This window comes from Meles meles, chromosome 7 (genome assembly GCF_922984935.1).
Source record: "Meles meles chromosome 7, mMelMel3.1 paternal haplotype, whole genome shotgun sequence".
In the NCBI taxonomy this organism is placed as follows: Eukaryota; Metazoa; Chordata; class Mammalia; order Carnivora; family Mustelidae; genus Meles; species Meles meles.
Window position 1 is genome coordinate 30680342 of NC_060072.1, and position 72089 is coordinate 30752430.

The following is a 72089-nucleotide window of genomic DNA, read 5'->3' on the forward strand; positions in this document are numbered from 1 at the left end:
GATGAGTCTCTTCTTAGATATAATCTAAGAGAGAATTTTATGGTATCATCAAATAAATATTTGGAGTTTGTTTTTGTAATAAAATTTCTATGACATCATTAAAAAACCAGAATTTTGACAATTAAGAAACAGCAAATACACTCAGGCAATGACTGTTTTCATGTACTTTTTGGCTAGCCTTTCAGTATCGATTATCTTGTTGGTCTAAGTTTATGCATCTAACTTTGTTTCACCAGCTAGATTTGAACTACTTGAAGGTAAGGAGTGTGAAGTCCTCTTTCCCGTGGCTATTAGCCTGGGACATACCAGCAAGTCGGTGTGGCCGTCACAGAGTTCAAAATGGAACTCTTAGAGGTTCATTTATTTAGTTCACCAACATGTGAATATTTTGATATTTAAAATTTTCAGTTCTCTCAGTTTGTCTTTATGTCTTCAATAAATCTCATACAGATATTTGTTGAATGATCAAAAGCCAATGCAGTGCGTGAATTTGGGGATGTCATGAAGAGAAGAGTGATTGGTTCCACTTCCTCCATAGGATTGATCCATTTGTGAGAGAATCAGCTTCTTTCTGTTCCTGGCATTCTCAACTCCTTTTCCCTTATTGTCCTCCACCACTGCATCACTAAATCTTGTCTTTTGTACTGCTTCAACTGCTTCTAGCCCTTATCCCATGACCTCCACCCTGAGTTCACTGTGAGGCCCATTATGAATTAACGGTTCTCACACTCCCTTAGATGGGGAGCACTACCATCTGCCCATCTCCATGATCGATCCCGGGGCATTGTAAGTATTTAATAAACCCCTGAATAATGCTTGTCCTTGTATAAAAAGTAAGATGTTAATTTTGTTCCAGACCAATATTTATTGAACATTCTTGCTCTGGGCAAGATACTGTAGAGAATATGAGAAGGTCTAAGACGCTGGATTCTTAAAATCTAAATGACAAAGCAAATAACAATAAAATAGAGTTACTGAGAAACCAGACATATAAAAATTCAAGCAATACCCCAAGGTGGTCTATTTCTAATTACTAGATTTGTTACATAGGACATGAGTGCTAACACTTCAGAGGAGAACTTGGTCATCGTGGCCTGCAGTGATCTGCAAAGACCACACAGAAGAAGAAATATGTGAACCTGGTATTAGAAAACCAGTTTTGTGTGAGTGGAGATCAACCGAGGCAGAAGAAAAGGAGCAGAGAATGAGCAGAGCGGGAAGGGAGCAGTCTGATCTAGAGTGGAGTTTTTCAGCAGAGTAGTGTTTCTTACCTTTTTAAGATTATGGATTGTTTTAAGAGTTTGATAAATAATTTTAATTCATTTCCAAAAAATGACCATATAAGATAGACGTAAAAGTTAATATCCTATTTTATGGGCTTATGTACATGTATAGCCTACTAGTGGACACCAGGAAGGGTTCAAGTGGGTTCATAAGTCTCTCCACCTAAGAACCACATTTCAGGAGAGATTAATGGGAAGAGAGCTTTGGACTATGTGGATTTTGAAGGGTCTTAGATAATAGACTAAATGAAAGTAGGGAAAAATAGAAGTGGAAAGACATTCAATTTTAACTCAAAAACTGCTTTCCCCTTTCTAGATTTTTGAGCTGATTCACGGTGGAAATGATACAGAGAGTGCAGTATACAGTGTGCATGTAATTATTCTACAGGGAAGATAAAAAGTCTGGAGATTTTTAATTAATAAAAAACATGGTTAAAGTGGGATTTGAGAAAAGAAACTTGTTGGCAGTATTCACGATGGAGTGAAAGGAAAAGAAACTTTTATTGCTGAGAATGGAAGAGGGGAATACATTGACGTACGGAATGAGATGAGTAGGCCGTAAACAACACTCTCAATATGGGTAAGAGCAAGGCTTTTTTTTAATAGGGAAGAAATGTCATATGAGGAGGAGTTAGCATTTAAAAATATTTCTTCCTTTAAGAGGTCACTTTCACAGGAACTTACTCCCACTTAGTAATTTAGAAATGCATGATTGCAATCATCATAAATGTTCACTTAAAATATTCAAGAAATAACTATGACTACAGTTAGTAGACTGCATGATAGATTTGCCAAGAGAACTCTTTTGGAGAGTTTCACACTAGATTACATAGAAGGGCGAGTTAGGATTATGTTCCTAAGAGCAGTGCTATATGTTTGATTTCTATGTGGGACCATTGGTTTCTTTCTCCTTCTCCCATCTTTAGCCTCTTCCTTGTGGCTCATGAAGGAAATTGGTCCCAACTGGTCTACAGATCCTAAACAATGTATAGGTCTATCTTCTCCTTGTTTCTACTATATTTAATTCAGAACTTATATCTTTATATTTGGATATTCCGTTAGCTTCTTAAAGGGACTCTCTGACTCTCGGCCTTTCTCCATTTAATGTATTCTCTGAAGGACAGCTAAAATATTCTTTCTAATATACAAGTATGATCATATCTCCTTCATGCTTTAAACCCTTCACTGACTCCTCAAGTCTTGCAGAATAAAGTTTAGAGTCTTTAGCATGACTTACAATCACCTTCATTCTACTTCCTCAGGTTATCTCCAATCATTCCCATCCACATGGCCAACCTCTAGGTACGTGACTGTTCCAGAGGCTGCCATCTTAGCCAAGAGGTCATTGATCTTTTTCTTTGCGTATGACGTTTTCACTCATTCTACTTTAGATTTAATTGTAATTTTTAACACATGAACCTAGATTAATCATGCAAGCCATGCTACAAATTTGTCCCTGCTTTGCTCCTCATGGCAAACTGTGCACTTTCCAGAGGCAATCAAATTCAGTAATTGGGATTTTTGTTGCTTGTCATTCTTTCTTTACCCATCTGTCTAGCTAGCTAGGTATCACTTTTCTGATTTTAAAAATTTATCTCAAAGTACTACTATAGAAAATTGAATTTAGCTCCCTTAACAAACCAATATTGGTTTACCTTCTATATTATGTAAAAGTCTTATTTGCCTCCTTAGTTTCCCCTGGTGATACCCAGCTCCCAGACTGTGGTGCTTCTCCCAGGAGATAACCAGTCATTTGCCCTGGAATCTTGTGCTCTTCCTCCTGGCTGCCAGCAGCACAATTAGGCCAACTAACACAAAACTCAACATTTCTGGCTCTTGTTACTACATCTAGACTCAGATGAAGCTCTAATCCTTGGAATGTGAAATTCAGCTTTCTTTGATCATTAAATTATTATTAAATTATTTCTTTGATCTTCTAAGCTGTTGGAGAAGCCAGATAACCCAACTCAGAAATAAAAGAGAGTTATATCTGTGGGTGAATTTTGACCAATGAGAGAGCAACGTGTAACATATAACCTTCACTGCTTAGCATTCTTTTTGCTTTGCTTTATTTACTCCTGTCTCTCATTGATCTGGATTTTCACCTCCTCAATAAAGTCTCAGTATTTAAATCCTTTTATTAGATCCCATCTTTTCCAGAGCACTCAGGCTAAGACGCTTTCCCTCCCTAGTATGTGTATTTCTGGGTGTTTGTGTGTGTGGATAACTTTTGGTTTATTCATTAATCAGAATTTATATTATCTCTTAAAAAAAAAAAAAAAAGAATTTATATTATCTCTTGACTCTATAAATGTTACATATCCTAGCAAACCCAGGAAGCATGATTTTACTTTTCTCCTCCTAAAGCTTTCTATTTTTTCTGGACTTTAAAGTTGCATAGATTGTTGTTATTATTTACCTAATTTCCTATGTCAATTTAGAAATCTCCCCAAAGCGTTGAAGTTCCCTTAATATGAACAAAAGTGTTAGGTAATGCAGCAGTTCTTTTGTCTTTGAGTTTCCTGCTGTATGTAGCCTTGTGTTCTCTAGTTCCAGTTTGAATTGGCTGACCCTTAGACCTGATGTTCCACACTATGAATTCTCTTCATGTATTTCTTCTTTATATTTTCTATTTCCTGGATCTAATGGAATTCAATATTTTCTTTTTTCTTTTTTTTCTTGGTTTACAACCTTGTGTTGGAAAACACATCCCCTAGTAGCTTCCTAAAAAAGGTACATGGGAGGTAATTTATTTTAAAATCTTAAAGGCCTGAGAGAGTCTTTACTTAGCTTTTGTATTTAAAGGATACGTTATTTAGATAAGAAATGTTTTACAGAAAATAAAATTTTATCGGAATTTTAAAAGCACTCCATTTTTTTCTAGTATATTGCATTACTTCTGAAAAGTTTAATTCCTAAGCCTAATTTAATTATTAATTAATTCAACTAATTAATTAATAAGCTTAATTTAATTCCTAAGCCTAATTCCCAGTTCTTTGTATATAATCAGTTATTTTCTCAAAGGAACTTTTAGTATCTTTTTCTAAATCTTTAAAATTTTGGGTTTCATAATGTTGTGTCTTAGTGTGGGTCTTATTTTGTACCATAACTTATAACTTGTCATTAAGTTATATAACTATAAGTGACCAGGAGTCATTTTATAAACTGAGGTTTCTTAAGTTTTAAGAAATTTTCTTGAATTATTTCTTTGATAGATTTATGCTTCCTATTTCTTAGTTTTTCATTTATCAGTAAATGTCTTGTGATATTTGTGAATTCTTTTAAGTTCTTGGATTATAGCAATGCATACAAAGACTAAAAATGCTATCCTCGTGAAGTATATATTCTAATGGTAAAGATAGATAAGTTAAATGAGCAAAATAAGAAGTAATGTTAGATGGTAATAAATGCTAAGGAAAAAAAAGGCCAGGAAGGAGGTTATGATATGGGGTGTGTATGTGAGATTTGAGATTTTAGACCCGAAGCTAGGAAAGTCTTCACTATGAGGTGAGGTTTAAATTCAAATGACAAGGATTAAGGAGTTAGCTAGGTAGATCTCTGGGGGAAAAATCTTTTAGGTAGAAAAAATATCAAGTTTAAAGTACAGATGTGTTTAAGGAATAGTAAGAAAACCAGGGTGACCAAAATAAAGGAAGCAAATGGGAGAGTGGGAGGGAATGAGATTAAAGGCAGTGAGCACCCAAATTATGCATGGCCTTGTAGGTAGGAAGGGGACCATGGGAGGGTAACATAGGTCTTAATGGAATCACTTTGGCTGGGATGGTGAAACAGTCTGAAAAAGGGCAAAGGTGGAAGAAAGTATACCATTCAGGAGGCTGTTAGAACAAACGAAGAGAGAAGTAACAGTGGCTTACACCAGAGCAGGGCCAGTGAGGATTTTGAGATGTGGTTGAATTCTTTATATGTTTCGAAGGTAGAAGTGTCATGATAGGCTGACAGACCATATCTGAGGTGTGAGATAAAAAGGAAGGAAGATGACTCAGGATTTTGGCATGTGCCTAAAAAAGAAGTTACCAAAAACTGAAAAGGGAAAAAGTACAGGAGGAGAAACTTGTTTTTACCTTCATTTCTGGGGAGAAGGAGGAAAGTGTAAGTTAGAACTCTGGAATTGGGTGTTGGAAGTATAAGACGCCTAGTACATATCCAAATAAAGATGTAAATTCTGAGTTTGACATTTAGGACTGCATGCTGAGGTGAGGTATGTGGGATGGAGACACAGTTGTGGGCCCCTTCAGCCTATAGGTGGTCTGTATGACCACGAGTCAGGAGGTAATAGCCCAGAGAGTGGGTGTAGATTATACAGTCCCTAGAGGAGAGGAGATCTAAGGATGGAGTCTGGAAGCAGTGCCCACATTTAGAGATCAGGCTGATGAGCAAGAAACAGCAGGAAATACTGAGAGGAAGTGGCCAAGGTGTGGGAGGAAAGCAGGTATATGTGGAGTTCCAGAAGCAAAAGAAAGTTTTCCAAGAAGGAGGGAATCATCTACTTTGTCAGGTGCTGCTGGTAAGTGAGATGAGGACCAAGAAATGTACTTCTTTTTGGTGATCTTGATGAAAATAGATGCTGGGGAAGTAGTAAGGTAAAAATTTGACTAGAGTGGATTCACAGAGAGAGGAGGGAAGGAATTACAATTAGTGGGTGTAGATAACTTCCTTTAGAAGCTTTCCGAAAAAGGCAAGAAGTGAAATAAGATGGTACCCTTTCATGAAGATGGTGCCAAAGGTGAAGAAGGAAATCGCTGCCCGTACGAAAGCTGAAGCCAAAGCAAAGTCTTTGAAGGTCAAGAAAGTGGTGCTGAAAGGTGTCCACAGTTAACAGAATAAAGATCCAGGAAGAATTCTCTCTTTCCTACCTTCCAATGGCCCAAGACAATCTATGAAGGCAGTCCAAAAATCCTTGAAAGAGCAGCTCTAGGAGAAATAAGCTTGACCACTATGCCATCATCAAGTTCCCCTAACTACTGAGTCAGCCATGAAGAAAATAGAAGACAACAACACACTTGTGTTCATTGTGGATGTCAAGGTCAACAAGCACCAGATCAAATAGGCTGGGAAGAAACTCTATTAAATTGACATGGCCAAGATCAACACTCTGATTAGGCCAGATGGAGAGAGGAAGGTGTATGTTCAAGTGGCTCCTAATTATGATGCTTTGGATGTTGCCAACATAATTGGGATCATCTAAACTGAGTCCAGCTGGCTAAATCTAAGTATACATTTTTTTCAACCCCCACCCCCCCAAAAAAAGGAAAGAAGGAAAAAAAAAAAAGAAATAAGATGGTAGCTGGAGCTCTACTCTGTATCTTAGAAGCAAAGATTATTCAGATGTTGAATATCCTGTATTGATTCTCTTATTTTCTTTCTTTCTTTTTTTTTTTTAAGAAAACTTGGCCTGGTTATTTACATAAGCACACCAAGAATAGAGGTTTGACTTATAGCCTTTTTTTTTTTTTTTTTTTTTAGATTTTATTTACCACAAGTAGGCAGAGAGGCAGGCAGAGAGAGAGAGAGAGAGAGAGGGAAGCAGGCTCCCTGCCAAGCAGAGAGCCCGATGCGGGACTCGATCCCAGGACCCTGAGATCATGACCTGAGCCGAAGGCAGCAGCTTAACCCACTGAGCCACCCAGATGCCCCTCTTATTTTCTTTCTTGTATTTTCCATTTTTCAGTTGTTTATCTTCCTGTTCTTGCTTGAGAGTCTTTGATTTTGTCTTAAAATGCTCTGTTGACTTTTTTTTCTACTATCATTTTCATTTCAAGAGCTCTTCTTTATTTTTGGATTGTTCATTTTTCACACAAATTGTGAGCTCTGTTTGTTCTTGTTCTTCATTTGTCAAAAGTTCTGTTTAAGATATGAAAATTAGAGTAATGAAGCATTTCAATTTTGGTGTAGTTAGCTTTTCTTTCTTTTTATAAAAAAATTATTGAAGGATACTTAAGACTGACAAAATGACATAAAGGATAATACAAGAAAATCCTTGGGCTTAAATATAATTTTTTCCCCCCAGTTTCCCAGTTTTGTTTTAAAGCATAGTCTCACCCCATCTTCCTAAAGTTATTTATTAAAGGCTTTTTTCCCTCTCGGCCTTTTCTTGCTCATTGTATTGATCTTTATTTTTTCTAAGTCCAATCAAATCTCCTGCTTTGTTTGTTTGTTTTTTTGTTTGCTTTGGTCTGTCTTACGTATTAGGGCTTCCTCAAATATTTGGAGATCCTTGCCTATCCATATGTAGTCAAGAGTAGGGCCCTAAAATTCTCATTAGCAGGTCTGTGTGCCAGGGCAGCCCTGGCTGGCTGCCTGCTTTCAATAGATCTGGGCCCCGTCTCTTTCCTTGTAGACTTCTAATGTTTGTATCTAGAGGTCTCCTCCCTTTGGGTCATTCTACTTTTCCAGAAAAGAATCTTGTAGATTTTTGCTCAGAGGGGCTAACAGTAGACTTGGGAAAGGGGTTCCAGAAGCCTTACTGTCCAGTACAGAGATTTTCACTTGATCTCCCATTTCCTATAGACATTTTGCTCCTGACCTAAGTTATGTTTGATATTTGAATGAATAGTCTCTCAGGTTCAGCTTATTCTGGGCATAAAGCTCTTGTCTTCTGCCCAGAGTTGCAAAGGTATAGTTCACTGGCTGTATAGACTGATAGAAGGGATGGGAGGCATTGAGAAGCTCCAGATAGGTATTTAACCAGTCCTCTTCTTGGTTCCATTCTGAATATTGGCTCCCAAAGGTACCTAGTGGTTCCAGTGCCTAAGTCTTTTTGGTGTCATCTGGACCAAATCCATTCAACTCACTCCGGGACGCCCTCTCTGTAGGCAATAGATTCCAGCCTTCTTCCCTCAGCTCAACCACTTATCAGCTCTATAGCTTCAGCCCATTTCTCACCTCCTCACCCATTTTCTTTGTTCTGTTGGTTTTAAATTTGGGGGTGATTTACATTATGTAATTTTAAAGGAGTTACTCAGAGGTAAGTATGTATATTCAATGCTTTGTATTGACCTGAGACATCACTTACTACTCATTGTATTATTCATCCTTCTGATATCACCTTCTCCAAGAAGACAGCCCTAGACTGAGAAAGCCAATTCCCCCTTGGAGCTCTGACACCACTCATGGTAAGTTTCCTACATTTCCATTGCTTTGTCTTTTCCCAGAACTATACGCTCTAGGGAAGCAAGGACAATGATGTCTTTGTCTTTGGAGCTCCAAAGCCCAGTACAGTGTTGAACAGATATCTGCAGAATTTGCCAACTTAGTCTTTTTGCAGATATCTTGTGTGGGTTACAAGGGTACAGGTACAAGGGTACAAGAGTGGATAAGTAAAATTTTTTCATAGAAAAATGTTTTTGCTATTTAATAGCTCTGTGAAACTAAATAAATGATTTACCCTCTTTGGGCCTCATTTCCTTAGAATTGTGATAGTAATAATGCCCACTACATAGGTTTTTTTGGGTGGGGAAAACTAAGTGCTTTAACATATGTAGAATACTTAGCTAAGTGTCTGTCTCATTATAAACCCGAAATTCACTATTATTACTTTAATGTAAAAGATAATTTCAGGGTATGTTTCTAGAGATGTTACAAGGTTTTTCTTGCCTTTTGTTTTGTTTTATTTTGTTGTTGTTGTTGCTGTTGTTCCATGGAATTGCCATAGTCAATGAATGTTTTTGATAAAATATTGAGTTAGGCCAGGGGAGGAAAGTGCCTATATTTGAGATCCAGGGAAGAGAAGATCTGCCTGGGGATTGGGTCTGGCCTCTAGAGTGAGCGACTATGGCTCCATTCTTCCCCAAACTCTAGGAAGGTGAATTCTCTCTTTCTTTCCATCTGAGGACACTGAGAGGCTTCACTTCTCTTCCTTCTGGGGATTAGTCTGAAGAAGGCAGATGTTTCCTAGTTTTTGTGATTCAAGCTTAGCTTGTTTGGGAAAAAAATAGAAGAAAATAAGAAAGAATAGTAATTTTAAAAAAGACATTGAGTAAGTTAAGGTGTGGAATAAAGGTCTTTCAAGCTACATCAAGCATGGGATTTTCATTTTTTTTAAACTCTTCGGAGGTTAGAGAGAAGGATGGGCAGAGCTTATGGCATTGACTAATAAGAAAATATACATAATCCCTGGATGTTGGAAATTTGTAGAACTTATAAGCATGTTAATTGGTTTAACACTTAAAGTAAACCATGGAACAGTATTGGTGGAAAAGAACAGAAACTAATTTAAGTGTTGAAATTGGGTAATTTATGTATTCATTTAATTTTTTTTGGTGGGAGACTAGAAACTGAGACTAAAATGGTGCATAAAATACACATGGTTCCTACTATCACTGAGCCTAGAGACTAATGGAGAAATAGTCTTTAAGTAAAATTCTAAATATGTAATTATAAATAGGGCATTTGAGAGATATTGTCAGAGATTAGGGGTTGGTAATGCAGATTGAAGTAGGAGAAGACTTTGAAAGACTTTGAAAGACTTTGAATCCTTTCTTATGAAAGGATATTTAAGCTGAGATATAATGGTTGAATAGAAGCTATCTGTATGAACACTGAAGGGAAGAACATTCCAGAACACAAGAGGAAGGAACTATTTGGTGAGTTTGGCCACCACAGAGTCCTGTCAGAGTGGTGTTTGTTTTCAGGACGGGGTGGTAGAGTCTGTGCCTGCAGAAGTCAGTGAGGACCAAAAATAGGCATAGCCTTGAGAAGCATATTAAGGACATTCTGTATTATTCTCAGGGCTACAAGGAGCCACTAAATCGCCTTAGCCAAGAAATAATCCTATCTAGATTTAGTAAAAGATTACATTGACTACTGTGAGAGTAAGTGTTTGGAGAAAGGCAGGAGTAGCCTTGTGAGGGCAGGTAGGGAGCTAATGTGGTATTATTACGGGTTAGGGTGTTAGCAGTGGGAGCTGAGAAATGGGTTGCATCTGACATTCATTTTTGATGGACGTCAGGTGGACTCCTTGATCAATTAGATGTGAGAAAATGAGGGAGAGGGAGATATCACAGTTGACTTCTGGATTTCTGAGAGCAACTGGGAAGAAGAGGTTTGAGAAAAGTATCAAGAGTCAGGGAAGAAACACAGTGTAGTTTAATTATTAAGAGCAGTTAATAGATACAGATGATCCCTCATTTAGGATGGTTTGACTTATGATTTTTTGACTTTATGTTGATGTGAAAACAGTATGCATTCAGTAGAAATTCTCCTTTGAATTTTGAGTTTTGATCTATTCTCAGGCCAGTGATATATGGTGGGATACTCTTGTGATGCTGGGCCATGGAAAGGAAGCCATGTGATCTCAAGGATGAACAGCACATAGACTTCCGACTGTTCTGTACCCATACACCCATTCTGTTTCTCACTTTCAGTACGGCATTCAATACATTACATGAGGTAGTCAACACTATAATAAATTAGGATTTGTGTTTTTTGTTTTGTAGGCTAACAATGTATGTGTTCTGAACATGCTTAAGGTAGACGAGGCTAAGCTATGACGTTCTTTAGGTTAGGTGTTTAGAATGCATTTTCGACTTAACGATATTTTCAACTTATGATGGGTTTATCAGGATGTAACCTCACTGTGAATCAATGAAGATTTGTAATTACCTTTTTCTTGTTAGCCAATCCTTCAAGTTCTGGATCATGTCTTGACTTCATGAAAATTTCTCTCACCACTTGAAGCACAAGTCAGTTGCATTTATCTCCTCTCCTATTCTGGAGTACTTGTTACTCATCTGAAGTAACATGCTGCCTCTTGCATGTGCTTTCCTTATCCAGCTGACCTTCATATGTGATGCTCTTCTCTTTACAGCTGGGTTTGAAACTCAGTAACAGGAGACCCATTCTTAGACTCCTTGGGATTCTCAAAATCACTCACTAGCATTTGTACATGGTAAATTCTCAATAGAGATATTTTGCTTTCTCCATAACTGGAAATGTTATCCTTTTGAGAGAAATTTTGAAAAGGACATGTTATTGTCAGTGATTTTTTCCCTCCCATATTCTGTCCAGAGAGGGGGAAAAAAATAGGACACTTGTATATCTAATTTCTGAAGTATTTTTGTGAGGATGGCTGATAAAGAATGGTAGAATTATTTATGGTGGCTATAGTTTATTATATATGTAGGTTTAATGAAGAGAGATTGAGGGAATTCAATGTGTTTGTTTTTTAAGTCTCTGACTTCATTGTTCCTGTCATGGATTAGAGGTGTTGGTTGTATTTGGTAAAAACATGGGTGATGGTGGGGATGGGGATGAGATGAGGAGGGGAGATGAGAGAAGACCCACTACAATACATACAAAATGTGTGTCTGTATAATACATGAAAAATATTGCAACCTCCGAAGCCCAAAGAGCTCTCTCAAATGATTCCCATAACAGTACAAGTCACACCCCCTAACTTCTGGGCCTTACAGTTAATGGTGAATGTGGGTCAGGGCACATTGACCTTGTGGCTCTTTGATAGACTTCTCCAACCACTCCTTCATCTCAGACTGTTTCTAAAGCAGCCACTTACAACTTCCTTAGTCCACCATCCTTTGGAGTTTTTAAGTGAGGGTCGGGATAGATCATCACTGGTGCCACTTTTTTACCAACTCCTACTGTTATTATTAATCATAGTTTTGCTCCTCGCTAGTGTGAGCATTTACATGGAAATAAAAGACATCAACCGAACATCTCATGGATGGCAGGATTTAGAGTAGGCTGCTTTGAAGACACAGATATAAAAACAAACCAAAAAATTTATGATCTCAAAGAGCATGCAGTGGCCAGGTCAAGGATATACACAGGCATACAACTTTTTTCACTATGGTAATAGAGATTTATTTTTTCTATGGGAGGCTTAGCTATTGGTATTTAAGGCTTTAGAAATCAGGATTAGCAGCTTTGCTCCTCCATAATTGTTAACTATGTGACCTTGAGCAAGATACTTAATTTCTCTAAGCCTTCTTTGCAATCCCAGAATGAAGATAATGATAACCTTCATCTAGGATTGTTGTAAGAATTAAATGAGATAATATCGTCAAAGCTTCTAGCACACATATTGTAGATGGTGAGTGCTTAATAAATCATATACATGCATATAAACATGAAGATCTATTCTACGTCTAACTGCTTGCAAATTCATTTGTAGCTCCAGTCTTTCCTTTGCAAAGACAAAGTTGATGATAATGATCTATTTCCTAGGGCTGAGTCAGACCAGCTGGACCAACAACCCACTGTTTCTTCATAAACCATGCAGCACCCTTCCATGGTTTAGCCTTCCAGCCACTCCACCCTTCCCTCTCCCTCCTAATTGCTTCCCACCCGCCCTCACAGGACTTTCCCTTTCTCCCACTCCAAATAATTATGCAAGAGTCAGGTTGCTCTTGAGAATCTATGCTTATAAGAGCAAAATTCAGATTAAATACTTGGTTATTTCAAAGCATGATATGAGGCAACTTGTCTTTCACTTTATCCATGAGTCAAGAAATTATAGGCATGAGTATCAATATCATCTTCACTGATTTGAAATAAACTTGGTAAGTTGTTCGCTGTCTCTTGGCTTCAGCTTTCTTGTTTGTAGAACAGCTGATTGTGAAATGAGAAGGTAGGGTTGCCTCTGATGACTGGAGCCATGTTATGGTGAACATCCCTGGGAAAGTGTCTGGTGAAAAGATTACTGTCAGAGAAATCAAGAGATCCAGACTCTTGATTTTAGATTGGTCATTAAAGTACAGGAAGAAAATGAAAGAAATGCCTTTTCCAAAATATTCTGCCACTAATCCATCTTATACTGGAAATGTTTTCTAAATATTTGGTCTAAAGATGGAGAAGAGTAAAAGAAAGACCTGAGAAAGGAATGGGACGAAGGAATATCAGAAATCTGTGGTGTTTGTGTTGGGGATGGGTGGGTCAGAGTAACTGTCAACCCTACGACTTTGCTCATATAGGCACCGAAGTTCATTGTAGTCCTTGTTTGTCCCCAAGAAAGACAATTTCCTAAAGGTAAAGCACATGCTATATTTAATGATTCACTGTATCTATTGTACAAGAGTTTACCTAACACTACTTGGAATAGATTTATATTTTCAGCCAACATTATATTTTTGGGTGGTGATTTTTCATAAAGTAGTAATTTTATAATTTGTATAAGGCATAGAGAAAAATTATGATCTCTGAGATGAGGCTAGAATACCACTCCCAAGACTCTCTCCTCTTCAATCTATCCTCCCCACACAAATTTAATGTAAATTACTCAATTTCAAATCTTAGATTTAAAAATAAGAATATAGACTTCTTTGGCACTTGTCTGCCTGAAATATTACTGCTTGGACTTGCTCAGAAGGCAAGAGATCACGTTATATATAATCATGAGTTTCTTTAAGCTAGCCCCTTCTCTCATATATAACAAACCACAGTGCCACTTACACTGTCTGTCCGCTCATTGAAACATAAATACCAACTTTTCATTACTATCACTGTGACAAGTTTAACGTATTTTCTTACCTACAGAAACTAGAGAAAGCATTTTGGACCATTAAAAATAAAGCCATCCAAAAAATAAATAAATAAATAAAGCCATCCATCCTGAGTTTAGCTTTTTCTCTAAAATGCTGCTTATTAGGATTGCCTAATTTGTGGGGAGGGAAATAAAGGATTATGTGACAGAGAGTGACCACTTGGAAAAGGGAGGCAGGAGAAACTCTACATTCAGTGTTCAGGGAAGCCTGTCTGTGCTGGGAAGTAATATATGAGCTGAGAACAGAAGGGTAACAATGACGAGCCCAACAATAATGATCTGTAATTATTGAATACCTAATTATATTCTACTCATTTACATACATTAATTCACTGTGTTCTGGGATTCATGCTCCCAGCTCTCTGCGTTAAAAAATTCTCTGCTCTGGTGGTTAAGTTCTGTAAGAACTGGAGAAAACCATTTCAGAAAAAGGAGGGGCAGGTGGAAAATTTCTAAGTCAGTATGAAGCCAGATATGTTGAAGAATGGGAAAAAGTCTAGGGTGGCTTATGTAGAATGAGCTAGGGAAAAAAAATGTTATATATATGGGGAAGTGTGTTGGAAATCACAATAAGGAATTTTGATTTTATACTTTGTTTTTGGACTTGTTATCTCCTTCACTATTTTAGAAATTTGAAGGTAAATTTGCTTTTAATTTGTACTCTATGCAATAATCCTGAGCATATTAGAACAGGCACAAGATAGTTTTAAAAAAATCACAGTATTTTATCCTTAATATTAAGTAGATAATTATTGAGTGTGACAGAATTTAGCTAACAAATATTTTTACTCCTTAAAACACCAGATTGAATAATATCATCCACCATAGTCCAAACCTGTCCTATCGACCACTCTAGCAAATTGTTTCTATTAGGTGCATTTCCCTCTTAAGACATCCAAGAAAGTTATAAATATTTAACAACTTGGAGCAATTTGAGCAATCGTTGTTTGCGCTGATATTAAAAATGCAATAGCAATGAAAGAAAAGTCTTTCTAAACACAATACAGCCCCAAATCTAGATAAATGTAGCATTCTTGTCTACATACTTCTTTCCCAGAAACCATGCCTATCTTCAACTGCATTGTTTCAGTTTAGATTTGTTCTTTTAAAACACTTGAGTCATTGTTGGGTGATCAGAGCTGTCTTCCCTAGCGTTTCATCTCTCTAGGAAATTGGCTCCTGGGTTTGATCACACTAACAAGTAATGTCCACCATGTAAGAAAGGTCAAAGCTCTTTGTTGTTACTGAGGGAGTTAACACTTTCAAATACCACGATGGGTGGAAATAGAAATGACTTTTATTCTCCTATGTAGAATTAAAGAGCTAAGTTCTTTTAGGATGATGGCGTGGATATTTTGGACGTTCCAAATCTTACAAGAATCCTCTTTGACAAAAGCAGAAATTAAAAACAGGGAGTAGCCTAATACTTAGGATATTCAGAACATGTGGGAAAAAAAAGACTGACCCAGGAGGCTGGTGAGGATTGTGTTAGGTCAGTTACTAGGGAAAGCTTGATTCAGATGTAACTATTAAGTGTTTATTATTTGACTCCAGAAATGGATGGGAGTGGGTAAAAGGGGATGTTCCCTCAGTAGGTTGATGTTTTTGGCAACAGTACAACTGATGTTGCAAGAAGGGAAACAGTCTAAGATGAAAATCTCTTACAGGTTGGCATTTGCCCAAAACTGTAATGTTGACAGGGAAGTGTGGGCACACCCAAAAACATCCTGATTAAATTGCAGGTGTTGTGCAAAACCAAGTGGGAAGAGCAAATATTTTATAACTAGTAAGCAGATTCTGGCAGTTGCCTTGTATATAGTGTAGGAGATTAAAAAATCTTTAGGCACAAGGTAATTGCTTTATATTTCTGTTGTAAAACAGAGTTTTGCTCAGAGACTCATTTACTATTTGATTTGGAAAAGACTTTTCAGATCATCCCTGCTGGTGGATTTTTTTATTTTTTATTTTTTAGCAGAAATAATTCCTTTCAAATAAAATCTTAAATTGAACTCCACTATATAAAAAACAGATGATATTTTATTAGTAAAAAGGACTTTAGAAGTTAAAACTGAACATATTTACTCTTTATATGTGACTAAATGAAACTAAAGGAATTGTTTTGATTCATACAAAAACTTGGAATCAGACCTCCTATGGGGGTACTTGTGATTTTGTGAAATCCTTAGCATCTCATTTATTTTAGAATTTTTGTGTGTTTGCATATGATTAAAGTACTTTGATTTACACAGAAAACTAGTTGCAAAGGGGAGGTTTTGCAGATCACTTTGTAATTTCAGGATTTCCTTGTAGGCGAACCCTTTCTTCTGATGTCCATTCAAAAATGAGTCGAACTGGAAACACAAGTTAATACTTGGTGGTTTCCACTTGCTGATGTCTGGCTTATAACCCCTTGAAGTGTTCTAAATATTATGATCTTTAAAATGTTCCTGAACTCCTTAAAATGCAAATTGAGTCCAATATCTGTTGAGTCCTTTCCACAGAAGATCTTCCACAGAAAGACCCAGGGCTCAAAAATTGTTAGTGGTGGTGTGGTAATTACTTCAGGCTTTTCCTGAACTGAAGCGTGTGCAATCCAGAAAAATAAATAAGCTTAACAGTGTTAAATAAAATAATTTATATTCTAGCTAGGAAATGTCACAGTCAAAAGTAGACTTGGGGCCTCTTGACTCCTCTCCTGCCTGATTTTCATGGAGTGTGAATGAAACACAGTATAGCAATGGTTCACTTATTGTCAGTTTTATTTGTTTAACACTTCATTAGGGCTGCCTTATGGGCTCCCACTCCGTCTTTTTAATAGATGTTTCACCAGCTAGATTGAAAGTCTCTTGCCCAAAGGAACTAAATCATGTATTTCTCTGTAGCCACTAGTATAGACTGTGTGTAGTGGGATATTAGTGAGATATTGATTATGCCTAAAAGAAATGTACAAACTTATTCTCCTATAAACATCTACTGTTGATAATTTACTTGATTTTGGAGAGTTTTGTTGATGTTTCAAGCTGTGCCATTTTCAGTTCGTAGATGGATCTATCTACATTTTCGTTTAAAATTTCATGAAACATCATCCAGGGAGATGATGGTAAATCTTTCGTGCAATTATTTCACATACTATAAATACAAGCAGTTGTTCAGAAGAAACCATTGTACCAAATGAGTAGCCATCATTGTTAATTTGACATTAAATTGGGCTTTTAATTAGAATGATTAGTATTTTCTCCTTCTCTTACTTGGAATGGTAGCGTTCAAAAGCTAAACTATCATTAGGTCTGGTTTTATGCTGAGGGAAGATTAAAATTCCTTCTTCAGAAATATCCTGGCTTTGCTTCACAATATTTCACGGCCTACTCCTAATGGAGGGTTGTTACTCACTCAAGTAAAAGACTTATTTAGCTTTTTAATTTTCATAACAAGATTTCAATCTTATTTTTCTTCTGAAGTGTTAGATTGAACTGTATAAATTGGACGCTTTGTAAATAAAAAAATAATAAAAAATTAGCAGTTTCATATGGTTCTGCCTCTTGTTTGAATTCAATCGAAATCAACAAGTTGTTTTGCGATCCCAACTCCCATTAAAAGCTCTGTGGATAAAAGTGATAATAACAGGGGTTTTGTTTAAAGCCCAGGCCGACAAACTTTTTCTGAAAGGGCCACATAGTAAATATTTTAGGCTCTGTAGACTGACCATACAGTATATAGCAACTTTTCAACTCTGTTGTTGTAGCAGGAAGGCAGCCGCAGACACTAAACAAATGAATGGCTGTGGCTGTGTTCAAATAAAATTTATTTATAAGAATAAGCAATGGGTCGAATTTGGTCGGCAATCTGTAGTTTAGTCACCTCTGGCTTAAAGGACAGAGAAATATATCCTTGGATCATGTTGTCTTGGTACGAATGAATTGTGAATGAATTGCCTTTGCAGAGTTATCTTGTGGTGGTTAGCTCTCATGGGGGAAGACGTTGAGAAACAACCTGATGAAATTCTTTATTACATTTGCTCTGGGATGTTACACATACATATTATTCATATGGTTAACCCATAATCTACCTAAAGTATTTCTCCCATAGCTAAGATCTAGGTAATGATTTGTTTGTTTCCTTGCATTTAGGCAACAATTCCTTTCTTTCCCTGGTTTGTAAGATAGTAAAAACTCTAACTGACTGTGTCCCATTTTTGCTTTTGCTACTGGGAATATCAGCACCAAATCCGAGTTTCATCTACAGCCTCTCTGTGGCCATTTGTTTCTGGAGAGGTGAGACTCCTTTCTTATCACTGGCCTTGCTTTGACTGTGTATTCAAACTGAATTTTCCCTGACTTTAGAAATTTTGAGTTGTAAGCCACTATTCTCTTGTGTGCTTCTTTGTTGTAAACAGACTCAAACACTTGCGGATCCTGTTTCAGAGTAAATATACAGAGTGGGTACATGATATATTTTCATATCTGAAGATCAATTTCCTGCAAACTTTTAGTATCTCAGGTGCTCAAATATGGACTGTTGAATTCTTTTAACCCAACAAATAACTTATGAGTATACCCCTACCCTCGAAGAGTTTATAGTTGGGGGGGAGACATATATAAATAAGGAATGCCAAAACTACAAGGTAATTGTCATAATGGAGGTTCATGTACCCTGCAGCTTAGAGCTTGAGTTTTTAAGAAATGATGCCGTTGCATCATCTTCCTCCTTGGCATGGTGAGCCAACAAAATGAAAACAAACCTTTTGTGAGCAGTCTTTACTACTTATGGAAAAGGTTAACGGCATATAAGCAAGATAATGTTTGATGTCTAACTTTCCTGTGTTAACAAGCTCAAAACACTCTTCGACAATTAACTCAGAATTTAAGATCTACATTTTAGAAGAACATGAATTTCAACCAAGATTTATTTTGTACTTGTTAAAGCCATCAGTTTCTTATATCTAAATTAGTCCCTGAGCGTTTCAAGGATTTGAGTTTATATTATCGTCCACCAGCTTTTTTCACCAGGAAAGCCAAGATAGCCCTTCATGTTATTTCATATTCACGAGCCAGTTTAGGCTGAGTAATTAAAAATTCATAAACACATTTTAACGACATTAAAGTGACTCATAATACAAGAAAAACATGTTATTTATAATTATTCTGCTTCAGTAAATGAAGCTATTGTAATTGTTTCTTTAATTCATAAGCAAAATATTTTAACAGTTAGATTCAGTTTATGTTGTTTGTATTTAAGCAATTAAAGATAAGATTTTTTCTGCCAAGGCATACATTTTTATATTTATAATTTTAATATCTAAAATTTATTCATTCAGCAAATAATTGTTGAGCGCTTACTATATGCCACGATCTGTCTGATAGGCAGGAGATACTTTAGTGAACAAGATATATAAAGTTCTTGACTTCAAAAAGGTTACATCCTCCTGGGAGAAGACAGATGGTAAACACAGAGACAAAGTCTTTCTTTCCTTACTTGTTTACTTATTTGACAGATAGAGAGAGCCCAAGCAAGGGGAGTGGTAGAGGGAGAAGCAGGCACCCTGCGGAGCAGGGAGTCTGATGCAGGACTCCATCCCAGGACCCCGGGATCATAACCCGAGTGGAAGGTAGATGCTTAACTGACTGAGCTACCCAGGAACCCCTTGAGACAAATTCTTAAAAAGATATATTTAAATGGTGATTACAGCTATTATAAAATTATAACACAGAAATGAGACAATGAGAAACTATTTGAGGGTGGTGGTGGGTGGTAATCTCTGTAGGTTTCTGTGAAGAATGGTGAGAAGAAGCCAGGCAAGTGGAAACCTAGCAGGGGACAGCAATTATTTAGAATTCATTTGAAATTCCCTATGGTTAGGATATAAAATTATTCACAAAATTTTAATAACAACATTGCAAAAAAATCCAATTATGTGTATTTTTACCCTCCTTGTCCTTACCTATAATGGGAAAGATATCTTTTAACAAATCATCATCAAACCATGTGGGATGATCGATTATATAATCAGTTTGGTGTTTTTATAGGTGCTTTACTGTGAAGTCCTAATCATGTTCCTTTGGAGACCACCACGAGTTTCACTCATTTTCTTTCAGGATGGATCCTGAGGCAAAGGGCTTCATGGCCCTGACCTCCTGGAACGCCACCAGAATGGAGTAAGGACTATGGATGTGTCTGAAGGGTCTCGAGGGTGATTTAAAGATCAAATAAGAAAGAGGGAGAGAGATTGTGGGAAAGTGAGGCTCCCACTCACTCATGTGAGATGAACTATTGACTGTAAGATGATACAATATTAAAAACTTGACATTAGAATTTGCCCTATTTTCTATAAGTTTGTTTATGATCAGCTAACAAAATGAGAATGTTCTTTATCTGGTAATGGACTATATTTGCATGGCTGTCCAGACACAGTGGTGTGCCACTGAGAATTCGAACATACGTATATTTCGACATACTAAAATGCCTTTAAATTTTCTTTCTTTGAATGATCAGAATTGAGATTTATAGGTCAATGGTTATTGATCATGTTTGGTTCTTAGTATATGACTACACTGTTTCCAAATAGGCTAGCCTGTACCAATACACTTAGCCCTCCATGAGCATCATCTAAGGCTTACATTGCCAGACTGATATTTAAAATACAATTCAAATTCTTGTCTGGAAGCACTGAATTGGAGACTGATTATTTAATTGGCCATCTGATAAATCTGGATAAAAATACATACTAAATACCTTCATGGATGATTTAGTCTACCAGCTACAATAGAGTATGTAGCTTCCTTCCTGGAGGCAGCCCTCCCTACATCTGTGGCTATCAGACCAGCCTAGGGATCCTGTATCTTCTCTGGCTTTTAGGAATCACTGGCAGCCACTCTCTGAAAAGCTCCTTTCTACTGTCACTCCCACTCATTGGTTAAGTCCTTGATTATTTCCTTGGTGACTGCAGAAGGAAATCTTCACTTAAGAGAGTATCAATTATCTATTGCTATGAATCACCTAGAAACTCAATGGCTTGAAACAAACAACAAACATTTATTTAATTCATGAGTTCATGGGCCAGTGGTTTAATATGGTTGGTTATTCTAGTCTCTATTAAACTTGCTCACATGTGGCAGCTGGTTGGCTGTTAGCTGGGGGTCGTTGAGCAACTGGGCTACGTTTGTTCTCTAGCAGACTTTCACAGGTCTGTTTTCCTTGCAAGGAAAATGGAGAAGATGTAAGTGGAACCTAATTTTGGTGGCTGGGATAGTAGTAACCTGGCACTGAGGCCTCTGGTTGATAAACCACTGGTATCTGTTTTTTAAGGGGATCCTTTAGCACAGTCCATTAAAAGCCTGTAGAACCTGGAGTCAGCTCTGCTAGTTGCTAACTGTGCGTCCTGGGCCGCATTATTTCGCCCCTCTGTGCTTTAGTTTTCTTATTTGTTATTTGGGGTTAGTACTCCGTTCTACCATATTGGGCTGTTGTGAAGACTGAATTAACAAATATATGTAATATGTTCCCATAAAAATGTTAAGAAACTATTATCTCTGAAGTATTTTTCCTGTAGGTCACTTATTGGTTTCCTCAGAGATCTGACTGCTGGGAAACTCAACTCCATTTCTGTTGATTTAGGCAAGATCCTTCAGCTTGCTGCTTTTGACGACCCTTCAGGGTCTCAGCATCTTGCAGGGGACCACTCTGTTCAGACATTCTTTTGTGTGGAGTCCCGTTCAAGATGCCCATGGCCGGTTCCCCCTCACAGGGGCCATATTGTGCCCTGGCAAAGTACTCTGGGAAACTCCTACTTGGCACGGCTCTCGGTGAAAATAAAGCATCTCTCTTAGTTCTGTCACTGAGCAGACCATTCCAGCTGGCCTATTTTTCTTTCCCTTTTTGAGGAGAGCCACCTAAGACTGTGACTTTTTCCTCTTAAATCTTTGTGCTCAGCCTGATCCTAGAGCAAGTCCTAGATACCAGGCAAAGAAGTTGGAGGAGGTGGAATGAGGGAGAGAGAAGAACCTGGCCAGGCCCCCATACAGGCTTTACGGCCCGATTCAGGCCTAAGCTGGGAAGAAGAAACAAAAACTTTATATGGGATCAAACTTTGGATCTTTGACGTCACACAGATTTGGACTTAAATTTATATTTCAGAGGTGCCTGGGTGGCTTAGTTGGTTCAGCTTCTGGCCTTCAGCTCAGGTCATGATCCCAGGGTCCTAGGATCGAGCCCTATGTCAGTGGGGAGCCTACTTCTCCCTCTTCTTCTAAGCCTCCCCTCTGCTCATGCTCTCGGTCTCTGTCTGTCAAATGAATAAATAAAAAAATCTTTAAAGAAAAACAACATGTATTTTAGTTCCTACTATAAGTAGGCTTCATATGCAAAAATACACTTATTTAACAAAATATGCTTATAATCTAATGGGGAAAAGACACACTCATGCTCACCAGGCCTAATGCCATGGCACAAGACCGATTTATTGCTCTTCCTCGAATTCTCCCTCTCTAGTCTCTTCAACTGATTCCCTAAGAGTCACCTCTCACGTTGTAATGATGGGGGACCCGGTTTCAATCCACAACTTTTGGGAATCCTTTAGCATACATAGCCATGGTAGCCACTGGAATTGTGGGTGAATTGTGTTGTTGTACTGTTAGTTGAAACTGGGATTGCATGGAAAGTTGCCTTTTAAAATCCTGTTTCATGTATAGCCTGGCGTTTTAGTTTCATTTTCCATGTTGACTTTTGCGTCAGTATTGCACGATTGCATTATTTTAAATGTTGCAACGACAGTTTTTCTAAAATTTCTAACGATTCTGTGTATTCCTCCATGTGTAAAGTATGTATGTTTTATCCATTGTCAAAGTACTGTAGGCACATGTTAAAAATTTAAATAAAAACTTACAAATTAAAGAATTCAATAAACACATTACTCATTTGATTATCTAAAACTTGTGGCATTTTCTCTTCTGACTCCGAATGGCTGGTGGGAGAAAAGATGTCTTCTAATGAAAAGCAGCAATCCCCTGGGGTGCCTGGGTGGTTCAGTTGGTTAAGCATCTGGCTCTTCATTTCTGCTTAGGTCATGAACTCAGGGTCCTGGGATCCAGCGTGGCCTTGGACTCTGCTCAGTAGGGAGTCTGCTTGAAGATTCTCTCCCTTTGCCCCTCCCCCCACTCATTCCTTCTCTCTTTCAAATAAATAAATAAATCTTTAAAAAGAGAAATAAAAAAATAAAAGCAACAATCTTCTGTCACACCCCACCACACAAACACAGTCTCAGTCCTTGAGGGAGTTATTGTGAACTCTGAAACTAGTCTGTTTTTGATTTTACTTAAGGGTTAGTAGCATATCAGTGATTAAAATGTTTATAAGACTAGCCTTTGGTTTATCAATTTTAGACATCTATTCACAATCTGCTATGGCAGTTAAGTCAATCTCTCACTTTCCTTTTCCCATCCCAATATAGTTATATTATTTTTTAATCCTCTATTTGTGACTTTATATCTTTGAATATTGTATCTTAACATTTAGACCTTATTCTATAAATTCCCGAGTTTTGGATTTGAAGGTATTATCATTTCTTTTTCTTTTTTTTTTAAAGTTTTTATTTATTTATTCAACACACAGAGAGAGATCACAAGTAGGCAGAGAGGCAGCAGGGTGGGAATGGGGGGCACCTGGGAAGCAGGATCCCTGTCAAGCAGAGAGCCCAATGTGGGGCTCAATCCCAGGATCCTGAGATCATGACATGAGCTAAAGACAGAGGCTTAACCCACTGAGCCACTCAGGCACCCAGTATTATCCTTTCTATTCTTGCTTTCCTCTCACCCTTAACCCCCTAGCTACAGTATGGGTAGTTTTCACCCTGTCAAGAAATATTGATAATATTTCTTTATTATTTTGTGACCATAACTGAACTGTTAGTAGACTGTAGATGGGAGGGGTTGAAACTTAAAACACTATGGAGACCAGACAGGCATGAGTGAAAGAGATTGGTAAACTTTGGTAAATTGGTGAGTGTATGTCAAATGTTGTCTGGATGAACATGGACCCCATGATACAAAATATCCTAGTGTCTTAAGAGAAACCTGATAATTCAGATATTTATATGAAATCTTCTGATTTAAATATGGTGGAACTTCATTCAACTAAAATACACACGCACAATCACACATACACACACACACAGAATAAGTCAAATAAAACATTTCTTTTGGATGTAGCCCATTGGGCTACTGATTTGTGACTACCAGTGTATAAGCTGTGTTTAAATTTTGTAAATAAATAAATGCTATTTGCATTTTTATAGTTTAAAAAAATATATAGCATATCAAATGCTAATTTCCATTCTTACATAGATTTTTTTTCCCTTGCTTTTCTTAGTTTCTAATTTACACTGTCTCCCTTTATTACATAGTTAAGGTCTTTCAATTTTCCTAGGCAAGTGCCAACTTTAAGTCCTTTTTTTCTCTGGGTGTCTCTGCTCCATCTAGACTGATGGAACTTTGGAGAGTTTTGCAGTTTTCAGTTTTCATCCAGGTACTGATAATTCTTGGTTTGGTTATGTTTCTTTTCTTTTCGTTTCGTTTCTTTTTTTTTTTTTTTTTTTTTTGGTATAGTTCATTTCTTGGCTTGAAGTTTTCCTTTCTAGTTACCTCCCTTGTTTTCCTGGAAAACATCCTTAAGTAACTTCCTAAGACAGATGTGTAGGAAGTAAACATTCTGAGTCTTTGTATGTCTGAAATACTTTTATTCTACATTATATTTCATTGCTAATTTAGTTAGATATAGAACTGTACTTTTAAAATTATTTTCCCTATCACTAAAACCATTTATTTGCATTGTGATTGTTGTTTTTTGAAGTGTTTTATTAACTGTTGGCTTTTAAACATGTTTACATGTATAACTTTGCAATGTTTTCATTAATTAAAGAGAAGAATAAAATATAATTATAACGTTAGGAGAAAAAAAGAACAAGGCAATCTTAGGAGAGCAGAATAAAGAAAATAAAGTTAGGGTTGCTCTTGTGAAATCTGATAACAATCTTAATCCCATTTGTGTTTTTCTCTATGTAGATACTTCTAGGATTTTCCTTTATCCTTCATGTTCTAAAAAAATGTTTAAATGATGCATCTAAGTTGAAGTATTTTTCCTTCACTGTCCAGGGCACTTAGTAGAAGTTTTTATTGAAATATTCATGCCCTTAGTCCTGGAAAATTCCTTTTATGAGTCTTTTTTTCTTTCTTAATAATTTTAGTCCTCTTTTTTTTCTGATTTCATTTTATAGTATTAAGGGAAGCTTCAATTTGAATGTCATCTGGAGTAGTCAACCGCTATAAAATTGAATCCAGGAAAGCACTTGGTTTTTCCTTTCTCCTTCTATTTTACCTGTTTTTTTTTTTCATTGCTTTCTTCTCTTGGCTTTATTTTCTTCATTCTGGACATGCTATACACGTAAATAGATTTAAAAAGTCAGTAAGACTTCCAAAAACATCAGTCACCTTCCCAACTCCTCTGTACCCTCACTTTTCATTTCCATTTTAAGTTCTTCTACTTAAAGAACTCCCACATTTCCAGTAACATGCTTACAGTGACTTTTTAAAAAAATTGATGCTATTAGTTTTTTACTCCAAAGCCAAGGATTTACTTTTGTAATACATGCCTCTTCTCCCTCTCCACTGAAACACTTTTCTTCCCCCTTTTTTCAAATACAATCTTATCATTCTTTTAAATTAAATCCATATTCAATGTTTACATTTTTATAACTCACAGATGTCATTCACAGATGAACTATGTGGTGTATTCTCCCCTTATTTCCTTTTGCATATAAAGTTTCTTTTTTCCTAGAGTCATCACCGTCTAGTTTTTTCCTTTTGTTCAACTTTCGAAGTGCCTATCTCAATTCAACACCACACTTTTTTGCCGGAATTATAAATCCCTCTCAAGGCATTCAAACCTATCCAAAAAATCTCTTAAATTCTTTTAAAAGCATTGAAGTTATCCTTCTTGGATGGGTAGATTTGATGTTCCCAGGTCTAGCTGCAATGGTGTGTCTTTGGGATCCCCCTTCATCATCATCATCATGGAAATTCCCTTCAACTGTGTCCTGTGTTGGACACTGTTTCCTGGTTCCCATCTCCTGGTTCCTCTTTCTTGGTTTATCCTCTCCACCAGTTCCAGAGAAAAAGAGCATGGGAAGTACATTTTTGAGAGCTTTCAAGCCTATTCCCCCTCTTGAATAATTTATCTGGATATAGACTTCAATATTGTATGTCATTTTCTCTTAGAATTTTCAAAGCATTACTTTCTCACTAGGATTGCCTTTGGAAAATCGGGTCATTTTGATTCTTGGCTTTTGATCTGCTTCCTTCTGGGAAGATCTGAGATCTTTCACTCTTGGTATTTTGGGAAATTCATGATTTTATACATTGATGTGGATTTTTCTTTATTTATTGTACTGAGAATCTGATGGGCACTTTCAAACTCAGTTCTTAGAAACTTTTCTTGGATTATTTCTTTAACAAAATCTTGTCCTTTCTTTTCTCTGTTCTTGTTATTTAGAAATTCTCTTGGTTAAAGGTTGGGCATTCTGGCCTGTTTTCTTGTCTTCTCTTTGTCCTTTGTTGTACTTTCGAGATGGCTGTCTCCACTTTACCCTCCAATCTTACTCCTGCATTTTAAACTTCTAAATCAGATTTTTAATTTCAAGAGCTTTTGTTTATATTCTTAATGTTCTTTTAAAAATAGTATCTTTCTCTGTGTTCCATGGCTGCAATATCTTTTCTTATCTCTCTGGGGTTATTTGTTTGGAGAAGAATTTTTCTGTCTCTACCCTCCCAGTCTCTTTCATTGTTTATTTTGGTTGCTGTTCTTCATGCTCAAAGTTTTCTTCAAATGCCTTGTATCCTCTGGGTGTCCATTCATACTTAAGTCTGATGCACCAAAAAGCTGTCTGGAAGATCTAATGGGCTTTATTCCACTATGATTTGATTGGGATATCTTATTGGGGAACCACAACCACGAATATTCAGTAGATTTTTTTGGTCACAGGCTGGTCATTCTAAGATTTCCTGCCCAGGGATCTAACCTGGATGTTGGTACATTCTGGGTTGAGTGAGGATGGGGTAAGGGACCTTATTCTTTGATATGTCATTTAAATGCTTTATTTTCAGTATGTTACCTCTGACTTCAGCTGTTCCTAATCTAAGATTGCTCTGCTTCAGTCCTTCTAAAGGAATAGATTTTTGTTGGGTGGGGAAGGGAAATTTCTCTGGCTGAGCAGTTTGGGAAAGGTTAATCTGGGCAGGGAATATGTCTAATTGTTTTTGGCTCTGATCCAAAAGTTGCTTTCAAATATGTATCTGTTTCAGTCCCTATCTTTACCTCTCTTTTAGATTTAAAAGCTGTCTTTGATTTTGAAATGTTCCAGGGTTCAAGCTTATTCCTGATTTTATTCCATTGCTGGTGTATGTTTAATTTCTCCATTTTTAATGTTAGTCACCCTCATTTGTTGGCTTCATAGATTTAAATTTTGATGCTGCCATTTCTTCTCTGTTCTCATTTTCCTTGTATATTTATTCCTATTTTATTGAAAGAAGTGAAGGTCAAAAATGTATTTTCAAATTGTCATGTTTAAACAGAAGTCTCTGTTTTATTTCTAATTCAACATTGATCTGATGGGATATCAAAATTTGGGAGGATTTTAAAATAACAAAATCACACAAATCTCATTACTTTAGTGCAACTATTTTGAAAATGATTATTTAAATGCTTACATATTTTATAATCATTTTACTCATACATATATTTGTGATTTCATTTACTATATCATCATAAATGTTTTATGCTTTCCCATAGAATATTCTTAGTTGTAGCCTTATAATGTTTCATGGTATTGATGTCACATTATTTATTCAACCAGTCTCTAATATTGGGTTCTAATTTTTTCTTAGCATTCATAATATCAAAGTGAGTATCTCTTTACTTTTTTGCCTTCTTGAATTTTTCCTTAAAGATATATTCCTTACCCTATGGTGACTGGATCCACATTTTCATATTGGTTATCCAAAAATTTTACACCTAATTTTAATACCCCCTCAATGACTGAGGATATAATATTAATTTTACCAAACTATTTTTGTTAAAAACTTGGCTCTTCCAAGTGTTTTCTTACCATGCAGATCTTGTCCAAGAGAAGTGCTCTTTTAAACGATCTTTGCTATATACATGTTTCTGAGAATCTGATTAAGATTATGGACATTCCTCTTCCCTCCCTAGCTGAATTCGCTCAGTTATATGGAGTGACATGCACATGTGCACACATATGCCTCTCTATACATGTTTCAAGCACTTGAACACATTTGAAGTCCATTTTATGGACTTAGTGTAAGACTCCGATGTCTAGAGAAAGCAATTCTCAGAGCTATGAGCATCAAATTTCTTTGTTGTCAAGATATTTAACTGACACAAAATGGCATCACTGAATCACTGAGGACCCCATTATCTGGGATTCATGTGGTTCCTTCTCTTACCACCATGATTATGGCTAAATCTAGGGCCATGGAGAGTGATAAGGAGCTGATTCTTGTAATCTCAGTCCAATTTCTGTCCCTGAACTCCTCCATTGCTTTGAATGTATTGGCCAGAAACATGATCACTGTATAGGTTGGCTGCACAAACTTCTGTCAAAAAGTGAGCAAAACAGGAAGCTTAAATGGGGATTGGGTGTGAGAAATTTGGATAAAAATAATAGAAAGAGCATGTGGAACTAAGAGTGGCCTGTTCTTAAGCATTGTACAATCTTACATGATAAAACGCATACTGAGGAACTGAAATTAGAACTCTCGGTAACCATGGGAACAGCTCTGTTATGGCTCAATTGTTAGAAAAACAGTCCTGGGATTTCTGTGAAATGGAAATGATTGTTTAGATAATGATACATCTCCAGTGTGAGGACTGATAGTGAATTTCCAGCATAATTAGAAGTGGTGGGCCAAAATGTGAGGAACTTCTCAAACCCAGCTTTCCACAGTATTTCTCCTTGAAATAAACACAATTAAGTTTATAGGAAATTCCAGAATTTGGCATTTTGGGATGTAATTTTGAAATTTTATAGCCTTCATTTTCCTATATGTCCATGATTTTCCATATCCCTCTTCTTTGCATATTCTATATTTAGCAGTTTTTCAGTAGCTTGCTCCTGGAAAAATGTCATGTGAGAGTTCTATTATTCTAGTCTCCAGATCCCAGAGTTAATTTTAGAAAGAGAATTTAGAAGTTAGATGCAGAGTAATCTTAAAAGAGGAAATTTATCTACATATAAGGAAGTACTTAGGTCTGTGGTATCTTTGCTAAGGAGAAACTCTATAATGATAGAATAATTAACATTAGTTTCAAACATGACATGCTGTACCAGAAGCTACATTTCTTGCTTACAAATACAAGCAAGGCTGCCAACTTTTTTATTTCTCTTGATGTTTACAGAATGTTAAACTGAGGCTCACAAAGGTGAAGTAATTGTTCTAAGGTACTAAGATTGTCAGTGACCACGTGGTGACTAGACAACACTCCTCATTTCCCATGTCTTTCTCTTACTCTGTGGGGACATTAAGATCTGTTATCTGCTACATTTTGCTAAAGGTAAGGATATCTTTAGCTTCTGATTCTCTGCAAAATGAAGAGTTTATATTGCTGCTCCTGATGACTGATAAACCTTTCCCCTCAATCATTACAGCCTCCTGTCTGTAAATGGCTCACTCAAATGCCACATCCTTCCTCCCTACTTGAACCATTTCTCCTTCCTTGACTGCTCCCCAGTGTTTAATTCTACATTTCTTATGTTCCTTCGTAACCTTCCTCTTTTCAGTCTGGCTGCTTGAAGGTATCTTATATACAAGAAATGTCCAAACGGTTGCTCCTTCATTGTAAGTGGCTAGTTTTTGTCCAATGACCTGATTGCATCGATCTGTGTGTTTCCAGGTGACTGGACAAGGAAGAAGATGAAAAGTTGCAGAATGTAGCTAATAATTAGAAAGTATGTGTTGATCCTTTCCCTCCTTCTGAGGAGAGTTTCCTGTAGAATAGGTAAAAGCTTCCCTGAAAAGAAAGCTTTGGGAAAAGACTAAAGAGAATTCCTCTTAGTGCTAAATGACAAAACAAAACAACAATGAAAACTGGCCTTCATGTGGCTGCATTAGGTTGGATATTTTATAATTTAAAAAATGTGCTTATTTTTAGTGGCTCTAAGACCTCAGAAAAGTACAAGTCTGTCAGTGTGTCTGACACCAGCGATGACCACAACTAATATCAACCCAAAACATTTAATTTCTGCAAAGAAATTTCTACATATGCTCACTGTCAAATACATTGTGTTCTTCCACATCATTTTGTGGAACTGGTCTAACTTATGGTAAACCCTACGTTTAAAAACTTATTTGATGGGACGCCTGAGTGGTACAGTCGGTCAAGCATCTGCTTTCGGCTCAGGTCATGATCCTGGAGTCCTGGGATCGAGTCCCGCATCAGGCTCCCTGCTCAGCAGGAAGTCTGCTTCTCATTCTGCCTGCTGTTCTCTCTCTCTCTCTCTCTCTCTGACAAATAAATAAATAAATAAAAACTTTAAAAAACTTAAATAAAATAAAAATTTACTTGAGATAAGGTAGTCATATACAACATGGATGGGTTTTATTTGAATCAGTGATTATTGAACATCTTTTAAAAAATTTTAGTAATAGGAGATGGTTAGAAAAAATAACAATAATTCTCATAATATAGCTTCAATTTAGATAATAGTCTTCATCTGAAAACTAAGAAGAGCTCCCATAACAAAAAACAAGCACTTCAAAAAACCATATGGACACAAAATTCTCAAGCAAATGCATGCATTAATGTTTATAATAATGGCATTATCAGTTCATTTAGAGTACACATAATTTATAGTAAGTGTTATTCTTAACATTGTTTGTTATTCTGGTAGGAATCTCTTATATGATTTACATGTTTGATGAATTCAGTAATTAACTACATTGCCTAATTTAATAACAGATCATGCTGACTTATTAGGTTTTAATTGAAGCAAACCAGGGCTTTTGTGGGTTTTTAAGATCCTTTCCCTTAAGAATTTTGTCTACTTCTTACTGGTTACATAGGGCTCATACCTTTTTGTTTGGAATTCTACAGGGAAATGTGCTTTTGGTTAGGTAAACATTTATAAGAGCCCATGATTTTTGTTTGTTTGTTTGTTTCTGTTCATTTGTTTGTTTGAGTGAGGTTGCTGCCACCAAAATATATAGTTCATGTATTTTTTCCAAGATTTTTAGTTCAAGGTTAGTTGAGAAGTTTAAGGAATGAGCTACTCATGCAGAATGTGTTGTATTCAGAAAATTTTTACATTGTAATATGTGCAAGATATAAATTACACTTAAATATTGGGCACTACTATCATCAGGGTCCCAAATTTACTGAGAGCACACATTGAAATGGAATGTTGCTCTTTTCTTTTCCATAGCTGTGGTAGACAGAATATTGGGCCCCTCCCCAAAGATGTCCAGATGGAATTTGTGCATTGTTATCTTACATAGATGGGTCCAGTTTAATCACATGAATCCTTAAAAATGGAGAACTCTTCCAAACCGGGTGCCAGAAAGAGATATAATGATGAATACATGGTCAGGGAGATGCTACATTGCTGTCTTGGAAGACGGGAGAAGGGATTCAGGAGCCAAGAATGCAAGCCATTTCTAGAAGATGGAAAATGAAAGGCTAGATCCTCAAGAAAGGAAATAGCCTCTGAGACCTAGATGTTAACCCAGTGAGATCCATCTTGGATTTCTGACTCAAGACTGTAAGGTAACAAATTTGTGTTGTTTTAAGCTACCTTGATTATGACTGTTTTGTATGGCAGCAACAGATAACTAATATATTAGTTGAGATAAACTTTCTCATGATACCCCCCCCCCACCCCTCTGACTAGCAGGAAAAACAATGTGAACTCATCAAGTAGAAGTATTTCAACCCCTTCTGATTTAAATTGTTGTGTGTTGAGGTCACTTAGTCTCTTTGGGTAAATGTGTATACTCCCAGAGTTAATTTCCCTTTCTTTGTTTTACTTAAGGTGGCCCATAGGCCAATGGGGTGGAAGGGGCTCATATATATTTTTGGGAATGGGTGGGGGGCTTATCTATAAACCTCTGGTTATGGATCTGGTTCCACTAATCTTTGTTTCTTGGCCTCTGTTAACTGTGTTGGTGTTATAGCTGGACCTTCTGACCTATGAGCATGCACTAGGAGAACGGTACTTTGGAGAAAAGAAAAGTAAGATGCAGAATCTTTTCCAGAGAGGAAAAAGAAGTAAAAATCTAGTATCTTCCCTTGCTGCCTATATTAGACCTATTAATGCCTCTGGTAAATGAGGTCCTGTCCTTAGCCAGCCTAGGACTCTGCTGACCAAGGGGTGTTAGCATTTCTGCAACTACTTAGGGCCACGTGAGCACTTCTGTATCTTCTGTATTCTGGGTCAAGTCCATGGGAGGCTATAAGCCTTATTTCAGTCTCCTTTAACCAATGCTGAGCTGTCTTGTCTCATTTCATTCTAATGGCTCTGGCGTTCTCACAGATTTGAGCCTTCCACTATATCCAAGCAATTGGGTGACCAGTTCTTACGTTCTTAGGATTCTTGTGCTTATCTAGATGTATCTAAAGCATTTCCTTCATTTCTGTCCATAGTGTTTGCTTAGGATTTGTAGAAGCGGTCACCTTCTCTCTTCAGGCTGCCTTTCTTCGTTCTCCTTCTAAACCTCCTGGGATTAAAAAGGTCTGGATTTTTTGTTTTTCACCTCTGGAAGGGACTTTCCCTGCATCTTACTCGATTTACCCAGAGTAGCCCAGCATCATTTTTTAAATAGTAATTCTAAAAATAACGATAGGGAAGGCTATCCCCTATCCCAAAGGCTATCATCCCTATCCCAAATCTCTGTGATCTGAATTGGCCATGTTTGTTTCTTGATAGGGTAGCTTCAGGACAAGGAAACATAAGAAACTATACAGACTGCAAATACATTGGTTTAATGCATAGACTGGAATATGATAGTCCACACACCAGCTGACTGTTTTTTGTAAATGAAGTTTATAGGTGGACAGCCACGTGCACTCACTTACAAATGGTCTTGGACTGCTCTGGGGCTATAGTGGCAGAATTGAGGAAGGGAACAGTCACCATATGGCCTGCAAATCCCCAGATATTTACTCTCTGGCCCTTTAAGAACGTATTCTCTGACCTCCAGTTTTACGTATTGCTCTCTAGAACTCTGTAACCACCCCCAAAGCTGACAGTTTAAAACAATGAATATTTATTTTCCAACATTTCTGTGGGTCAGAGACCTGAGCTGTCTTGGCTGGTCTGGCTCACAGTCTCTCTTAAGGTTGCAGTCAAGCTGCTGGCCCGGACTGCAGTCATCTGAAGGCTTTCTTGGAGCTGAAGAATCCATCATCAAGCTCACGCAGGTGGCTGTTAGCAGACCTCAGTTCCCTACCGGCTGTTGGCTTGGAGGCCTCGGTTCCTTCATGGGAGCTACTCCAGCGGCCTGCTCCACAGGATAGTGGCTTTGTTCAGAGCAAGGGATGAGAGACAGAGAGCAAAATGGAATCAGCACTCTTTTCAATTCCAATTGAATTTCCAATTCCAAATCTTTTCAATTTTCAATTCCAAATCTTGGAATTGATACACTATCGCTTCTACAGTATTCAATTTGTTAGAAGCCCGCTGTAAGTCCAGTCCATCCTCAAGAAGAGGGGATCATCTGAGGACATGGAGGCCAGGAGGCAGAAACCATCCTAAGACATCTCAGAGCCTGGCTGTCACATTTCATAATCCTCCATCTAGTCACTCTTTTATATCAACATGCTGCTTTTGGACTTCTATCCATGTAGCTCTAGAACGTAGGACTGGGGACTATGAGAACAAGATAAGCCAGGTGGTGAAGTGTTGAAGCCATTTTAATAAGCAGTCTAATTCCAAGCTAGCCATAAAAGTTGTTCATCTGCTTAGTGCCTCGGGGCCAAATCCAGGCTAGAACTCCGAATGTTAGGAACACTGGGAAGCCTAAAGAAAAGCAAATGGGGAAAGGATTCAGAGCAAGTAGGGTTTGGTTGTTGCAGCTTCTTGCTCCTACGTGTGGCCATGTAACCTCTGAAGAGAATGCTTTGCCAACAATGAGAACTTTTTATTTGTCAATTTCTTCAGTATTCAATAAATATTTACTTAACTCCTACAAAGCTCCAGGTGCTACTGAAGGCAGTGGATACAGCAGCAACTTGGAAGCAAAGATGGCTTCAGGCAGGAAACATCTTACATCAGGTGCTTCCTTTGTATGTTGACAGAGACAAGTGACTTCCCAGAATTTGACCCTTTCAGGATTTGTGGGCAAGAGAAGATATTTATATAAAAAGATAATAGGTAGACTGGCCCACTTGTATCCAGGGATGTGAAGGGAGGTCCTGGAAATGTTGTAATGCATTTACAGTCCATCCTGGTTTGAATGCTTTAAAAATGCTTGTCACCCCTACATTTGTGAGTCCAGACCTGGCGTGGAGGGGCAGGGTCCATAAAAACCATAGACTTCTGAAAGTATTAACACATTGTCTTGTTTTTTTCTTTCATGCTTTATTTAGCCGCTTTTAGCCCAGCCATATCTTTCACTGGGCTAAAACTTCATATATTTACTTAACAATGGGATCTGGAATTTTGCTCCAGAAACTTCTGTCTAAGGCCAAATCATTTTCCTTCCTATCGAGATGGATACATGAAGAGAAATTAGGAGAGAAGGGAGAGTGTTCTTGGTTGATCCATAGAAAGTCAGGCTTATTTAGGGAGAAAGGATAAAGGCCCCATATCTTTGCGAGCAGGCTAGCTCTAGGACACTGTAAAAGCTTTTGACCTACAAATGAGGTTCATTTCTTCTATCTGTGTGATTGAAAGCCAGTTTTAGGATCCCATTAGACACACATATTCCATTGCCTGTACTTCTATCAATGGTTTATCGGTGTGGAATTTTTTTTATGGGTCTCTGGAGGGACTGGGACTAGGGGTTCTCTGGAGCTCCCAAGAATGTTTATTTCAGTCATCCACATTTCAAAAGGGAGGGACTTGAAGGAAAAGACAGCCACAAAAATTTATTGTTTTGAGTCGGAATCTGTGAGAAAAATAGGAAATGTAATTTTAAAGTGAAATAATGGCAAAGCAAAAGATGAAGGCATAATGGACAGCCCCGGCCACGTCTCTGACGAGTTCTTTTCCTTGGAGCTTATGTCTGATGCCAGATACACAATGTGTTACACTTACTCAGCAATTAAAGGTAAGAGGTTGTGAAACTCTCAATGAGCCAGAAAGAAAGGGGGCAAAGGGCTGAGTTTGAGTGAGTAAAGGAAGATAAATCAGATGAGATTGCATGTTGATGACACTCAACCAGGGTTGCTCAACAGCTACATCTGACAAACAGCAAGAGAAAAAGGAAACATTTTGGCCGTGTCAGCCACCCCCAGCATCTCTCTTCAAAACCCTACTAAGAAAGCCCCACTGCTGGATGAGTTATTTCCTCTTTTTGCTGTATGAGTACAATGGGAGAAAAAATAGACCCTAGAGCTGAAATGTGAAGTTAAGAAACAGTGGTGTGAGTAATAGTGCAATAATGAAGGAGACAGGAAGGCCTAGAGGTGAGGATATTCCAAGTAGAGGGCTTGCCTGTAGCTGAGTCCTTTTGTGGGTGGTGGATATTTCAACTGTTCCTTCACTCTGTTATATAGAATGTCTTTGTTTCTGACTGTCCCTGTTACCCTAGGTTTTGTTGGTTCCTTCTTCCTGCCTGGACTCCGGTGGAACCACGCCTCGCCTCACTCCCTCTTTGGCCCTGCCATATCCGCCTTAGAAACTTCTATGTTCTCTTCAAACCCCAACTGAAGTCCATCTTTCTTTCAGGAAAACCCCATACTGCTCCAGCCCAGAATTAATATCTTTCTCTTTTCTCCTCCTAGTACCTTTAGTGTTTTATTAAATTGGTCACTGTGTCCTTTATACACAAGTTATATGTATATTTTCTGCTGTCTCTGTTGAGTTGAAGTCTCCAGAGGGCATGAATAGCCCTGTGTATTTCCTATAACATTTACTCAGTGATAGGAGGGATATAAAAAACTGATGTAATAAGTCAGAGTTTATTAGCTTAAAGTATAAACTCTTACTAATTTTAACAAAGATTAGTAAGATCCTAGGCGAAAGTCCCTTAACTTTCCTGCAGATGAAACTAATTAACTTCTATCTTTGTCTACCTTGTTATATTGAATTCTGATGAAATAAATATATTTTTTTAAAAATCCGGGGAAGCTATTTTATTTTTATTTTAGAATTTTTCTATTAAAAAGAAAAAAAGGAATTAATTTCACCTAGTTTCTAGTTCCTTGGAGACATGATGCCATGTAGTTGCCTTGCTGGCTTCAGATTAGAGGTGTGGAAAGTTCCAGAATATTTTAATTCTTTCCCCCTTTGTAGAAAAACCTTTTAAAGATTTTTTTTCTTTTTTTTTAATTTACTTGACAGAGAGAGAGATCACAAGTAGGCAGAGAGGCAGGCAGAGAGAGAGGAGGAAGCAGGCTCCCCGCGGAGCAGAGAGCCTGATGCGGGGCTCGATTCCAGGACCCTGAGATCATGACCTGAGCCGAAGGCAGCGGCTTAATCCACTGAGCCACCCAGGCGCCTCTGTAGAAAAACCTTTTAAACTGAGCTCTATATCATTAAAAAAAAGGACGACGACGAAGAAGAAACTGAATGACCATCACTAGATCCTACGGTTTTCTGTCTTCCTTTTCCCTTCCAAGTCTCTCAAAGTTATATTTTATGCCTGTTGGCTAAACTTCCTAGATATGCCTTCCTTTCCCACCTCTTTGCTATTAACGGACTTTGATCTTCATCACACTTCAGAAACAGTTCTCTAAAAGGTCAGTTGTAACTTCCTTTTTGTCAAAATCTCTCAGCAGCATTAGCTGTTGATAACCTCCTCCTTGTAACTGCCTGCTGCCTTGGCTTTGACATTGCTCTGCCCTAGATTTTCTCCTAGGGGGAAGGGAGGATGAATTTGTTCAACACACATGCTCCTGCTAGAAGCCTTCAGTGTTTCATTGTATCTGGGCTTCACGATAGCTCTCTGAGGCAGGAGGCATTTCTCACACACCATCACGAGAGGATAGACATTTTTGTTTTGTCCCATTTGGCCACTCATTTCACACAGGGGTAGGGTTTGTGCCCCTAAGCTGGTGGCAGTTTTCTTGAGAGTAGAGTCTGTACCCTCACCCTGCCCCTCTTCTCTGTTATTCACTGTGCCTGCCACAGCAAATAGTTTCAGGGTTTAATAAATATTTGTTGACTGACTGTAGATGAAAGTGCTCAGACTTTGAAGATAAAGGCTAATATAAACACTGGCCAGTGTTTTGTTGACTATCTGTTTTCTTCAAGTTCTGGAAAAGACCTCCTTTTATACACCATCTTAAAACATCCTCCCCCCCAAACACCCACACCCTAAACCTCATTCATGAAAGGTTGGACACTGAGATTAGAAAACCATTAGCAACTGTCCCTCAGAGGTGGGAGTGGGTTTCCTGCCAGGAACAGGAGAACCTCTCCGCCTGGAGTGGCTGAACTCTGAGGCCTCTAAATTTGATCAGGGCGACTGTATTTATTATCTGCTCCGGGCAGCTTGGCCCAGTTTCTGAGTCGGATGCACGGAGTTTGTACTTTCTGTCTGACACATAGCTGTCTCATCCCTCATCCCTGTGAGAGGAGAAGCAGTTGTGGGTGAAGCAGGACAGTGGGGGAGGGGGGAGGGGGATGATACCAGTGAAGTTAGTCAGCTCTACCCTCTCCATCTCCTCTTTGCTCCCTTAATCGCCTTTCACTTCCTCCTTTCCCACCAGGTGCCAGAGGGCTTATGCTTCCCCATAATCTCTCTTGTCATGGGGGAAGTGGTGGGAACCAACTTCTTTTTAAAAATATGCCTGCTCGGAAGCTTGCACATCATTGCACATTCAGAGTGGTGGCTTCATTCGTCGTCTTCTGGTCTCTCTGTGAGGTAGATTTTATTACTTTTCTATCACAGACATTGAAATTAAGGCTTCGAAAGGATAGGAGACGTGTCCCCATTGCCCGGCTTGTAAATACAAAGGTGGAATTTGAAATTTAACCTGTTGGACTCCAAAACATCCGGGTTCTTTATATTGTACAAGGATACCTCTTTAGAAGGAAAAGGGCTGATAGAAAATCGAGTCCCATGGAGGGCTTTGTAGCTCACAGTAGAGAGAGCAGCACTTTTCCAATAGAGTTCCAGAAAAATTTCCATGAGTGGAGGGGTGGGGCATTTGGGGTGTAGGAGGCTGTTTTCTTGACCCAAAGGCTGACTTGGAGGCGTCAAAGCATTGCACCTGAACTCTCTTCATCCTTAGCCACCCGAGGTTCATAAACTGGAATTGAACACGTACGGACTTTTTTCTTTGATGGATGTTCTTTCATAGTCATATATTTAAAAGCTCCTGAAAATGAACCTACTTAAAATATATATATTTTTTTAAATAGAAGAGCCGTGATTGGTTCTGTGTCCTTAAAGGGAAAGGAAATCTCCTGCTGATAATTTGTTTATTCTTACCTGTATTTAAATAAATTTAAATTAAATTGTATTTAGCACTTTAGAAATAAGTCAGAGAAAGAAAATGGCGGGACTTCACTTGTAGGTGGAATCTAAAAAAAAACCAAAAAACAAAAACACAGAACAAATGACTACACAAACAAAAAAGCAGAATCAGACCTATAAACACAGAGAACGAACAGAGTTGCCAGAGCAGCGGTGGGGGTGGGGCACAGGCAAGCTGGGTGAAGGGGAGTGGGAGACACAGGCTTCCAGTTAGGGATTAAGAAAGTCACGGGATGACGGTGAGCAGAGCAGAATGTATAGAGCTGTTGAATCACTGTGTTGTCCGCCTGAAACTAATGCAACATTGTATGTCAACTAGACTTCAATTAAAAAAAAAAATCTTAATATTGTCAAACTAGTCTCCTGAAGATAGTGTCCACCTTGCCCAGAACCTTGTTAATGCTTCCCATATTCATTATGTTTGCAAAACAAAGAGAAAATTAGACCCTTTACTGGGGAAAAAAAAAAGTCTATTTAGCATTTTAAGAAAACAGAGACGAATCCAATACTGATCATTCTTTTTCAGCCTGATCTTTTCTAATAAAATGTGACAGCAGTATCAAAATCTTCACTTAACATATGTATACACTTTGCAATGTTATTACACTTGAGTTTATCTTGCCTGCCGTGAGGACTTTGTCAATTATCCTGAAGGACTATCTTAATCCCTTTTATCAAATAATTCTTTTTTGCCATGAGGATCACACCAGTATCCTTGTTGATTTCCTATTTATTAATTATTAACAGATTCGCAGAGGCAACTCTTTTGTGTACGTGTGATCCAAGTTTTCCAACATCACTTTCAACCGTCTTTTGAAACACTAAAACTTTGGCAATGTTTGCCATTTTGCCCTGCAACCTAGCCCATTGCATTTGCATTGTTTGTAGATGCCTCCAACAACCATACCATCAGCCAGACCTGGAGTTGATGTGAAGGGTGGAGGCAGAAGCAAGGGGCAAGGGAAGGGTAAGTGGTGACTAGTATTACGAGAGATTAATCGGCAGCTTCGTGAATATTTTTACATTACGGTGCCTCTTTGCTTCCCTAAGCAATCAGGTAATTGTGGGATGGGGCATCATACAGGTTCAAATACTAAGGACTCCCCAGGCTCAAGTACTTGTTGAATGGAATGGAGCTAGCTTTGCCTGGATCCACTGACCCTGTAAATGTAGCGGCTCTTAGGAACCTACAGGCTTGGGTTGTTCTGAGATGAACTTCTCTAACTATAGATGTATGACCATATATTTAAACAGTATTATTTGCAAGGTATTAAAGCATTTCAAAGTAATGATAGTTTTTTTTTTTCCTAAGTAGAGAGGATAATAACGTCTTGTTTCTTCCTCTTTGCTTCTTTAGCATGCTGTTTATAAGACTTTTTTTTTTCCTTTTTCTTTTTTGCAGCTGTTGTAGTTGAATGCGAGGTTTGGGGTTAATTCCGTATTTTTCTTCCCACTGGATTGCAAGCTTCTTGAGGACAAAACCTTCGTCTTATTTTTTTTTTAATTTTATTTATTTATTTGACAGAGAGAGATCACAAGTAGACAGAGAGGCAGGCAGAGAGAGAGGGAAGCAGGCTCGCTGCTGAGCAGAGAGCCCGATGCGGGACTCGATCCCAGGACCCTGAGATCATGACCTGAGCCGAAGGCAGCGGCTTACCCACTGAGCCACCCAGGCGCCCACCTTCGTCTTATTTTGCTTCATGTCCCCAGGGTCTGACACTGGACTCCATAATGTCTGTTACATTGTTCTTTAATTGAAGTCGAAATGAAGAAGCTGACATAAAAGGAAGGAAATGGCAAATTATTGTGGCAGAAGTGAAGCAGGTTGTAACTTTGCAAGGACAGGAAATAAAAGCAAGGTTCATTGGTGGAAGGTAGGACAGAGGGCAGGTTCTCTGCGGTGTGTTATGAAAGGAGCAGAGGTCAAAGTATAATAACTATTCCACTGGAAAAACAAATAAACAGTCTGGAACATTCTTGCCTGAGCATATAGAAACTTGGAGTCCGTGAGCAGTTAGAGGCCCAAAGCTAGTGGCAAGGTTTATGAAGCCATCTGCATCGTCTCCTGGATCTTCTAATTTATTCTTTTTCAAAAGTGCTTCCTGATAGGAAATGACACTTTCTAATGAAGCGTCAGGAAGTATACCCAGGGATTAATACAAGTTGACAGAATCGCCTTAAAAATGGAGATTACAAAAAAAAATCTCCACTTTAAGGAGATTCCACCACATCAGAAATTTCCAGTGGCCAACAGAAAGAAGGCAAGAAGGTTTTCTGGAAGCCATATGTCTGTTCAGTGTATCCGCAGACCTGTGGAGAAAGAAGAGCTTAATTAGACAGATGAGCAATTTCCTGAAAAGGCCCATGCAGGCGTTGGATTACATATCATTTCCTCTAAAAGAGGCAAAACCCATGATGATTAGCAACTCACTGTTTTGGAGTCCAGCCATTCTCCAGTTTATTTTCACTTGGTGGGAGTGAAGGAAGGTGATGCTATTGCTTTTGAGTTGGGTTCTCTTAGTCATGAATGTTGGATTTCTCTTGTGCAGAATGAGTGTTAAATTGAGCTCAGGATTATTGGAGTGTGGGATCCTGCTTTGTGGCTTGCCCTTGGTTAAACAGCAATCGCTTTAGCCAGAAGAATGCTCTAAACCGTCCTCCCTTGTTTTCAGTGGCTTAGGAAACAGAAACCAATTTTCATTTCTACTAATCCAGACTTGATTGGGAAAGGAAATAAAATGTTACTACATGAAAGCTTGAGGTTCCTGCCAAAGCCAAGCATGTACTTAAAAAAAAAAAAAAAAAAAAATCCTACTGATTCTTTCCCATTTGACTAATCCATATCCTCTCTATCTTTCCATTACAGAATATATGACCAAGAGTTTGCTCTTCTGGAAATTAATAAATGGTTTCATTAGTATCAAAATGTTAACACTGATTTGGAACATCGGAGAGCTGAAAGTCCTGTGGATAATATGGAGATTGGCTTCCATTTCTCAGCACTTCTGCTTCTTTGAAATAAGGAAGTTCGTAGACCTTCCTTAGTTTCCTTGTGCTCACTTGTCTTCCCTGTCCCCCTTTGGTGTTTCACAAAACTGAGTCATGAAACCCTTCCCATTTCACCACCATACAGACAGACGTGGTGTAATGATCAAGAAAAGAAACCTTTTCATTCCTGTAGGCTGTCGGAAATCCTAGTTATTAAGTGTCATTTCAGGTCATTGATTTGAAATCATTTGAATTTTTTTTTTAAACAGTTGGCAGTGATTAGGAATGGTTAATCTTGCTTGAGCTGTTCTTTCAGTAATCAAGTTTAGGTAAATATTAGACCAATTGAAACTGAAAAAGGGTTTTAGTTAAATACATATGTATAAAGAAGAATGGTAAACATGCTCCCCCCCCCCTTTTTTTTTTAAGATTATTTATTTGAAAAAGAGAGAGAGTGAGCATGAGTGGTGAGAGGGGCAGAGGGAGAAGCAGGCTCCCCGCTGAGCAGGGAGCCCAACACAGGACCCTGAGATCATGACCCAAGCCAAAGGAAGATACTTAACTGACAGAGCCACCCAGGAGCCCCTAAACATGCTCCTTTTAAACCAAAAATTAAGGACTTCAGAATGTACAATGTTCAGTGAAACATTGGTGAAGATGAGATTTTGATAGTCACTATTTGCAGCATGCAGTCTGGGAGACAGGAAATCAACAAACTGCCTGGGTTGGCCAGAGTCAGTTTAATGTGCAACATTTTTATTTTAGTTCAGAAAAGAACCTGTATGAGTTAGGGTCCTCCAAGGAAACAAAACCAACAGGAGATCTATAACTAGATCTATAATATATAAATGGAGCTGTATCTGTAGACGTAGACATAGGTGTTATTTATCATGAGAAGTACATTTATGTCATTATGGAGGCTGAAAAGTTCCATGATCTATAGGCTGGAGAGCCAGGAAAACCAGTGATGTAATTCAGTCCCAGTTTGAAGGCCTGAGAACCTGGGGAGCAGATTCAAGGGAAGAACATGAGATGTCCCAGGTTGAAAAGTGTGCAGGATAAAAAGGGTTGGATTCCTCCTTCCTCGGCCTTTTGTTCTATTCAGACCCTGAATGAATTGATGATGCCCACCCATATAGGGGAGGGTCACCTATCTTCATTGAGCCCACCACTTCAAATGTTAATCTCATCAAAATACCAAAATTTGTATTTAACAGGGTTCTCCAGAAAAATACAACTAGGATTGATTGATTGATTTCAGAAACTGGCTCACAAGTTTGCCCATCCACATTGGCGAAGATGATCCTGTTTTACTCAGTCTGCTAATCAAATCTAATCTCTTCCAGAGACACCTTCACAGATAAACCCAGAAATAATATTTTACCAGCTATCTGGGCATCCCTTAGCCCAGTCAAGTTGACACGAAACTAACTTCTATAATGTTAGCCGGTCAAGCTCGACATCAGAACTGGAGTGTATTGAAGTAATTTTGTAGTGTTCTTCTGGTGGTTTGGAGAAATTTAGAACCCAAAACTTTGGTTGATAATGTGTAATAAATTAATAAAAATCTAGTTGAGTTGCCACTTAGGATCCAGGATGGACTGTTGGTTTTCATATAAGAAAGCTAAGATATAAGTGCAGTCTTTTAAAAAATCTGTTTCTTAAAGAACTTTTTTTTAAGATTTTATTTTATTTATTTGACAGACAGAGATCACAAGTAGGCAGAGAGGCAGGCAGAGAGAGAGGAGGAAGCAGGCCCCCTACTGAGCAGAGAGCCTGATGCGGGGCTCCATCCCAGGGCTCCATCCCAGGGCTCCATCCAGGGCTCCATCCCAGGGCTCCATCCCAGGGCTCCATCCCAGGGCTCTGGGATCATGATCCGAGCTGAAGGCTGAGGCTTTAACCCACTGAGCCACGCAGGTGCCCCTAAAAAAATCTGCTTCTTTTTCAAAAGCAGGCAAATGACAGGTTGGGTTGAAACTTTGGGATCTTAGTTTGTATAACGTCATGTAAGTGGTAAAAATGAGTTTTGAACACAAGACTGAATGGAACACTCAAAACAAATGGAAGATTGACCAGAGCTGGGTTTTTTTTTGTTTATTTGTTTTTCTTTTTCTTTCTTTCTTTTCTACTTTGCTTGTTCTCGACACAATGCCTGAAATAGGTTTTCAATAGATATTTATTGAATAAATGTGAGAGGCTAGTATCTCTATGTTCTTTCCATGATACCATCTGCATCTGGATAAGGGGGCTAACTTTTCCTTCCCATTATTGTTATTACAGAGACTTTTCCCCCCTGAAATGAAGGAGAGACACAAGGCTTCAATCTTTATTTTTGTAATTTAAAATCTACTGACTGGATTGTTGAAGCTTGTGCTGGCTATTAGAGAGACACTATATGAAAGATTCTCTTGCTCTGCTTTTAGACCCATCTTGGTTGCAAAGCTTTAACCTGACTAAATGGAAAATTTGATATACCTTTATTTATAAACAATAAGCATACCATACTTTCCAAATTAAATCTTCAAAATGAAGTACCTTGTAGGCTACAAAATTCACTTATCAATTCAACAGAAATTTGAATGTTAGTACTAAGTACTTACCACTGTGCTAGGTGCTAGGAATATTATACTGAATATCATGTTTCCTATAAATGTGAAATGGATTTCGAAAGAACAGTTCAATATATTGTGATACAAAATAAAGTGAAAGTCTCCTTGTCAGAAACATTTGCTAGACCTCTAGAAGTAGTTACCCATTTAGGAAGATGGCCTCATGTAGACATCTCTGATAAAGAGTAAATGTCTTAACATCCTGTAGGCTATTCTACTTCCCTAATATGCTTCTTCTTCTTCTTCTTTTTTTTCCTAAAGATTTTATTTATTTATTTGACAGACAGAGATCACAAGTAGGCAGAGAGGCAGACAGAGAGATAGGGGGAAGCAGGCTCCCCGCTGAGCAGAGAGCCTGATGTGGGGCTCGATCCCAGGACCCTGGGACCATGACCTGAGCAGAAGGCAGAGGCTTTAACCCACTGGGCCACCCAGGCGCCCCTCTAATATGCTTCTTGAAGACATGAAGACAATAGCCAGATGAAGCAACTGTTCTGACTGAATTTATTATTCCATTTAGGCTAAACAATTGGTTTTATTTTCATCTAAGTGACAGTTGGCTACTTGCTTTTACATCACATTTCACACAAAGCATTTTTCCTTTATAGGGGGAATTTAGTATTCCCAGGTGTGTCTGGTCTTCACTCTGAAAAGGACAGGAACAAACAAAATAAACAAAAAGCCCCCAGCAGATACAGACCTTGGAACAAGTTCTTTGCTGTTTGTGCAATTATGCCCTTCGAAGAGTTTGACTTTCACACGTATCCTCGAGTTAGGTACTTTAATCTCATACTTATTTGGTGCATAGGTCTTGGAAATTTCTTTTTTGTAAAGGAGGAAAAAAAAAAAAACCCCTAGAAGAAGGCTATACATCCATGGAATTTGAGAAAGAAATGAAAACAGCTTCATTTAAGTTTATATCTGCCAAAATTAACAATCTAAAATTCCTTTTGTAAGAATACTTTCTAGTACTCCTTAGGTTCTTTTTGAGTTGCAATAGAAAGTCAATGAAAGCAGGTAGATGAGGACAATACACCAAAAGATCTAAGAGGATTAAAAGATTGGCACCAGGTCCCGGAGGCTCCAGCTCTGTCCACTCAAGGTTATGCAGACAGAGAGCAGAGCAGACCATATTTCTGCAAAGTAGAGACTCCTTCAGAAAATGGTCTTAAAAAAAAAAAGAAAAGAAAGAAAGAAAAGAAAAGAAAATGCTCTTTATTAGTGACAATGTAGCTTACCCTTGACCACTTGGGGCATGGGAGGTAAGCAGTTAATGAACGCCTCTCTAAGAAACAGACTAGCACACTGCGTCTTTCTTACTCTGACATTCTAGGGCTCTTCTGGTTAGAAGACGAGAATACCAGTGTTACCCTAAATATCAAAGGCTGTAGGGACGCCTGGGTGGCTCAGTGGGTTAAGGCCTCTGCCTTCAGCTCGGGTCATGATCTCAGGGTCCTGGGATCGAGCCCCGCATCGGGCTCTTGCTCTGCAGGGAGCCTGCTTCCTCCTCTCTCTCTCTGCCTAGTTGTGATTTCTCTCTGTCAAATAAATAAAATATTGAAAAAAAAAATCTAAATATCAAAGGCTGTAATTCCACTCAGAAAATAGACACCGACTCCGTAAGCTACTATCATAATGCCCTACACTGACGGATCTTAAGTCCTCAATTTCTGTACTAAACAGGCTTCTTTTTGTGGCAGACGTGTTTAAGTGTCATCATTTATCCTTGTACAACTTCACCGTGATAACTTTAAGGACTAGATATGGGCAAGGACCCGAAAACAAGTCAGGCAGTACGTGGAACACCCGACCTCCCCCCCGCCCCCAACTACCCCTCCCCGGCCCAGACATATTATATTTTGGAGGCTGTTTCAATGACTGGTTAAAACTGAAGCAAAGTTGATATGATAAGTTTATAAGCACAGCAATGAAATCGTTCCAAATTGATTGGAAAAAGGTCAGGCTACTTGCTATGTTAAGAATGGGGCATACACACACACAAAAGGACAAGCCTCAGTTAGTGAGATGTTGATTATTAAATTAAGAAGTGATGGAGACCGGTAGACATAGAAGAAGGTGCTCAACCTCATTAGCAATTAGAAAATGAAAATTGGGATGACAGATGGGCTATAATTCAGATGTAAAATCACACTGACAGGAAGCTTAGAATTGCCGAGGAAAGTTGAAGATATATAAACCATATTGCCCAGCAATTCCAGCAATATACCCTCGAGAAATGTTTGCTTAGGGGCCCCCAGATAAGGGATAAATGCATTGGGATACTAAACAGCGATGTAAATGAGCAAACAACAGTTACAGGCAACACTGGAAACCGTCACAATTTTAAGGTTAAACGAAGGAATCGTGGCATAGAAAACACCTACGTTATGATTCTCTTCCAATAAAATTCAGAGCCAGACCAAATCAAACTATATTGTTTCGGCTCTTCTGGGGAGCTGATGTATTGTATTTCTTAACTCTGGACTGGACTCTGTTTAAGCAGTTGTCGAAGAGTACAAGTATATTTTAGGTACTTTTCTATGTGCATGTTTTATGCTGCAGTAAAAGGTAACACACACATGGGGCGCCTGGGTGGCTCAGTGCGTTAAAGCCTCTGCCTTCGGCTCAGGTCATGATCCCAGGGTCCTGGGATCGAGCCCCGCATCGGGCTCTCTGCTTGGCGGGGAGCCTGCTTCCCTCTCACTCTCTCTGCCTGCCTCTCTGCCTACTTGTGGTCTCTGTCTGTCAAATAAATAAATAAAATATTAAAAAAAAAAGTAACACACACTCACCCTTGTGCACGCGTGTACGCACACACACACACGTGACACAGATTCTGAGACCACTGTCCACAGAAAGTGTCTGCATAATGCTCAAGATGCTAAAGTGGGTCTGGCTGTTTTGAGGGATGTTTGGGGCTGGCCCCGACGAGAAGTGTGTGCCCTGGATTCAAGATGTCACCCCTTCCGGTAACGTCATTGGCTGACTGTAATCCGGGTTTGGGTTGTTATCACACAAAAGATCTTCAGTAAAATCCTATTTGATTCAATTGATTTTATTCGACAAGCTCATAACTACCGACTCCATCTTGCAATTTGGTTTACACATACAAACCATTATGTGTTAACATAAATTATATGAGAATGGTTGGGAAACTCTGACAATTAGTCTGCACTCCTTTATTTTCATTCCAGTCCTGCTTTCTTCCTAAATGACCCACAAATTCATTTTCGTCAGTCTGTTTTTACCTCAAGTGACACAGCCTGCATTCCATAGATAGCAGAGGAGAAAATATACTCCACGGTTTTTTATCATCTCTAAACACATTAGCAAAGGAATATCTGAAAGGTGTTTTCATCTGACTAATTAGGTTAGAAATCTCAGGAGAACAGTCCTATTTGCTATATTTTTGATGGAAATGTTTCTGTTTCTGGTTGAGAATCTTGCAAGAACAGATTTCTCCTTGGATACTTCCTGTTGGAACCTCAAAGAGGAAAAAAAGAAAGCAATTTTTTCTTCCTTGTCAATTGGAAAATAAACTTGGATTGTGAGGGACTTATGCACAAGGGCTATGATTTGTTAATTTTTTTATGGATACATTATATGGCATAGAGTTGTGCAGAATGCCAGGAAATAATGCTTATTGGTAATTGTTGACATCTGTTGTCCCCCTCCCCCAAATTTGGTGATTGGTGATTACAAATTTGGCTTATTGGTGATTGTTGACATCTGTTGTCCCCCTCCCCCAAATTTGGTGATTGGTGATTACAAATTTGGCTTATTGGTGATTGTTGACATCTGTTGTCCCCCTCCCCCAAATTTGGTGATTGGTGATTACAAATTTGGCTTATTGGTGATTGTTGACATCTGTTGTCCCCCTCCCCCAAATTTGGTGATTGGTGATTACAAATTTGGCTTATTGGTGATTGTTGACATCTGTTGTCCCCCTCCCCCAAATTTGGCTATTTCAGTGCAATGTTCGTAACGTCTTTGATTTTCAGTGCAAGCAAGTTGTAGAATACAAAACACTTCTTTTTATTTGAAACTTTTAAAAAATGGTTTATGAATTTGAATACTTAGAACCGGTTGTTGTTTCATTCTCTAATTGCCTATTATTTCACCACCTTGTCTTGTTGATTACTAGTAAGTTCTGTGATGGAAGAAGCTATTTTTCCTCTGTGTTCTCCATGCCATTTAAACACTGGGCTGAGAATACAACGGATGCTTAATAAATTCTTACCACTTTTGATTCCGTCCCTTTTTAAAAAAATAGTTGCTTTCAAGTACATTCAAAACCTGTCTTTAGACCCATACTCAGCATGATCAGAGCCCAGTAACATAAGTTGTAAGAAACCCCTGAGTTCTTGGTCTCTCTAGACTTCTTTTGTTACAGATTATAATTGTTAATGGCTATTCTTAATAATACATTCCTAATAATAATAGTTGTTATTAAAAATGGGGTTTCTGTTTCCCTTGCCTCCAGAGACGTATCTTGTAAGACCATCCAGCAATTGCACTGTTAAGTATTTATTCAAAGGATATAAAAATACTGATTTGAATGGACATATGCACCCTGATGTTTACAGCAGCATTAGCAATAGTAGCCAAATTATGGTAAGAGTTCAAATGTCTATCAACTGATGAATGAATAGAGAAGTTGTGGTGTATATCTACAATGGAATATTACTTGGCCATAAAAAGAATGAACTCTTGTCATTTGCAACAATGCGGATGGAACCAGTGTATTATGTCAAGTGAAATGAGTCAGTCAGAAAAAAACCAAATACCATATGATTTCCCTCAAATGTGGAATTTAAGAAACCAAACAGATGAACATGGGGGAAAAGAAAGAGAGAGAGGCAAACCATAAAACAGACTCCTAACAATGGAGAACAGACTGAGGGCTGCTGAAGGGGAGATAGGCAGGGGGGGATGGGCTAATGGAGTGATGGGCATTAAGGAGGGCCTCTGTTGTGATGAGCACTGGGCATTATATATAAGTGATGAATCACTTCATTCTACTCCAGAAACTATACACTATACCTATTACACTGTATGTTAACTGGCATTTAAATAAAAACTTAAAAAAAATAGAAATAAGGTTTCTAAACAATTTTTAAACTATACATGCGTGCCCAGGTATTGAGGAACAACACAATGTCAAAGAGACACTGGGAATAGAATAATAATGTATGTGATTATAAGCAGTGGTGGTGAGGTACAGAGAGAAGCCAAAGGCAGTGAAAACACAAGGGAATTAGGAGTCCATTCCACCAGGCTCTCCCCCTCCCCGTTGCCAGGTGCCATTTACATCCCATTAGAAGGCACCATAGGTTCTAGTCAGGGACTTAAGATCAGTGTTTGTGATAGTGAAGGAAAGCGGTAGCCTCCCTAGAGTCTCTCTCAGATTCTAGTGTTTCATTTTCAATGTTAAATCTTTCTAAAAATACTCTCACAGAATGCAGAGGGGACATGTTAAAGAAGATAGACCAAAGATTCCTAATCTGGAATCCATGAAAGGGATTCAAAGGCTCTTGGACTCTTGACGTTGTGTGTAAAATTGGGTCTATGCCTCCCTACATTTTCCTGAGTGTTCTGGCTTTTCATCTGGAATTCCTAACCTTTTCCCCTTCCAGGTGAAGAATCGCTGCTAACAGGTAACGCTTACATTTACTCTGTGTCCTAGAACCAGCTGTCTGAACTTGACTGGATGAGTGGATTGAAAAAGATCCTTCCCACAAAGACTCGAACGGCGTTTGCAAAGATGACACTTCTCACCAGGCTTCAGTTAGGAATGTTCAGGGGATCCCTTTCCAGAGTTCAAGCACGGCGCTGAAAATACCAGAGGCTATTAATACTGCTTGTATATTTACTTTCATGACTTGGCAAGGATGGGAGCTGCGACATGCAATCTTCTCAGAGATGATGCTGTGGGGGTTGGCCAGCCAGCAGGCAGATGTCTGGAGTTTGGCAAGTAATGCTCTCCTCCTCCTCCTCCTCCTCCTTGGAACCACAGAATGGTCCACAAAGGGCATTTGTATTTCCACTCTCTGTAGCTCTAGTCTCTTTTATTAAAAACAAACAAACAAAAACAAAAAAAAACTTTATTGAGATATAATTGATAGGCCATCAAATTCAACTTTTTAAAATGTATAATTCAATCTTTTTTAGTTTAGTTGGGCAACCATTCCCACAATCTCATTTTAAAACCTTCTTCAGAGTCTTTTCTATTTATGTTCTTCTAATAGTTCCAGAATAACACTATGTTTCATTTATTTTAAAGAAGATTTGTGTTCTGAAATTACCCCTGCGGTTAATCGGCAGTCACATATTTTGGTGGGGGTTGAGGGGGGTCTTAAGAACTATAAGGGCTCCGTGCCTGCTAGTGGCAGAATTTACTCTTTGTGACTCAGTGTTTACAGAGTGCTGGTCGGTTTTTAAAATGTTGAGGATATCTCCTACACAGAAAACCAAACAACAACAACGACGACGACAACGACAAACCTGGACCCTTTGGACCGTTTTGATTTGCCATTTTTGTAGGCCCAGAAACAGTGAGTCTCTGTAATTTCACAAGGTTCAGCATAATATAACTTACATTACATCTTCATGCCTCCTCCACTGGCATGGTAAAAATACTAAATTTTAGGTTCCATAAAAGTAAAGCAACTTGCTGCTACTGGAAGCACACAGCTAAAATTTGCGTTTCTTTGTAATTACTTACAAAGAGTTAAAATACTATCATCCTCAATTGTTATTCTTCCATTCAACTTCAAATATTTACTAAGTACCTAATATTTACCTAGCTAAGGTGGTAGGAAGAAAGACCCAGTCTCAGCCTTAAGGATCACACATTTTTGCTGTCCCTTCTTCCAGCGTTCTTTATTAATTTATTACTTGGTAGTTATGCAATGTGTTTGCATTTCTATCTTCAGCAAATTCATTAACTGATTAAGTCTTGATCCTTGCTGCTTCATGGGTAGGCCAAGCCCTCCTTTCCTTCATGCACTCAAGCTTCAATTACACAAAGGGCTTTTTTTTTCCCTCTATAGTTCCCAAGTTCACCGAGTGGACACAATCTTCTGTCAATGTTGCAATGTTTCCACATTGTTAAAGGATGTAATTTTGTGGTTTTCCCAAGTGTAGATACTACCTGCCTCAGCCTTGGCTGAACGCCAGCGATTCTCAATTCTTAAATTTGGAAGTAGATTAAAGCATTTAATTAACACACACACACACACACACACACACACACACATACTATCTTGAACTGTGCAAATCTAGTCCTTAATAGTCAAAGCTCATGTCTGATAAAAGCATCAATAATATAAAAGACACATATAAGTAATTTGTACACATGTCTAAAATATTACTATTTTCCAATATATTTTATATGCTCTATGGTCTTTCAGACATGCAGTTGATTTTACCAGACCTGAATTCAGCTGGAGTATATCCTGGACCATTGACTTGAGGTGGGGAACTGAATGCGTGTTTTGGTAATTTTCCTCCAGGTATAGCTCCCAAGCAGAGAAACAGAATGCTGGGAAATTTCTATCATCAGGTTTATACTAAAAAGGGCACAATACTAAGGAAGCAATCTGATGCTAATCAGGGGCAATAGTGTTAATTTTGTTTAGAACTGATAGAAAACACAATTTGTGTGTGTTGGAGGACATTTTATCCTGTTTCTTCATTTTATTTTTTTAATTTAAATTAATTTATTTTTAAAGATTTTATTTATTTACTTGACACACAGAGAGAGATCACAAGTAGGCAGAGAGGCAGGCAGCGAAAGGGGGAAGCAGGCTCCCTGCTGAATAGAAAGCCCGACATGGGGCTCGATCCTAGGACCCTGAGATCATAACCTGAGCCGAAGTCCGAGGCTTTAACCCAATGAGCCACCCAGGTGCACTGGTGGCGCCCTCATTTTACAATGAGGAAAGGGAATCGCAGAAAAGTTAGGTGACTACTTTAACATTATTTAATTATTAGTTAAAAATTCCAAATTCCAACCCAATAACCTAGATTCCCAGCACAATGCTCTTTCTACTGAAGTCTTCTCCATTTCACATGTCACATGGGAAAAGATTTCGTTATATTCGAACCTGAGTCTCCTTTGTGATCAAAGTTCAGTTTCTTCAACTGTCTTTTCTCTTTCTTACCCTGCCACTATTTTTCTTAAACTCCATTTCATCCTGGCTAGGGACAGACAATCAGTATCAGTGGTCCTCAAGTTTGAGCACACATCAGATTTATCTAGAGGCTTTGCTGAAACAGATAGGTGGGTCCAGCCCTGAGTTTCTGATTCTGTAGATGTGCATGCAGGTGAGAATTTGTATTTTTAGGAGCTTTCCAGGTGCTGCTGCGGGTTGGGGACCACACTTTGGGGACTACAAACCTACATGAAACAGACTTAATGACTCTATGGACAGGGTTTCTAAGGACTGGCTCCTGGTGCTTACTCCTTTAGCCTCTGGAAGCATAACAAATTATCAAAGTACCCCATCCAAAAGCTCCTTGCCCTCTGTAGTCTCCCAGCATCGGCTTCTACATTGAGATCTGTGTGAAAATGACCACGTGTCTCTGCAGAGGGCCAGTGAGTCAGTCTGGAAAGAAGGCAGCTGTGTATCTTTTCTGACTAGCACAAATAACGCCTACCACCCCACCTCCTGACTGGGGCTTCCTTCTTTTTCCCTTGTTAAAATTTCTTTATTAAAATAATTAATGTTGAACGTGCTAGTGATAAGAAGATAGCCATAACAAAGAAGTTCTAAGAAGCTCATGTTTTCAATCCTTGAAGAGGCAGAGAATGAAAATACCACTGTAGCCATCGGGTTCTTAGTTGCAGAAATAGAATTGAGGTTAGCTAGTGTAAACAGAAAGAGATTTACTATAAGGTATCAGGTAGCTCACCAAATGTGAGTGGGCTTTGGAGAACCTGGGTCCCATGCAGAACTCTCTGGGGAATGTGGGGATTAGCTTTCTCGCCTTTATTCTACAGGAAGGGAGACTGGAACGGTCGTTGAGTGAAGCCATCTGTAGTATTTGCCACAGTTATCTTGTCCAAATTGTGGTTCATTCTTTATTCTCAAGCAAGATGCTGGTCAGACATCAGATATCAAGTTTTACAAACTCACATAATGGTCTGTGAATTGCCCAGTGTTGAAAGAGAGATGTGGCAGGGAACTGACTACTAAATGAAGAATTTTGGAAATACTTGTGTTAGTATACCGGCCGCAGGGTGGTGATCTCTGGTCTGTGGGATCCTGGGACTTCCAGATTCACGAAGATGATGTATTTGAAGAAAGACTTCTCTAAAGACAATCTGGTGACTATTAAAACCCAATACCAATGACTTCGTTACTGGCGGCTCTAGCGTTTATATTTTATACTATGTTCATAATTTACACTGTTTCTGTAGTGTGAGAATATTTACCAAATGGAATCCAAGGCTGAAGAAGCCTGCTTGGATTCCTCTTTTTTTTTTTTTGTTTTCAAGATTTTATTTATTCATTTGAGAGAGACAGAGACAGAGCGAGCACAAAGCAGGTTGAGCAGCAGAGGGAGAGAGAGAAGCAGGCAGAGGGAGAAGCAGGCTCCCCCCTGAACAGGGAGATAGATGTGGGGCTCGATCCCAGGACCTGAAGACCATGACCAGAGCCCAAGGCAGATGCTCCACCATCTGAGCCACCCAGATGCCCTGGATTCCTCATTTTTCTTTCATGGCAGCCTTCACTGATGGCTGTACCATTGGGTGAATTATCTACGCTGGTAACACAGAGACTCACAACGCCATTAGATTTTGTTTTTATCTTATGCGCCTGTCTGGAGGTAGGCAATACAAGATAAGTATATTAATTCTGTTATCATTAGCACGCAGCTTCTATCTCTGTCCAGGTTGGCTATCGTGACTCTCCCTCAGACACTGGGAAGGGAAAATAGGAAGTGGGGGACACATCCTTTCCAGTTAAGGGTAAAACCTAGAAGTCATACACAGCGCTTCTGGCTCACTTGTCATGAGTCAGAACTGAGTCACAGAGCCACACCTCATTGCAAGTGAAGCCAGGAACTGTCATCAATAATTGGAAGGCCTTCAACCCAGTGAAAATCTGGGTGGGGGATTTCAATACCAGAAAGAAGAAGTGAACATTGGTGGATGGCTAGCTCTCTTTGCCACCATGGCTTACCTGACACTGTAGGTTAGTTTCCTCCACATCAGAGATGCTTTGTGGGCAGACTCTGCTGGGCCACCCGAAATGAAAGTGAGCTCCTTGAAGGGATGAGTAGGGGGAGTGCATCCAACCAATTGCCTGGTAAGCAGATGAGGGAATAACAGAATCTCAGTGTTGAAAGGAAACCTCTGTCGTCTCCTAGTTCAACCATTCATCTGAAACATCTCAACTATCTTTTCAACTTGACCAATTTTACATGTGAGAACTAACGACTTCCCCAGAGTCACAGAATTAGGGATGACAGTCAGGACTAGAATCCAGAGAACACAGTAGATTTTATTTTCCTTCTACTGCTCCTGGATGAACCCCTCTGAGCTCTGTTTTGATCACGCTGTGGTCAGAGAAGAGATATTTGTGTGAATTATAAGCTATAACAATCCATGTATTTTTAGAATTCTGTTAAGTGTCGTAGAATAACTGAGCTAGTATAATGAACTGTAAGGCCCCCTTTCAGTTATTGAAACAGTGGAGTCTTGTTAGAACACAGATCATGATTACACATCTCTGGATGCCCATACAAGTTGGTGAAAAGGGTATTGAAGAGGAATTCAAATGACATGAGACAGTCTCAGCTATCTACTATCTATATGACCCCAGGAAACCATCTGATTTCTTTAAGATCTGACTTATTTTTAAAATAAGAAATTAGAGATGGTAAACGACTTAGCTGTTGGCACAACCTAGGTTCTGACAGATCAGAATAGATGCCATTTCTTAAAAACAAAACAAAACACAAAACCTCAACTAAGGGAGCTGGTGCATCCTGGAGGAAGGTAAGCTTTTAGCTCTATGAGTTTCTCTTGAAACTGAATTGCACACAGTGGAAAGCGGCCATATTAGCCTGCACTGTTAAGGCTTGTTCTCACACTCAGTACGTATGTGACAAAAGGGTGCATTGAAGCCTCGTTCTGATGACGAGATGTTGTCTGTCAACCTCAAGATTGAAATGACTATCAGAAAAAGCAACAAATCCCTATAAGACTGTTCTGAAACAATGTACTCGTATTGTCTGTTTAGGAAATCAGAGTTTCCCAGGTCCTCCTGTAAAATGAATTAGAAAACAATGTAGAGACTGGCTTCTAAGGTGGCAAAGAATCCATTTAGTCATAAAAGGGACAGTTTCTAGGGCCCAATTCAAAAGGCCGTCACATTTCATTACATTTCTAAAGACCTCAGCTCCAAAAAGAGGACAATTGTGGGCCTGCAGGTGAGCCTGAATATTATCTTTAGTAAGGTCTGGAGATAAAGGCTGCAACTGAGAGCATTTAGAATGAATTGGACAGAATAATTTTAAATTATGGCCTTGAAATTTCCACTTTGCTTATAGGAATGAGATAAGGCCAAACACTCCAGTTAATGGAACACAAGCTACTAATTTCCTGAAAAAGACAAAAGGAGGGGGGAGTGCACTGCTCTGATGTGGAATGACCAATGTTCTTTGGTCTCAATGCTGACAATGAGATACTGTGTCAAAGGAGAAAGTGATAGGAGAGGCAGCCTTAGATCCAAAGAGAGAAAAAAAAGAGGGAAAGCTAAACAATAGCTCTTATCAGTTCCAAAGGTGAATTCACCTTCCTGGCTTTTAGTGATCTCATTCGCTGCCATGGCTCGCTGACCACAGAGCGAGTCTGCTCTCTGCTTCTCTGCGTGTGTGCGCCTGCATTTTAATCATCTGCAAATAGCGTTTCCTCCATGGTATTTTTTCCTGGCTCCTGAAAAAGCAGTGTCTCTCTTCCAAATGCATGAACATGGAATTATCGTCACAATCTCGCCTTATTTACATGAGAATGTGAAAGACGGACAACTGAAGAGCACTGGCTGTTTGGAACCGAAAACTAGTATTCTTCTAGAATATGAAAACCTTAAAGGTCAAATGATCTTCAGAGCTGGGGAGGGCGCTCAGATCTCAGGGTCCTGCTGAGAGGGTGGCGTTCCTGGGACAAGCTGGGCCCTTGTCTTCCGAGCAATCCTCACACCACCCCTCCCCCACTTCCCAACACTCCCACCAGGCCTGTGCTTTTGTGGCCTGTGGAAGAAGGGGAAGCTTTTGTGGTGGACAAAAGAGAAGGACATGGTGTTCCCTCATGGCCTCATGGCGGGGTGTGGGGTTGGGGGAAGCACTTTACATACCTTTCTTCTAGGACCTCTAGAAAATAGCATCTCAGAAAAATCCTCCCCTAAGGGTCCTGAATTTCTGACACTTTTTGACTCTGAGCTGGAGAGAGAAGACAGGGCTTTTGCTGTTGTGTTTTTGGGGTGTCTGGCTTTGCTTGCATCCTGGTTTCCTGAGGGACATCACTTCCTTTTCCAATATCCTTTGGATGTACCGTAGATATGTGGGCTCTTGTGTTTCCCTTGCAAGCTTTTCAGGATGAAATGATTCTTTCTGATTTTCTCCTTCTTCTCTCCCTCCTTTCCTTCCTTCCTCTCTTCCTCTTTTTCTGCGCATTTCTTACTCAGATTCTCCTTTGTTTTCCTCCTGAATATGCCACCAGGAGAAAGTCTTGAATGTCTTGAGTTCAGAACAAACTTGGGAAGATGTGTTTTTATGAAACCGCTCAGGAACTTAGGCTGTCTATAAGTCCCTCCCTCCTCCGTAGTAGACCTTAAGCTCCACAATCAGGATGGCTTTGGATCTTTTTCTCAGATCTCCCCGGAATTCCATGGTTCTATACTACAGTTGGCTATGCTATAGTTGCTAGGAATGAACTGATATTATTAACTTGACCTTTAGGGTGTAAGGTAATGATGCAGTAGGAAAACGAGGAGAGGCTTTAGAACATGCAAAATGTAGTAGCAGAGTACAAAGAAAGAGAACTTTGGCATTATTCTACCCTAGGTTCAAATCTCAACTTTGTCACCTGTGTGACAAGAAGGTTACCATAACTTTTCTGAACATCAGTTTCTGTATCTGAAAAATTGAGGCACGACCAGCTGACATCATGGGGTTGCTAAAGACCAAAGCCTCACCTTGAGAAGATAGATGCCTAACAAACGCGAACACTTCCATTTTCTTGCTAGTAATAGAGCAGCCTAACTTCCTAATTCTCTTAAATCTTTTTTCCTATTGATTGGGCCTACCACTTAGTCAAGGCTTCCTTTTTTGCCAACACTGCTAATGCCGTTCTTAGCATTTTGCTTAATTTAACCTTCATTACAATCTCAGGAGCTAGCTATACTTTTAATTGACCAATGAAAAGCTGTGACTTTTAAGGGTTTAAATGACTTGCTTGAGGACAGCCAACTGGTAAACAGCTCAGCAGGGGGGCTGGCCCCAGCTTCTGTCTGGCAGACCTGTTCCAGAACCTTCATGTTGAACTACCATGTAGCCTACATATGGCCATACCTTTCACAGACAGAAGAATTAAAATAACTGCCACCATCAATAGGAAGAGTAACGTGTTTCACTAAGACCTGCTGTTAGAAGTAAACAAGGGCCCCGAAGCAATTGTGCTGGGCTTAGATAAGACCTTGCCGCTGACTCCGGGCTCGGTCACGCCTGGAGTAATTCCTCCACGTATTAAGGCCTGGAGGCAGGTCTGCGAGAGGGGGTCAAATGGCCATCTTGGAAATGATTTCTTTTTGCAGATTGACCCACGGTTTGGAAACTAAAACTACTTTCTTTTTTTGAACTGTAAGATCTAGTATTTGTAAGGACAGTAAAAATGCCTTCCTGGGGGAGGGGGTCCATCCCTTTTCTCAATTTCCGCAGCTAGTGCATTTCTTCTGCCAAGCTGAAGAAACGAGAGGTGTGGGCCTCCTGGTTGCTGATGTTCTGGTAACTTAGTAAACGTGAACAGATCTGATTTCTGAGCTACTACCTACAAGGGTAGAAGCAACAGCAGTGATGGGTAGGCAGCAGTTTCACACGGTTCCTCACTCAGACTGCGGAAAGCCCCGCTGATTCCAGTGTCCACGCTGGGCTCCACAGCCCCGGTTCTCTTCTCTCAATGTTCTTTCCGCGGCCACCCCAGAACCTCTGTGGGAAGACGAAGATGACTTTGTATGTGCTGTATGTACGAATGTCGCGCATGCCGGGGTGTGTAGATGTGTGGCATGTGCATTTGTAAGTGGTTTGGGGTGTGCGTGGGTGTGTGGTGTGTGTGTGTGTTGCGTGATGCGTGTATTTGCATGTGATACGTGGTTATGAGCGTGGTGTGTATATGTATGTGTGGGATACGTGTGTCTCTGGTGTTCGTGTCTGCGTACTGTATTCAAATGCAGTATGTGCGTGGTGTGTGTGTGTATTTGTATGTAGAGCCTGTGGGTATGTGGTATGTACGTGTGATACATGTTTGAGCACAGTGGGTGTATGCTTGTGATGTGTACGCATGCGTATTTGCAGGTGAGGTTTGTGTATGTGTGTGTTGTGTGTGTGACATGTATGTGTGCGTAGAGGGATGTCTGTATGTGGTATGTAAGTGTGTGTAAATTTGCAGGGGATGTGTGCATATGTGTGTGGTAAATTTGTCTGCGGTGTGTGCACACTGGCCATATGGGTGTGAGATGTGCATTCGTAGGTGGTAGGTTGGTCTGTGTTTTTGTGTTGTGGGTGTGCATATGTATGTTACATGTGTATATTTGTGACACATGTGTGTGATTATTGGCAGCTGGGGTGTACATTTACATCTGAGGTGGTGTGTATCTGTGTGGTGAATTTATATGCCGTGTGTATGCATTTGTGTGCGGTGTGTGTTTGCAAGGGTTGTAAGTTCATGTACATCGTGTCTGTATAGATGTCTGAAATGCGAGGTGTGTGTATAACGTGTACTTGTGTGCATTTGTATATGGTGTGTGTGTGTTTGTGTGTGGTGTGCGTATAGAGCCTGTGTATGCCTGTGGGTGCATGTGTGTGGGGAACGTACAGATGATGTGTGTTTGTGGGCGGGGTGTTTGCATGTGGTGTATATATGTGTGTGGTGTCTCTTGTGTGTGTGTGACATGTTTGTATGCAGTGTGTGTGCTTTGTGTATAGTGTCTTATGATGTCTGTGTGTGTGTGTGTGTGTGTGTGTGTGTGTGTATGAGAGACAGAGAGACAGGGGGAGAGAGACAGGGGTGTGCCTATAGCGATGGGCGGCCATTTACCCTTCCGTAGTCCCAGAGTCACTAAAGAGCTAGTCGAAACCATTATTGCAATTGGGTCTGTCTTGAAATAAGCTGCATATAACGGTAACAGAAATAACTGCTCCTTTTTCTTGGTTCCTCCAAAGTCATGATAGGTTGCAGACGGGAATGACTAACCCGTTCTTTCCAATAGTCTCCTTCGCCCCCGATCCTCTGGGGAGCTGGCTTATGTTGCCAGGAAGTGGAGGAAGCAGGGGGCTGTGTGCAAGTGTTAAAAAAAGCACACAGTTATTGTATACGTGTTTCATCCCAAGTCGGAGACATTAGGTTTGCACTGGCTATTGCCCTCCTTGCAAATGGACTAATACTTCAGGTTGCCTTGGTTTGGCTCAAATCGGGTCTTCAAAATCAAATAGGGTCTTATTTCTCAATTGGAAGATAAATTTGCTCTTCAGCAAAGGGCATGACAAAGACCCCCCCTCCCCACTACACAGCCTCCTTTGAAGCCTCCTCATCTTAATATCTAAGAATAAAAATCATATCTTCTGGCAGTTAAAAACTCCACTTTCCATTTTTTAATATCACTTTTTTATTAGACTTCCGAAAAATAAGCCTGTCCTGGACCTGAGGCAGAGAGATGGAATTGCTAAACATTCATGCCATGTGTCCCTACATGCACTCTATTCAAAGTGTCGGTCTAAAATGCAGTTTTGAAACTGAAACAACAAATCTTTTCTCAGAATCCTCTGGCAGAAACGCCGAGGTAGCGCCCGTTAAGAAGTGCACCAAATCCTAATTACTCCCCTGGGAGCCAATCATTAGGCGAAAACCTGCAGAATGTTCCATCTCCCGCACCACGCAGATGCTGACATATTTCTCGCGTTGTTGTTTCCTGCCATTTGGAGATGTTGCTATTTGTCACACGCCAAAGAGAGAAGGAGAGAACAGCAAAGTGCATATCAGTTACTGGGGCAATTTTTCCAAATAAGCAATAGATGTGACTGTTTCGAAAGGCTTTCTTCTTCTGGGTCGGTGAATTGTGAGGCCACCTGGCATCATGGCTTGGAGCCTCACCAGCCGTGGCTGTTCAGATGGGCAGCGGGGGCCATGCCAGGTGTTTGGGAGATGAACAGTCAGGGTTTAAACGCCCCTACCTCAAGTTCACCCAGCTTAAGTAGAACAGGTTCGCTTCAAATGTTTTTATACTAGGGTGTTTTATAACACGTAATTCAAGAGAAAAGGAGTAGATAAACCAACTGCCCTCTAACGCTAAAAGGTACAGAGACTCTGAGTAGTGAATGACCACCCCATCCCCAAGAATGGCAGGTGGCCAACTCAGAAAAAAATTCTTCATAGTCACGGAGGCAGGCTGTTTTCAGCATCAATAGCCACAATAGCCATTGACCTACAGGAGAAATCTTGGACTCAGAATCTCTTCACTTCACTTCACTCAGAATCTCTTCACTTCACTTCAGAACAGCCATGGTTCTTCCCTGTGAGAAACATGGTTGACTGACCATGAAGCTGGAAAGAAATGCGAGAGCTGGGCAATGAAATGTCTTATAAGCCAGATTAAAAAGATGGATTTTATCTTCAAAGTCATGGAGTTCCATAGAGGCAGTTTTAGCAGGTTTGAGTTTTACAGGGATCATCGTAGCTCCTGGGTGGAAAAATGAAGAGTGGGCAAGACTGGAGATGCAGAGACAAACAGGACGTTACAGACTTTTTCTTTTGTCTCTATTTGTAATTAAAAAAAAAAATGCGTCTCTGTGATGGACAGTAAGGGTAAGTAAGAACAGTGCCAACAGAGCACTTGTGAAATAAAGTCATTTATTTATTCATTCAGGTATTTAATTTGCTAATTCATTCAATTTACTCAACAAATATTTGAATGCCTACTATATGCCTGACCTTGTTCTAGGTAGTGGGGACCAAAGCCATTGACCTTGTGGAGCTTATAGTCTAGTATGGAGGAGACAGACGGTAATCAACTTACATATACATGTTATGTTAGATGATAGTAAAGTAAAATATACATGTATGTTAGATGATAGTAAAGACTAAAAAGAAAAATAAAACAGATAAGGCACGCAGAGTAGCTGGGGAGGTTGGAATTTTTTAAATGGTATGATGGCCACTGAAGGCCTAAGGAGGTGAAATTTCAGGAAGGACCTGATAGGAGCGAGGTGGGGGAGTTAACTGTGTGGTCACCTAGAGGACATTTCAGGCAGTGGGAACAGCAGACTCAAAAACTCCAAGGGAGCAGCAGAAGTGGAATGCTTAAGAAAGAGTGAAGAGGCCAATAAGGTTGGAGTTGCATGAACAAGGGGAAGGGACTAGAAGATGAGCTCAGGAAGGTTGGCGATGGGGCACAGAGCAATGTAAACATTTTGGCTTCACCCTGAGTGAAGAGGGCATTATGGGAGGGTGTTGAGTGGCTCTAACCTGTGGTTTCACATGGTCTTTCTGTCTGCTGTGGTGAGAACAGACTTTTGGGAGCAAGGGTAAGGCAGAGAAATCTGTTAGAAAGAAGGTACAGTAACAGAGCCAAGAAATGATGGTATTTTAGACCAGAGAAAATGAGAAATGGAAGGATGACTCAGGATGCATGTCAAAGGTAGAGCTGACAGGATATAGAAAAGGGTTGGGCTTGGGGCACCTGGGTGGCTCAGTGGGTTAAGGCCTCTGCTTTTGGCTCAGGTCATGATCCCGGGGTCTGGGATCAAGCCCTGCATCGGGCTCCCTGCTCAAGGGGAAGCCTGCTTCTCCCTCTTCCACTCCCCCTGCTTATGTTCCCTTTCCCACTGTGTCTCTCTCTGTCAAATAAATAAATAAAAAATCATTAAAAAAAATTAACTTTCCTTCCTCTTGGCTCTTGCCTAACTTCACATCTACCCCCACTGATATATATTAAGTACTTTCTGACTCTACTGATAAAATAAATTCTATTTTAACTAATGACGACTAATTTTTATGTTATGAGAAATATATCCACTCCCTCCTATTACATGCCTTAGTGACTTCAAATTAACACCAGACCAGACTTGATCCACGCAGTCTTAGGGTGATGACAGTTTCCTTTTCTGTCATAGGTTCCAGATTGTTCATGACTGCAAGGAGTAGGAAAAAAGATGAGTAGCCATTGAGGTAATAAAAATGGAAGGAAGTAGCAACATAATCTGCTTCACATTTTTTGTTCAATTTGCTGGAACTGCTCAGACACCCCATCATTTCCTCTGGCTGAGACTTTTTATACAAGGACTAAATTGCATTGCTCCCTAGTCTCTGCAAGCAAGTCAGTTCTTTTTAAAACCCTTCACTGTGTGTTTCAGGGATGGCTTTTCTGATTGTTGTTGTGACATTTTGCGTGGAATGGCCAATCTAATCAAAAGGCTTTCCCAGATTAGCTTTTTTTTCTTGTTAATCGGAAGCATGTTTTACTCTCCTCATGCTATTAGGACTAATCTCTTTGGAAAACATTGAGTTTCAGTATTTGCAAGCCATGTCTTCAAGTCACATCCTTTCCGTTACACCATTCAATGAGTTAATCTTTGGAGAGGGTGAAATGTCATCAGTTTCACCAGAGGATTTCTCAATCTCATTCATTTCAGCCAACAGTTTTCCTCCTGACTGGGGTAAATGATCACTAGGTCCTGCAGGAAAATTTGTTGGCTCTGAGGACTGGAAAGCTTTGATTTCTCGTTGCACTTCTTGTCCACATTCTCTTTGTCATTATTCTTTTGTATTTTCTGAGTTGGAAAATATTGCATGAAGGTATTACTCTTTTGCAATAGAAAGAACATATAACAAGGCATCTGGAGATTTGGAACGTAGCCCTATAAAGCAATGGACACATAGCCTCTTCATGTTTCAATTTAAGTGGGGTTTGCATTACCTCCTGTATTCTCATTATAGTGTAGGTTAAGTGAGGCTATTCAGTCTCACACTTGGAAGAGTCTTAAGGGGCACTTTGCTGAAATCTCTACAGTAAGATCCCCTTTAAAATATATTTCATTTGTGGTTATCTGCTTTTGCTTAAACATCTTCAGAAATGACAAATTCCTATTCAGTTAATAAAAGCAATGATTATTCATTATTCATTATTTTGAGGAGTGGGAAGCTCAACCCAAGATTGTGCCTCATAATACATTTGGAAAGTCTTTGAGAAGCCAACCACCAGCGTAACCCAATATTGTTTTCATTGTCTGAAGGTCACCACAGATGGTGGTGATTTGGGGAAGAATCTAGTGCTTCTTTTTCCCACAGAATGGTTCACTCTTCACAATTTCTGCAGCCAGGATTTGTCAGCTTCTTCCCACCCCATTCTTTCTTTCTTTCTTTTTTCTTTTTAATCTGTGGTGTCATGAGGAAATAGAGGTTCTCTACTAGTAAAGGCAGAAGTTGACAGATGAGTAGGGATATTTTTTAAAAAGAGGAAGAAGAAAAGAAGGAGAAAAGGATAGCAAAGAAAGAGATAAAGAGGAAAAATATAAGAGAAAGATGTACAAAACAAAAATAAAAAGAGGGCCTGGGTGGCTCAGTTCATTATGTGTCTGCTTAGGTTCAGGTCATGATCCTGAGGTCCTGGAATCAATAGGGAGCCTAGTCTGGCTCCCTGCTCAGCAGGTGGTCTGTTCCTCCCTCTCCACCGACTCATGCTCTCTCTCAAATAAATAAATAAAATCCTCAAAAAAAGAAAGAAAAAAAACCCAAGAAATAGGCTAATGAAACAGAATGTGTCATGTGCGCCAAGTTGGTCCCTTCCATCCGTGTTGCAATGAGAAACATGTGGAGATGCATTTTCTGTTTGACCCTCTAGTTTGAGGAGTTACGCCTCTCTATTCAGTTCTGCAAAAACAAAAACAAAAACAAAAACAAAACAAAACAGAAAAAAAAAAACCAAAACCTTCTTTTCAGGTTACCAAAGGTGGCATTCATGAATGCTCACTTCCTCTTTTTTGGATAACATGGAGGGAGCTGAGGAACTATATGCATACTCTTCTTTGGTCTACGACTTTAAAGATATTGACCTTCCATAAGCATGTAGCATGAATGGTGTTTCCAATGAAGCTGGTCACATTTTATGCAATACAAATGAGGCATTTATTTGAAAATCAAATAGATAAGTTCTGGGAAAGTCTGTACATTTTTTTGTGGTTCCACTGTTTGCCAGAATGACCAAATTGTACGATCATTCTGTCATGAAAGGAATTGGTTGTATTTGGCCTGACCGTTGATGAGCATGTGTCTGGCCCTGGTCGTTTCTGTTACTGGCCACTTCTCTTTTCTGTTGAAACTTTGTGTGTGGAAGGGCTATTCCATTTCCTGTAGCTCACTTTCCTGGGCAAGTTTCAGGTAGAGGAGTTACTTTTTCTTGAGCGGAATCATTTAATTATGGCTTAAGGTACCTGGGGCTCTAGCCATCCATCCACCATCTACATTTACTTCTCTCTCATTTCTTTTCATAAAAGAGTGATTTCTTGGATTCTCCAAGCTTATTTAGATCTGACTCTTCCATATTTTATCCACAAGGATTTTATTTACAAGGACAGTTTGCTGCTTCTCTCTTTTATTAAAATGGTCTCTGTATAGTCAAACTTCTTTGAGAAAACATGGTTCTTTCTGATTAGAAAAAGAGAAAGGAATGCAGAAGGAAATAAAGAAGAAATAAAACAATCCTACATAGAATATCAACTTCAAAAAAGATTTAATGGGAAAATAAGTTTTAATATATCTTATTAGGTCTGAAGATAGGGTACATCTTAATGCTTACCCAGCCTATTCTGCCATTAGGCTCTGTGTTCTAAGACTTCAAGAAGGAATTAAGAAACTGGAGTTTCTATAATCGCTGTAAGATGTGTGGGGAAGCTGTAAAATAATTAGAATTGATGCTTTTTATAATCTTCTGAGGTACACTTATACTTTGGCTTTTAGGAATTTGGTCAGACTGGTGCTCCGAATCGAAGGTAAAGTTAGGAATTGATTTCATTTCTACTTGATTCCAAAGCCTGTGACCTCTCCTTTATCCTATTTTGTCTCTTGTGATTTACTCCCATGTCCCTTTTCTTTGCAGATGCCATACCTTTACTCAAATCCTTATCTCTAGGGAGAGGATCAGATCATTCCTTTTTTAATGCATTAAAAATGAGATCTGAATGAAAAATTGAGTGTGGTTTTAGTAATTAATGGAGGTCTTTATTATATTTCAATAATAAATAAGAAGGAAAAACAGAGGAAAGATACTAGAATGTATGGGAAAGAACAACAAGTGAGCAGGGTTAGAAGCCCAGTCACTGTGTGACAGAGGGGGAAATTAAACAATCTCTCTGAAATATATCTTCTTAATTGAAAAATTAACATCTGAGGTACACGTTTGACATGAAGATTAAATATGATATATATGTGGATATGGTTGGGTCAATAAATTGTTTCTTTCTTCTCCCTTGAGCCTTGCCTTCCTTATCTAAAAATTGACACAAATAAATTAAATATTCTCTGAATCCCTTGCCAGATCTAATATTCTTTGGAACGGTACCATAAACATCACCTACAAGGGAAGTAATTTTGGAGTATAAATCAATGAAAGTTTTGAGCAAGCATAAAGTTTGTGCTAGTCTAAAAATACTAATTCTAATTCATTTATTCATTCATTAGTTTAATATATATTTATTGACCATATTTTATATGCTGGACAGGTAAGATATAAAGATGGACAAGGCAATGTTTTGTATGCTTAAGAAACTTACAGGTTTCATGGGATAGTGGTGTGAAAATTGTTACCTATGAAATTATATGGTAAGACTATGAAAAAAAAAGTGAATATGAGATACTATGGAACACAGAAAAGTAATGAAGATGGCCTTAGAGTGAAGATTTTATGACAGAAGTAACATTGAAGCTGGGATTTGAAAAATGAAGGATTTTCACTGATGGATCCAAGGCTAAGAACTTCCTGGAAGAAACCCCAGACCAAAGATACAGAGACAAGAGAGGACATGATGTGTGGGAGAAGGAGGCAGTGATTAAAGTGTTGGGTGCACCTGTTGATGAAAAATGAAACGTGTTTTTTTATGCTCTGCTGAAAACTGGAATCCTCATCCTATAAGTAATAAGGAACCAGAAGAGTAATGAAGAAACATTGCTTTATTCAAGACAATATCCTTATTAGATCTTTGTTTTAGAAAGATGATCATTGACTTTGTAGAAGAGAAAATGATGAGAGGCTAAATAGCTAGTTTATTAATTACTATGAATGAGAGACATTGAGGATTGAATTAAGGCCGAAGCAATGGAGGTAGATAGGAGGGGATGGATTCAGGAGTTATTTAGACGGTGGACTTTTTAAATACAGGTAGTGGAAGAGAGGGAGGGGATGTCACTCCACTACCAGATTTCTAATTTGAGCAATGCCAGTGGGTGATAGGTAGGGAAATGAAAATAAGGAATACGAGTGGGTAGAGTTGAGGAAGGACAGAGGTGAAGTCAGCTTTGGATACATTGAGTTCAGGGGATAAACTGGGTGGAGATGCCCAGGAGCCAGTAGTTTTTATATTGCTTGATTGCCATTTGCAAACTGTCTATTCATCTTCTCCATGAGACCTCTGCTATATCATCACGAACAGCAGCAAATGGTTTCTAGGGAACTTAATTATTCCTTTTCGTCCCTGGTGGGCACAAATAGGAGGACCCCCAGAGGTTCATCAGTTTGCGGGCCTCTTCTCCAGAATGAGGATTAGCAGGGACTGGCACGCCAAGGAAAGGGTCCGTACTCAGAGGGCCTGGCGACATCAGTCAGAGGCTGATGCCAGTATGTTCTATGTATCTGAAGAGCTGTAGGTAAAACATTTATGGAGTAGTTTTAAAGTATGTGTGCAAATTATTTGAAACTTCTCCTGTATAACTGTGAGGTCTCATCTCTTCCCCTTGAATATAGGCTGGCTTTATTGTATAACTAGCTTGAGGCTAACAGAAAGTGGCCTAGGGGAAGCTGTACTCTTTCTTTTTTTCTTTTCTTTCTTTTTTTTTTTTTTAAGATTTTATTTATTTACTTGACAGAAAGAGATCACAAGTAGGCAGAGAGGCAGGCAGAGAGAGAGAGAGAGAAGTAGGCCCCCTGCTGAGCAGCGAGCCCGATGCGGGACTCGATCCCAGCACCCTGAGATCATGACCTGAGCCGAAGGCAGCGGCTTAACCCACTGAGCCACCCAGGTGCCCCAGAAGCTGTACTCTTTCTGAGACTAGATCCTAAACGGGGATACATCTACCAGGCTCTCTCTATCTCTCAGGACTTCTGCCCTGGGGCTCGCAAGTTAGTATGTAAGAAGCCCAGTAACCCTGAAACTGCCATACTAGAGGGACCAGGTAAAGAGTTCACATAGACCTACTGAAGCTAGGATTCTGATCACCAGTTCTGACGTGCGGGTTTATCTGGTTCCTCCCATACCACTAAGCCATTCTGTGACATCGGCTGGGTGTCCTATACAATTCAACTCAGTCCTGACATCCAGAGACAGCTTCGGATCCCACAGGTTAAGGGTTCATTCAGTCCTACAAGACTGCCCATCAGACACCAATCACAAGTCCAGGTTGTTACTGTGCTTCTCACCCATTGGCTGTAGATTGGAGGTTCCAATGACCTCCTCTTTGGGTTTGATTAATTTGCTGGAGCAGCTCAAACATTTTGCTTACTAGATTACTGGTTTGTTATAAAAGGATATAACTCAGGAACAGCCAGATGGAAAAGATGCATAGAGCAAGATATGTGGGAAGGTATGTGAGGGCTTCCGTGCCCCCTCCAAGTGCCCCACTCTTCCCAAACCTCGCTGTGTACACGAACCTGGAAGCTCTCCAAATCCCGTCCTTTGGGTTTTTATGGAAGCTTCATTACACAGGCTTGATTGATTAAATCCTTGGCCATTTGTGATTGGACTCAATCTCCAGCCCTTTTCCCCTTCCCAGATGTCTGGGGTGGGACTGAAAGCTGCCAACCCTTTAATCACAGTTGGTTCCCCTGGCAACCAGCCCCCATCTTTAGGTGCTTCATTAACATAACAAAAGACACCTCTATCGCTCTCATCACAGGAAATTCCAAGGGTTTTAGGTCTTCTGTGCCAGGAGAGACCTGGATAAGAACCAAATATATATTTCTTATTATAAATCACAATGTCACAGAAGCCCAATTGTGTCAGCTCTCTGTTTGAGTTTTCCAGCACCAACCATCAGACATGGGAGAAAGACTGCAGATGAGGCCAGGCCTTAACCTTTGAATTTTCCCAGCTGATGCTGTGCAGAAATAGAGCAGTTCTTGCTGAGTTCTGCCCAAATCGCAGTTTCGTGAGCAAAGTAAATTTTATTATTATTTTAAACTACTAATTTTTGGGTGATTATATTACTATTGATAACTGAAAACTACAAAACGATGATCCATGGAAATCTAACTTAAGAACTATTTTACTTATTTGGTATAGGATCAACATTTATTCGTTTTGCTCTTACTTTCAAAATGCTCCAAGATCGACTCATTGAAATCTCATATTCTGTTCTATTTTACAACACCAGCTTAACTCCTGGCTGCCTTTTGTTCTTACACTTGCTTATCTACACTGGCCTTTCCTCATTCTTTGGCCATTTAAAAATGTGTTCAGACATTAGGCATGCTTACTTATAAAGGATCTAGCCCAGATATTACTGAACATAATAAAATTATACTCACAATCCAGGCCAAACACCATTTACATTCTGTTCTCCAAAGAGCTAACAGAATGGTCCTTTAAAAACTTAAGTTAGGTGGAATGTTATTAAGATATTAGAAGGAAGAAAAATAAATTTATAAATGTGTTGTTCAAAGGTCATCTGTATTTTCTTAGCAACTGTCAAGTATGTAATATAATACTAACTATAATCACCATGCTGCACTTTAGATCCCCAGAACTTATTTATTTTATAACTGGAAGTTTAAACCTTTGAACAACATCTTCCCACTCCCTCCACCCCAACTCCTAGCAGCCACCAATCTATCTCGTTTCTATGAGTTCAGCTCCTTTAGATTCCACATATAAGTGATGTCATAGAGTATTTGCCTCTCTGTCTGACCTATTTCACTTAGCATAATACCCTCAAGTTCTGACCATGTCGCCCCAAATGGCAGGATTTATTTTTTATTATATTTTGTTTTTTTTACTTAAGCGCAGCTGCCATATAATATTGCCTTAGTTCCAGGTGTACAGCACAGTAACTCGACCATTATACACATTAGGAAATGCTCACCACGATAAGTAGAGTAACCATCTGTCATCATACAAAGTTATGACAATATTATTGACTATATTCTCTCTACTGTATTTTTTTCATTCCCATGACTTACTTTTTTATAACTGGAATCTTGTATTTCTTAATCCCTTTAACCTATTTCACCTATCCCCTGACCCCCGTCTCCTCTGACAACGACCAGTTTGTTCTCTGTTTGAGTCTACAGTCTATTTCTATTTTCTTGTCATTATTTGTCCATTTGTTTTGTTTTTCTCTTTAGATCTCACAGATAAGTGAAGTCATATGGTATTTGCCTTTCTTTGACTTATTTCACTTAGCATAATACCCTCTAGGTCTATCTACCTCATCATGAATGATGAGATTTCATCCTTTTTTGTGGTTCGGATAGATATATACCTATAAGCTACCCATACAAATTATTTGAAACTTCTCCTATATAACTTTATTGTATAGCTTGCTTGTGGCTAACAGAAAGTGGCCAAGGTAAAGCTGTATATGTATATCTATCTATCTATAGATATATCTGTATATCTATATCTATATCTATATCTATATATATTTACCCATTCATCTATCACATCTATAACGGACACTTAGGTTGTTTTTATATCTTGATAATAATAATAAGGGGGTGCTCTGGGCTGAATTTCACACACCCCACCTCAGATTCATATCCTGAAGTCCTAACCCCAGTACCTCAGAATCTGGCTGTATTTGGAGACAGGTCTTTAAAGAGATAATTAAGGTACAGTGAGATCCTTAGGGTGGGCCCTAATCCAGCTGGACTAGTGTCCTTATAAAGAGAGGAAATGTGGAGGGGCGCCTGGGTGGCTCAGTGGGTTAAAGCCTCTGCCTTCAGCTCAGGTCATGATCCCAGGGTCTTGGGATCGAGCCCCGCATGGGGCTCTCTGCTCAGCGGGGAGCCTGCTTCCCTTCCTCTCTCTCTGTCTGCCTCTCTGCCTACCTGTGATCTCTGTCTGTCAAATAAATAAAAATAAAATCTTTAAAAAAAAAAAAAAGAGAGGAAATGTGGACACAGACACATACAGAGGAAGACCAAAATAAAGACACAGGAAAGGAGATAAGCCTTCAGAAGAGCCCAGCCGTGCTGACACCTGTTAGTCTCCACAACTGTGAGGAAAGAAACTACTATAGTTAAAGCCACCCAGACCTTGGTACTTCTCTATGGCAGTCCTAGCAAGCTCAGGTAGGAGGAGGACTGTGAAAGTGCTAAGGGAGCTTATATGTCCATGGATTTGACCCAAGCAGGGAAAATGGACTATGTGCAGGTGAGAACTGGGGAGAAGGTGCTCTCTTGAGCCTCTGACAAGATCCTCTTATGCTGTGTTTTGGGCTAGCCACTCTGTAGGGGCCTCTATGTGGGAGGAAAGAGTGGGGTGAAATGAAGGAAAAGCCACTTAGTCTTCTCAGGAGACAAAGATTCTCTCTCTCTCTCTCTGTGTGTAGGACATTATGTTGACCTTACGTAACTTCAAGTTAAGTACCTTTTCATCCTTTTAAACATTTTATTTGACTAGGTGAGAAAGGCCAGGTTGAAGAGGAAAAAAAAATTACACTCAGCCTTTTGTAGTTAATAGAAAGAAGTATTTCCATCTTATTTAGAGGAGAATATACCTTTAATACTTAGGTGACAGAGAAAACTGACCAGATGAAGGCATCTTTGGTTCACAGTAAAACATGACTGGCTTTATTTTTCTCCTCTTATGATCAGATACACATAAATATTCAAAACAAAAAATTGTGTGTGAAAGGAGGCTGGATAAGAATAATTAAGAAAGAACAGAATATGTAACAGATTGTCTTTACCTAGTTCCAATTATCTCAAGGTTGTCAGGCTCTTTAGAACTTGTAGTGTTTATATCACACCCCAGCTTGGTTGCAAAGTGGCCCTGCCCTCAGCTACCAGGTGATGAATCTGAAAGACTGAGGTTGGGTGAGTTGGACTAGGAAGGCAGGATAGAGACAGTCATTAGGAAGCAAACACGTAACTACAAATTCCTAAGTGCACTGTAACCTCCCATGTGAGCTGGAAAGTTATTATCCATCTGGCTGTGTGCTCTGGGAATGGACTGTGAAGGACAGATTCATTTCCCCAAACAATTAAGTGAGCACCAACAAAGAGGCAGGGCACTAATATTCTACCAAAGGAAAAAAAAAGCGATCCCTTGGGCATATGGATTATTTCCAACATGGACAGGTGCTTTGATGATAATTCATCAATTTGAAGCAAGGGGCAGATGGTAAGAACGGGTATCATTATTTCAAAATCTGAATGGCAAATAAAGTCTTCCTTTAGTCAGTTTGGGCTGCTATGACAACATACCATAGACTGGGTAGCTTAAATAATACACATTTATTTCTCATTGTTTTAGAAACTGGAAGTCCAAAAATCCAGGT